A 72,089-nucleotide genomic window follows, 5' to 3' on the forward strand; every position below is an offset into this window, starting at 1 on the left:
CCAAGGGATTGACGGCCTACCCTCCTGCCCACGTATCACAGGCCCCCTGTTATGCCATCTGAAAAGTTTTATGGTCAACCATCCATTCCTGATTATCCCATCATGTTCTACCCCCCTTTTGGGTAGAGATTTTTTAACCAAACTTGGGGCAGAACTTTCATTTAATCTTCCCCTGGTGTCCGCTTCCTCTAACATATTTTTAATAGCTACAGCTACAATAGAAGACCAAAAGGAACCCCCCCCTTCCAACAGATGTGGTGGACCCCATAGTATGGGACACCAGTACCCCAGTGGTGGCAACTCACCACACCCCGGTTCGGGTTACCCTACGTGACCCCAATATTTTTCCTGCTCGCGCCCAGTTTCCGATATCCCTCCTTCATCGGCGCGGGCTTAAGCCAATCATTTCTCGTCTCCTGGCGCAGGGACTGCTCATCCCTATTAACTCCCCTTATAATACCCCTATCCTCCCAGTTAAAAAGCCTAACGGGACATATCGCCTAGTCCAAGACCTCCGTTTGATCAACGAGGCAGTGATACCAATCCACCCAGTGGTCCCTAATCCCTATACCCTCCTGTCTCAGATTCCCCCCAATACTACCCACTTCTCAGTCCTTGATTTAAAGGACGCATTTTATACAATTTCCCTTCATCCGGAATCATATCCCCTTTTTGCCTTCACTTGGGAGGACCCTGACACCCAGGTCGCCCAGCAACTTACCTGAACTGTCCTCCCCCAGGGTTTTCGAGACAGCCCACATCTCTTTGGGCAGGCTCTAGTGCGGGATCTCCTCCAGTGCCCCTTAGAGCCTAGTTCTCTACTACAATATGTAGATGACCTTTTGCTTTGTAGCCCCTCCTTGGAAATGTCTAAGCGTCACACTGCTCTCCTCCTTAATTTCCTTGGGAGCAAGGGCTATAGGGTGGCCCCACATAAGGCCCAGTTATCAATGCCTGAAGTCCAATACCTAGGCCTCCACCTCACCCCCAACACTCGGGGACTCACGGTGGACAGGGTCAAGGCCTTACGAGACTTACAGCCGCCCACCACAGCTGGCCAGATCCAATCCTTTTTGGGCTTTGTGGGATTTTTCCGACATTGGATCCCCAACTTTGCCATCATAGCTAAGCCACTACATGAGGCAATTAAGGAAACCCCGGCTGGCCCTCTCACTTCGCCTGCGATTGTCCGACAAGCTTTCCAGGCTCTTCGAGAAGCTCTCCTTAAATCGCCTCCACTGGCACTCCCCAACCCCACTAAGACCTTCTTGTTATTTACTCATGAAAGGCAAGGGATAGCTACAGGAGTGCTCACGCAACCTCTGGGACCAACTCAGATGCCAGTGGCCTATCTGTCCAAACAACTGGACCCCACCATCCGGGGCTGGCCACCCTGCCTCAGGGCTCTGGCAGCAGCAGCCGCACTCACAAAAGAGGCTCTTAAAATCTGCCTTCAGGCGCCCCTGCAGGTCTTTTCCCCACATAGGCTCCAGGATTTGCTCTCTCCACGAGCACTCCCTCTGTTGTCACCATCCCGTATTCAGGAACTTTATTTGCTGTTTATGGAAAACCCAAGCGTTAAACTAGATCATTCCCCAGCCCCTAACCCGGCCACTCTGTTACCAGTGAGCCAGGGTCAGGGCCCTGATTCGGATTCATTTAGCGATGTCCACTCATGTGTTGATGTAATTGAAGCTCTAGCCAAACCTCGGGCGGACCTTCAGGACACCCCCCTTCTTAATCCAGATGTCACTTATTTCGTTGATGGCAGCTCTGTTCCTGACGCCAGAGGTAAGAGGAGAGCAGCCTATGCAGTGGTCACTCTAACTCAAACAGTTGAAGCTGCCAGATTACCGGACGGTACTACCTCACAAAAGGCTGAGCTGATTGCCCTAACTCGAGCCTTACAGCTGGCAAAAAACAAGCGGGCAAACATTTACACCGATTCTAAATATGCCTTTCTAATAGCACATTGTCATGCCTCTATCTGGAGAGAGAGAGGGTTTCTCTCCACCAAGGGATCACCCATTATCAATGCTACCCTAATTAAAAAGCTTCTAGACTCCCTTTCTTTACCATCCGAGCTGGCCACCATTCACTGTAGGGGCCATCGGATGGAGTCTTCCTTAGTGGCAAAAGGAAACAATAAAGCTGATTATACAGCACGACAGCTGACACAACAGGCTCAGCCAAGCCCACCAGCACCTATACTGTTTCTAACACTCCCTACAATGGTGCCTAATTACAGCCCGGCTGAGCGAGAACACCTGACAAAACTTGGGGCATTCAGCGCAAAAGATGGCTGGCTCATGATACAGGATAAAATTGCTCTGCCTAAGGCCCAGGCTGAAGAGATCATCAGCTTAATACATAACTCTCTTCACGTGGGACCCATGGCACTAAAGCATTTTCTGAGCCCCTTGTTCTATTCTCCTCTCCTACTACAGCTAATTAGCAAAGTCAGTGCCTCCTGCTCCACTTGCGCTGCTGTATCCACTCAGGGAGGCCTTCGCCCCTCCTTCCCCACCCACCAAATGAGGGGACACCTGCCAGGACAGGACTGGCAAATTGACTTCACACATATGCCTCCCCATAAAAAACTTAAATATCTTCTTACCATGGTTGACACCCTAACAGGTTGGGTGGAGGCTTTTCCTTCAAAGGATGAGACAGCCAGCACGGTGGCCAATGTTCTTTGCTCAGATATCATTCCTTGTTTTGGCCTCCCTAACTCCTTGCAATCTGATAATGGTCCAGCTTTTGTTTCAAAAGTCATTCAGCAGGTGACACAAGCTCTGGGCATTGTGTGGAATCTCCATGTTCCATACCGACCACAGTCTTCAGGAAAGGTAGAAAGGATGAATGGAATTCTTAAAAATCATTTAACAAAACTCTCTCTGGAACTACAGGTTTCATAGCCGGAGCTCCTGCCACTAGCTCTGGCCCAGGTGAGGGCCACCCCCCGAAGCCCCACCTTTATGAGCCCATTTGAATTGCTATACGGCCGCCCTTTCTTGCTTAATCACACTCTTCCTGCGGACCCCCCTCCTTTGTCTTCCTATCTCCCTTATTTGTCTCTCCTCAGGCACCTTCTTAGGGAACATGCTGACCGATACCTTCCCCAACCGGGGACTGATGAAACAGCTCCACATCATACAGCTAAGGCCCTCAAGCCGGGGGATCAGGTCCTTCTCAAGTCACTCCAGCCAAAACAACTTCAACCACGGTGGACGGGGCCCTTCACAGTAATCCTCACCACACCCACTGCAGCCAAACTGCTGGGGGACCCCAACTGGCACCATCTTACTCGGCTAAAAAGGGCCCCACTGCAACAGTCCCAGGACAAATTTTCTTGCACAGTATTAGGACCTACTAAGCTTCGTTTTTCCCGACATAACTCTCTTTGATATTTATATTTTAGCAGGTCCACTTGTTTACATACTATGGTGCTCTCCCTCTTCGGATGCTAAACTGCCATAAGTATTAAACCTTAAAAATCGGTTACTGATGCTCCTAACGCAGTAGCAAATGTTCGTTTGACCAGACAGACCTATACCCACTCAGGGAGTTGCTGCTACTTGTAACTCTGGTCAAATAGAAACTGCTGAAGGGGTGGAAGACGTTCTCCTCAGGAAAATGCTGCTATTTAAATTAATAGATCTAGTGACAATTTACCTCATATTTAAAGGGCTCCTGGGATCTGCTCTCACAATTTTTTCTTTCTCTAATAGCACCTTGCCTGTTAACCAGGGTAACCTCCAGCTCTCACTGCGGCCACGCCTGCCTGCCCCCGCCCTTCCAGGGGATTGGATCCTGACTCCCGGCCTGGGGCCCCTGACTCCGCCCCCTCTGTCAGCAGGAAGTAGCTCGAAAGAGTCGTCGCCCCTATGACCAAAAAAGGCCGGGATGTTAGGTTCTGGACCCTCCCCATATTGGACAGGGGCGGGGCTGACCCGCCTATCCTGCGAGACCCAGGATGTTCCCACGGAAAGCCACTCCCCTTTGATAAAAAGGGGAACGCAGCGAGCTCGAAGAAGAAGCATGTGGGACAGAGATTTCTGCACTCGTGGAAGGCTCTCTTCCACACACCCCCCCTCACCCCCACCCCGCACCCACGACACGGAGGTGGGGGAGGGAGCTGCCTGGGACTAATGGGCTGATCTAATAAAGACTTATGCCACCTGCATGGCTGATCTCGCGTGTCTGTGGAACTCTTGCAAACCATACACTTGGGAGACCGAGATAGGAGGATCACAAATTCTAAAAGCGTGCACAGTAACTTGGTAAAACCCTGTTTCAAATAAACCAAATAAAGGGAAACAAGTCTTGCTTGTAATTCAATTGGAAATGCCAATCTTTTGAAATGAAATACATGCAAAAGCCTTCAGTAGAAGTATCCATTTTTATATATTACTTTTTAAAATTTACTTTGATCTGATTTAATTTTATTGGCATAGTTTTATTGGTATATTATAATCATATGTCGTGATTAAGTTGAGAGCAATAGACCCATACATTCCCACAAAACTCGTCGAGCCTTCCCCAAGTTGCCACCCTCCTCTCTCCTCCTTCATACCTTCTGTGGTTGGAATTGACATTGTGGTTGCAATTGACAAATGCATGCATGTATGTCAAGTGAATTGAAGCATGTTCCTCTTGTAGTCTTCCTTACAATCCCACCTTCCTTAGTTAAGTCTCATCCTTCAATTCAGTAAGGTTTCTTCTCCTTAATGTTGGTTAGGATGTGAGAAGTTAGAAACTCTGATATTGTTGTTGTGATTACAAATTACAATATAAACATTATAAATTACAAATATATTATAAATATAAATTACAATATAAACATTATAGTTTTTAATATAGGCATATTTTACTGTAATTTATAGACCGGAAACACAAAGTTATTAACAATATCTAATAATCCAAAGATACATACTATAATAACAGTCATTTAAAAACCTATAAATTACTTATTTCTAGAATTTTCATGTAAAATTTTATTGTCTTGTTTTACTGAAGATAAATGAATCTATAGAAATATGAAATAAGACAGGAAAGGACTATTTCCCTGACATAGATTAACTCCAGGGAGTATCAAGTTTTGATGTACACTTTTTAAAATCCATTTTAATTTCAAATGTGAAAAATATCATTATTCCCAGAGGACAAATTGTTTTTACTAATAATGAAAAGGTATTCAGCATATACAATATAAATACCCTAATACAAAGTATATATTTGTTCACTAGCCAACATTAAACAGCAATGGTACAGGGTTCAGGATATTTCTTTAGAATAAAAGTTCATACTTGTGATAACCAAATGTCTAAGATTTTTACAGCATCTAAGAAAATGCAGTAGATGTGCTGTGTCATATTATTCCAAATATTTTCCTATTTATAAACACTTGCTGGCGGGCATGGTGGTGTATGCTAAGACAGGGGGATCTTGCAGGTTCAATGCCAGCCTCAGAACAGAGTGAGGCTCACAGCAACTTAGAGAGACCCTGTTTCCAAATAAAATATATTTAAAAAAATGGGTATTCCATATGGTGATTGCGGGACGCATAATATCTCAGTAGCTGAAACAAAAGACAGTTTAAATACCGATGAGCAAAATAAATACAGCTCATGAACCAAAACAGAAAGAGGAACTATGGGGGAAGGAATCCAATAACTCTGAACTGTGGGATCCACTGCAAAAAGCCCAAGTGAATGAGGGCTCCACGGGCCCAATCTGTGAAGCCCTGTGTGGCAGCCTCAAGAAATCCAGATAAATAATCCAAGTATTTGAAAGCTGACACAGATCTCCAACACCATAAGTGGTGAGAGACACCCAAGCCAAAATCCCATGTGCTCACCAATGGCAGCACCTGCAGTGACAGCCTTTCAGAGACCAGGGGGAGGAACCCTGTGTGCACAGGATTAGCAGCACAGTGAGCCTACCAGTCATCCATACCACAGCAACAATGTAATGACCAGAGACAGGATCTCCCAGGCTAGTCTAATTAGAACCTACAGTGTGACCAGGAAAGGTGCTCAAGGTGTGGTTCCTGCACAGTCACAGGGGGGCGTGCCAAGTCTATATTAGACACCCTCTGCACAAAGCAGTCAGAGGCTGGAGAAGAGATGACAGAGACTGGATCAAAAACTAACAAAAGGGTACTAAGCAAATAAAGGACATTTGAAAATAATCCATAATCTACCAGTGATCAGACATATGAATATTATATGAGCCCAGCCCCATATTTGTAAATTATTAGGACCTTTTTTTTTCTTTTTTGCTTGGGTTTTTTTGTTTGTTTCTTTGTTCTGTTTTGGGTTTTTTCTTCCTTCTCTTTCTTTTATTTGTCTTTTTTTTCCCTTTGATTGTGTGTTTGGCTTTGTTGTCTCACATGATCACTAGTTCTTCTTAGTTTATTTCATTTTTGTGCTTTCTTTTTTCCTTTTCTCTTCTTTTCTTATTCCCTTTTTCTTTTGCTTACTAATTTTTGTCCTCGAAGTATAATTGTTAGCTTGTTTTGTTACTTGTTGTTACTTGTTTTGTAATCTTGTTTTGTTACTTTATTCATGTTTGCTTGCTTCTTCCCCCTCATTCCTTTTACAGACTCCCTCACACTAGACTATCTACATCCTTCTCTCAAAACTTTATTTACCCTTACTGTATCTCTGTGTTTGATACCCAAGGTATTTCATAGCTTCATACTTAAATACTCTACTGACTACGAAAGTTGAACTATCTAACCTTCTCTCATTCTCATCCAGATACTACCATATTATACTTAAATTCATACACAACATAATTATATCCTCTACCTTACCCAAATCCTGTACCTGTCACCCCAGCTCCTTTCCAATACCCAACTCTCACTATTGGAAAAAGCACTGCTTACCCGCTGAAACTTCTAAATTTTACTACTAACATTGGATTAAACTTAATACCCACAAATGATGGGAAGATGCTGAAAGGATCTTGCTCAGTCCTGGAGGGAAATCTGACACTGAGTCCGTTTGAGACCAAGATCCTCAGAAAGATGAATAAGGGCTTCAGTTGCAGTCCTGCAGGGGTTAATACCTGCAGAGACTCCTCTCTCTTAGCAGGTAAGAGCTTCAAGCCCCCATAAGTGTGGGGTCTTGTCCCCGGGGACCTGGGAGAGAAGAATCTGAAAAGAATCACTGGACAACTGCCTTCCTTCTGTGCAATTGACAATGTTTTAATTTCCATCACCAGTATTTATACCCTATACCCAGTGTAAGCACCAAAGGACAATAGTGAGGCATTAAGTGTAAACAAGATAACAGGACAAAAGAAGACCCATGGCATCACAGTTCAAGGTTCATCTGGGACTAGGTGATTACAGTCAGCCCCCTTGGCCTTTGTCATTGGAATTGAGGAGATAGAAAGGAAATAGGCAGATAGGGAAAAGGCCTTGGTAGAAAAAGTTAATTTCCTGAGTTTCCTGAGGGGCAACAAATGCCTGAAATTCCAAAGGCTCAGGAGATAAGAAGGCCAGAGCTTCACAAAGCCATCCTGAGTTTCCTAATCAACAAACCCACTGAGCAAGTCTGGCATTCCTGGAAGGAGACCCTTCAAAGAACTTGCAAATGTCCTATGCAAATTCTCCTTGGAGTCACCCTAACCACAAAGGGACTTGCAAGTGGTCAGACATTGGCCAGTCAGATGGCAAAAGTGGGGGACTTCCCACTCTGGATCCCCTCCCCTTTTGGGGAGCTGTTCTCTCTCTTGCAGGTCGTGTTGGCCTTGAGAGAAGTCAGAGTGCATCTGAGGGCACGTGGCTTGGGCGACTCTCGAGTAGTGACCTGAAGGCCTCTGCTGGACATCATGGCTGGCCAGGCCCCTAGGGGTGACCTGTACCTCTTTTCTGACAGATTTTGTGAACTCTGGGAGAAAGTAGTTTGCAACTGATGGGCACTTGGCTCGGGCGACACTCGGGTAGTGACCCTGAAGGCAGCTAATGGACCCAGAGTTCCGATAGCCCCTATGGGGTGTTCGGCGACTTTTCTCTATTCCCTTCTGGCAGATCCCGTGGACTCTGGAAGAAAGCAGCCTGCACCTGAAGGCAATTCGGCTTGGGCTACTCTCAAGTATTGTCCTGAAGGCAGCTGCTGGACCCAGAGTCCCAGCCCCTTTGGGGGTGTTCAGCCATCCTTGCCCCATTCCCTGTTTCTTCCAATAAACCTTTTACTCCCCTTCCTGAGGTCTGCGGGTGTCATTCTTCGCTCTCCATAGACAAGAACTCGCCGGGGTTTTCTCGCAAGAAACCCTCGTTTCAGAATCAGGTTTCTGGCCTTGGGTGAGCCTTAGGGGGCAAGGTCCCTGAAAGGCATCCCAGACAGGCAGGCATCAGTAAAGTTGGGGGTTCACACCCAAAGTCCTTTTTGGGGAAATATAGTCTTCTAGGATCTCCTTTGATCCTTCCAGAGTCTTTTTGTCTCTAGGGCTTAGTCCAGGCCCTCCTTTATCAAGATCCTCAGCCATCACCTATGAGGAAATACTTATATTACAGTTAGTAAAACAGGGCAAAAACATTATTGTACTGGTATTGGGAAGAGGGTTTAAAATGTATTAATGTGTCAATACTGGGAAAGATGTCCAATCTTAAAATATATCTTCTTTACTAAGAAAGCCAGGGTTAGCTAACATGTCCTTGCATTCCTAAGAACAATTTAACACATTTTGGGGGAGAAGACGAAATGTAAAAGCCTGTGTCTGGAGACAGAGATGCCTCCCTCTCAGGCCATAAATCTGGGCCTGTGTTTGGAGACAGAGATGTCTCCCCCTTTAGGCCATAAATTCGGCTGGAGAGATAACAGAAGCAGAGCCAGGGTTGGAGATAAGGAGTAACATAATCTCCAAAAATCAGAGAGACCTGCTGGACTTAGACAGGATAAAAACTCAGCAAACTTGAGTTCTTTGGCATTTTCACTCGAATTGCCCCCCTGTGCCTCGCTCCGGCACAGGGCTGTAACTATCTCTATATTTCTATCTTTTTAATAAACTTCTTTAAATTTTCAGCAGCTGTCCAAGCGATGAATACTTATTCTTAGCTTAGGACAAAAATCCACGGTTTTTCTATTTGTTTGTCTGTGTGTCTGGTGTGGGGGGGTTACTTCTCCACACACACAACATGCACATTTTCCCCCCAACATATTCCCGCAACAATTATAACACAGGTGATAGGATTTCTATAATTGTTCTTTAATGCATGATTTTGGGGCATATTTTTGAGTTTTTTACTGTCCTGCTGCTGAGTCCTAAAGATAGGTTTGTTAAGGCCAGACAAGAGCATATTAGCATCTCTTAAGAGGAAAAACAAATGGCCCAGGTTCCAGAGACAGTTTTACATCTCTTTGGGAAATGGGGAAAGAGGTGGGTTTGCAACTTCCCCTGCTGGTAGAGAGGTGCTGGGAGATCAAAGGACCTGGCTGGGGGGGCGGGTGGCGAAAGGAATTTTGCAGCCCTGAATTCTGACTGCCTTTTATTACAGCTGGGATAATATAGAGAAATTCTGAAGGCTCAGACATTTTACTAGAAAATTTATCTTTCATGTGTAAGATTGTAGAAAATGCGGGTGTGCCCCATTAACATAGAGACACGCCGAGATCCATAATAAGTTATGAGAGGCTTTATTCGTGGGGGGTCAACCCCCAGCCCCCGCGGGGGCGCGGGGGCCGGTGGCCGGCGGGAGAATACCTCCCTCACTCTCCGGATCCTCTCTGAACTCTGCTCTTCCGGGGCGGGAGGTCTGGTCCCCGGAATCGCAGGCTCCACCTCCTAGCTCTCGGCCCTGCCCCCACTTTACATTCCGACCTCTTTGACTCAGGGGTGCAGAAGGGCTTTGACTAAGGGGGTGCAGAAGGGCGTGGTTTTTGCTCATCTAGCAGCTTCATGCTGATACTGGGCGACGTCAATCAAGGGCCCCAGTCAAAGGCCCCAGGTCTGGAGAAGTCGGAATTTGAGCCGCCGGAAGGGAGCAGGTGGCTGTTGGAGTTGGAGGTTACCCTGGAGAGCTCGGTGGTCGGTTTGCTTTGAGGAGACTAACAGGCAAGGTGCTATTAAAGAAAAAGAAAATTGTGAGAACGGAACCCAGGCTGGGCAGAAGCCCTTTTAGACACAAGGCAGTCACTAGATCTACTAACTTAAATAGCAACATTTTCCTGAGGAGAACGTCTATCGCCCCTTTAGCAGTTTTTTATTAGATCAGAGTTATTAATAGCAGCAACTCCCGAAGCAGACCCACACCACTCTTTTCAGCATTGAGTGAGTATGGATTTGTCTGGTCAAACAAACACCTGTTACTGCATTAGGAGCGTCGGTATCACTTATCTATTTTAGAAGTTTAATACTTAGGCAATTTGGCATCCGAGGAGGGAGAGCACCATAGTATGTAAACAAGTGGACCTGCTAAAATATAAACATCAAAGAGAGTTATGTCGAGAGAAACAAAGTTTAGAGGGTCCCAACACCGTGCAAGAGAATTTGTCCCTGGAGCTGTTGTAACAGAGCCCTTTTAGATATGGCCTAAGCTGTGGGCAGAGGCTGGAGGGCTTGCCTCATCATCCTGAACCGAGACTTGAGAAGGAGACTAAGGCCTGAAAGATCGAGCAGGCCACCAAAGAGGAAACTGGCTTACCCTGTACCTGCAGTTACCCTGGGCCCGCAAGGAAGATGGAGGAAGGAGGATGAGGGATTCCAGGAGCTGTCAGTCCTTGGTCAGACCAAATAGGGTCAGCGGCGGGTCCTTGTCCAGAAGGGTAGACCCCCTGTAGTGAGGTACCTGAGGTCCACCGCTTTTTAAAGGATACTCGCCTTTCAATGGCCATATACTCCACACCTGAAACAGGCTCCTAGAGGTGGTTGTCTTTACTGTCGTCCGCTCCTGGGTGGCGCTTGCCACCCGGAGGGCTGACCTTCCTCCTCCGGCCTCAGGGCTGCAATCAGGGCCTGGGACTGTAAGTCCGCCATCTGACGAAGATGGAGAGTACGCTCTGCTTCGGCCTGTTCCTCTCTGGAATTAAAGACTTTAAATGCCATGTTCATCAAGTCTCGAATAGGAGTCTGTGGGCCATCCTCAACTTTCTTTAGCTTTTTTCTTATATCAGGAGCCGCTTGCCCAATGAAATGGGTGGCCAATATGATCGAGCCTGCCTCAGAGGATGGATCTAGACGGGTATAGCGCGTAAGGGCCTCTTGCAACCGGTTAAGAAAAACTGCTGGGTTTTCATTTGGACCCTGGGTGATTTCCCTGAGCTTATCATAATTAACCGCCTTATGGGAAGCATCTCGCATACCATCAAGAAGACATTGTATCATATAATTTCTCATTTCTATTCCCTCCTTTACATTATAATTCCAGTGGGGCTCCTCAGATGGAATTGCAGCCGTACCAATAGGAAGCCCTGGATCTGTTAAATGACTCTGGTCAGCCCTCTCTCTGGCTGCCTTCAGGATCCGATCACGTTCGTCTGGAGTTAGAGAAGAGGTTAGAATGACATGCAAATCCCGCCAAGTTAGATCATATGCCTGCACAATATGCTGGAATTCCTTGATAAAACCAGAAGGATTGGAAGAAAAGGACCCCAATCTCTTTTCTAGTTGAGTGAGGTCAGGAAGGGAAAAAGGAACATGGACCTGTATCACCCCTTCTGCTCCAGCCACTTCGCGAAGTGGGGCCAGGAGAGAGGAAGATGGGGCTTGTAACCCAGCTGGGTCAGACCCCGGCCCCCATGTTTTATTGCAAGATGGCGACTGTGGGTCCACAGAATTTTAAGCCTGTGACCCAGAATGGCCACCGGGTGGCGCCTGTGAGTTGCCACGTGGTGTCCAAGATGGCGGCTGTGGCTGGCGGGATACTCCAGCCAGCATGCCCTGGGCAGCAGTAGAGCCGGTAGAGGGAGAAAACAGAAAATGCAGCCGCCAGAAGGGCTGTAAATATTCGAGGTCACACCATTTTGCTGACCGGGTGCAATATTCACTGAGAGCCATCAGCGTCCTAGAGTCTAGCGTGCCCATGGCAGGCCATCGAATGTCATTGGCTAAATTATATGTCGGCCAGATCTTAGTACAAAGAGAAATAAGTCTCTCTGGGGACAGTTCCCCTGAGAATCCCAGAGCCTGCAGATTAGATAACACACAGCCCAGCGGGGATTGAGAATCGATCTCAATCTTAGATGGCTGACTTCCCTCCATGAGTTGTAAGTGGGCGAGCGAGAACAAAGGCAGGAAACTCCAGCGTCCCAGGGCCCTGCCTAGTTCGGTACAGAGTAGGTGTGACCGAGAAAAGACGTCTCTTTGTCTCTTTTACACACCTCGCGATCGTCCCGGACGATCAGAGAACTGGAGGACACCGGTATACCGGATATTACAGCAGTCAGTCAGTCAGAACCCTCCAAGTTAGGCAGAACCCACTTATTCCCTTAAGAGGAAGCTCACCGCTGAGAGAGGCTGCTGTGGAGGTCTGGCCTGAAGATGGCTGCGAAAAGTTTTTTAAAAATGGCCGCCGACTCCTAGGATTGATTAGGAATGGAAAGTGGGCGGGAATAAAGATGGCGGGGCCTCCAGCGAGGCCACGAGGTGGGAGGGGTCAAATATGGCAGGGCCTCCAGTGAGGCCATGAGGGGGGAGGGGTTAAAGAAACATGGCGGCTCCTCAGTGATTACACGTGGGCCAAAGATGGCGGGCCTCCCCCCCACAGTGATGCCCTGTGGGTGCTTACCGAAATGGCCGGGCAGCAGGGGTGGGCGGGCAGAGGGTGAAGGGCGCAATCAGCAGAGAGCCGGCGCAGGGGCCTGCGCCATGTGGCAGGCAGGGGCGGGCAGGTCTAAGCACGCCAGGCGCAGAGAAGGCATGTACGGCACAGGCTGGACTTGGCGGGCCGGTGGGAGAGAGAGGTCTGCGGGGCCGCGGGCCTGCCCCGGTGATGGGAGCGCGCGCGCCGGCAGTGCGGCCCCATCCTGGGTCCGCGGGCGCGGCGGCGCGGTGGGCGCGACGCCAGGCGCAGAGAAAGCCAAGGCGCGCCAAGTGGCACAGTCCGGTGGGGTCCGCGGACGCTCGGGGCTGCGGGCGTGCTCGCCGCGTGGCTCGGACCCGGGCGCAGCCGGGGTGCAGCCGGGGCGCGGCTCAGAAGCGGCTCAAGCCGCGGCATGCCGCGGGCGGGCGGGCGCCGCAGCCCATCCCGGTGGAGGCGGCGCCGGGTACCTTTTTTCAGCAGTTTGCAGAAATCCGCGGGCCGGGCGGGCGGGCGCGCAGAGAGGGGATGGAGAGTCCGAGTCCAGTAAGCGCAGGTCCAAGCCAGGGCCCAAAAGTCCGGTACGAATTTCGGCACCAAAATGTAAGATTAAATGAGGTGCAGGTGTGCCCCACCAGCAGCATAGAGACATGCCGAGATCCATAATAAGTTACGAGAGGCTTTATTCGTGGGGGGTCAACCCCCAGTCCCCGCGGGGGCGCGGGGGCCGGTGGCCAGCGGGAGAATACCTCCCTCACTCTCCGGATCCTCTCTGAACTCTGCTCTTCCGGGGCGGGAGGTCTGGTCCCCGGAATCGCAGGCTCCACCTCCTAGCTCTAGGCCCTGCCCCCACTTTACATCATGGACTCAACTTTTTCCACAGTTCTAATTCTTGGGATCATGTTTTACATCATTGGAGCTTTTTAGTGTAGAAATCTAAGAGCAGGGAGTATTTCTGCCAGAAATGATGCCTCTTTCCTTGGGGTGTGGCCCAAATTAGAAACACTAAGAAAGAATCAGAAAGAGGCCTGCAATTTAAAACTGGAAACACATTTGTAAAACAAACCCTTCTGGGAATCAAATCTAAAATAGACCCAAACACAATAATATTGGGAGACTTATACATACCTCCCACAACACTAGATCGATTATCAAGGCAAAAGATGAGTAAAGACTCTTCAGAATTTAAGTAGCCCATGGAACCTTCTCCAAAATAGATCATATCCTGGGCTACAAAGCAAGCATCAGTAAATTTAAAAGATGTAATATAATTCCCTGCATCTTTTCAAACCATAATGGAATTAAAGTAGCAATCAACAACAAGAAACCCAAAAGAAACTAAATACATGGAGATTGAATGATAGATACCCTATTGAACAATGAATGGATAAGATTGAAAATTAGGGAAGAAATAAAGAAATTCCTGGAAGTAAATAAAAATAGAGAAATAACTTTCCAAAATCTATGGGACAGTTTGAAGGCAGTGTTAAGAGGAAAGTACATAGCATTGAATGCACACATAAGAAGGAATTGCCAAGTAAACAATCTAATGGCATAATCAAGGACTTAGAAAGACTACAACAGTCTATCCCCAAAGCCAGCAAAAGGCAAAGAATTATTAAAATCAGAGAATGAATAAATGAAATAGAGAACAAAAAGATCAATTCAAAGAATCAACAAAACAAAAAGCTGGTTTTTTAAAAAGGTTAATAGGATTGATAAACCCTGGCCAAACTAACCACATAAAACAGAGAATTAACTCAAATTATTAAGATCAGAAATAAAAAAGGAGATATCACCATGGATTGTGGGTAAATTCAAAGGATTATCAGAAAGTATTTTGAAAATTTATACTCCAACAGCCTGGAAAACATGGAAGAAATCAACAGATTTCTAAGCACATATAACCTACCTAAATTGAACCAAGAGGAAATAGCAAGCCTAAACCAACCAATAACAAGTAAAGAAAAAGAAATAGAAATAAAAATTCTGCCATCAAAGAAAAGCCCAGGCCCTGATGGGTTTCCAGATGAATTCTACCAAACCTTCAGTGAAGAGCTAATACCAATTCTTCACAACTTGTTCTGGGAAATTGAAAGAGAAGGAATTCTCCCAAATTCTGTCTATGAGGCCAGTATCACAGTAATCCCCAAACCAAATAAAGGTATCTCAAGAAAGAAAAATTACAGACCAATATCCTTAATGAACATACATGCAAAAATTCTGAACAAAATACTAGCTATACACATTCAAAACCATATGAAGAAAACTATACACCATGACCAAGCTGGTTTCATCCCAGAAAAGCAAGGCTAGTTCTATATATTTGAATCAATACATGTTATTCACCAAATAAATAGAAATGAGAACAAAAAAAAAAAAAAAAAAAACACATGATCATATCAAGAGATTCCTAAAAGGCATTCCACAAAATCCAACACCCATTTATGTTATTTTAAGTTAGGCAATATACAACAAACCCAAAGCCAAAATAATATTGAATGGGGGAAAATTGCAAGAATTTCCTCTAAAATCAGGAACAAGACAAGGATGCCCACTATCTCCACTCCTTTTCATTATAGTCTTTGAGACTCTTGCTACAGCAATAAGACAAGAGAAGGAAATAAAGAAATTCAAATAGGAAGAGAGGAATTAAAGCAATCCTTATTTGCAGATGACATCATTCTTCATCTAGAAGACCCAAAGAACTCAACTAAAAGACTTCTAGAGTGATTAACTAATTCAGCAAAGTAGCAGGATACAAAATCAGCCTAAATAAATCTGTTGTTTTCTTTGTGCCAACAATGAATCTGCAATGAAAAAATAAAGAAAACAATTTCATTCACTATAACCTCAAAACCAATAAAAAGACCTAGGCATAAACCTAACCAAAAATGTAAAAGACCTCTACAAAAAAAGCTATAAAACATTAAAGAAAGAAAATGAAGAACATTGGAAGATGGAAATATCTCCCATACTCATGGATAGGCAGAATAAATATCATCAAAATGGCCATTATCCCAAAAGTGATCTACAGATTCAATGCAATTCCCATTAAAAAAGCAGTGAAATTCTTCATAGACCTGAAAATTCAATCATGAATTTAATATGGAGAGAGAAAATACCCAGAATAGCCAAAATAATTCTCAGAAACAGGAACCATGAAGGAGGAATCACAATCCAGTACTTCAAATTATACTACAGAGCAATAGTAGCAAAACCAGCACAACAACAGGCATACTGACCAGTGGAACAGAATAGAAGATACAGAAACAAACCCGCACATCTATAGTCAATTAATCTTTGAAAAAGTGGCCAAACTCATTCACTGGAGAAAAAAAAAAAAAACAGCGTTTTCAACAAATGGTGCTAGGAGAGCTGGATATCTATTTGTAGAAAAATGGAGCTAAATTCTTACTTCTTACCATGCGCAGCAATCAACTAGAGATGGATCAAAGACTTAGAAATTAGACCAGAGACTGTGAAGTGATTAGAGGAGAGCATAGGATCAACGCTACAACATATAGGCACAGGCACTAACTTTCTCAACAAGACATCCAAAGTGCAGGAAATTAAAGCAAGAATTAACAAGTGGGATGACATCAAACTAAAACATTTTTTCTCATCAAAGGAAACCATCAAGAACCTAAAGAGAAGACCTACAGAATGGGAGATTTTTACCAGTCAACACTCAAATAGAGGGCTAATATCCAAAATATACAAAGAACTCAAAAAAACTCTACACTAGTGAAGCAAATAACCCAATCAAGAAATGGGCAACTGAACTGAACTGAATAGACACTTCACAAAAGAAGAGACACAGATGGCCAATAGATACATTTAAAGATGTTCAACATCATTATCCATCAGGGAGATGTAAATCAAAACTATGCTGAGATTTCATCTAACAATAATCAGAGTGGCAAGCATAAAGGAGTCAAATAACAACAAATGCTGCTGAGGATGTGGGGAAAGAGGAACTCTTATACACTGTTGGTGGGAGTGTAAACATTTCAGCCTCTATGGAAATCAGTTTGGAGATTCCTTAGAAAACTGGGAATGGACCTACCATATGATCCAGCTTTCCCACTCCTGTGTATCTTTCCAAAGGGACTGGAATCAGAGAACTACAGTAATATATGCATACCCATGTTCATAGCAGCACAAATTGTAATACAAAAATATGGAACCAACCTAGGTCTCCATCAACAGATGAATGGATTGGAAAATTATGGGAATTACACACAATGAAATTCTACTCAGCTATAAAAAAATAAACCAAAATCATATCACTTGAAAGTAGGTGGAAAGAGCTGGAGAACATTATGTTAATCAGATCAGCCAAGCACAGAAAGAGAAGGGACACATGTTTTCTCTAATATGCCCAAACAAGAGAGTATTAGGAATACCAGAGAGACTCCAGACAATGGAGAAGAAAGCTCATGTATGCTAGAATGGAAGGATAGGAGAGGAAAAAGGCTGAGGTTGATTAATGAAGGAACTACATCCGAATTTGTGTAAAAATATAAATATAGCATGGCTAAACTGGACACTCATTTTTGGGAGAAGAGAGGTAGGATGGGGGAGGAAACCAAGCATAGTCTGAATGTATGCCATTTTAAATGTGTTCCACACAAAAAGAGAAGAAATCAGATGCCTTCCTTAATATGTGAAAGCTAAGGAGAAACGAGTAACAGGAGGAACTCTAGATGAAGAAGGAGATCTTATAAAGGAGCAAATATGGTGACCTATCTGAGGGGATGGGAGGGGGGAAGTAGGATACTTTCTAAAGCACATGATGTACTTAAACATATCAAAGTCAGTCATTAAGCCAAGCATGGGAAGGAGAGATGGGGAGGAAATGGGGTGGTGATTGGGTAGGGGCTAATTGGGTGAAATGTGCATGTATGTCTACACAAGTCTTGTATCCCATTAAGATGTATGATACAATGAACCAATAAAATAAATAAAAATAATAAAATAAAAGTACTTTCTACCAGGTGAGTTCATGACTTTTATTCCCATAACCTTTTGGAAAAATGGAAAAAAGTAATGTTTATACTCCAACAAAATGGAAAATCTGGAAGAAATGGACAACTTTCTAGATAAATACAACCTTCCTAACCTAAGTCAAGAAGACATAGAAAACATAAACCAACCAATAGCAATCAAAGAGATTGAAACAGCAATAAAGACATTACCATCAAAGAAAAGCCCAGGACCACATGGCTGGTTTCCCAGATGAATTTTATAAAACCATTATAGAAGACCTGATTCAGATACTCCACAATCTATTTCACGAAATAGAAACAGGACGCTCCCAAATACATCCTACAAGGCCAATATCACATTAATACCCAAACCAAATAAAGACAGTTCAAGGAAGGAAAATTACAGGCCTATATCTTTTTTTTTTTTTTTTGGTGTTTCAATGTTTTGAATTTATTTTTTTAAATGGTTGTCATTATTATTCCACTTTTTAAAATTAATTTATTTTTTATTGGTGCACTGTATTCATACATCATAGTGGGATACATACTTTTGTAAACATACATGCACACAATGCCCAGTCAGCCCCCACCCGATCCCCACCCCATTCTCTCCCTATCCCTCCCTCCCATGCTTGGCTTAGTGGTTGACATCTAGTATTATAGCAATTTATCCAAAATTAAAAATGATAATCTCACATAACAGTTTCATTTGTCTGATACCAAGCTTTTGATGACTTAAAGATAATATTTCAATATTTCTTTTTGCTTTCTTTTTTACCAGAGAATATTTTTTTCTGTTTTTTTAGGTAAAAATATCATATATTTATATATTTATTTTTCAGAAAAAAAATCTATCCTAATATGGAATATGGACTCTAGGTACCCAAAACGATCTTGAAAAAGAACAAAGCTAGAAGATATATATTTTCTGATTTCAAACCATATAAAGCTACAATAATTGAAACAGTGTAGTACTATTCTAAAGGCAGATATATAAATCATTGGAGTTAAATAAAAGCTTAGAGCTAAATTCTTCCCTATATTGTCAAGTTATTTTTGGCAAGGTTTCCACGAACATTTGGTGATGGAAATAATAATCTTTTAACTAAATATTGTTGAAAAATAATAATTACATGGAAAAGAATAAAATTGGACCCTTACCTAATCCCATATACAAATATTAACTCAAAATAGATAAAAGACCTAAATATAAATCTTAAGACTATAAACTCTTAGGAGAAAATCTGGGTCATAAAACCTCACAACATTGAAATTGGCAGTGATTTCTTGGTTATGATTTCAATGGCACAGGCAACAGAAGAGTATACAAACTCCCTAAAAAATAAAAAAAATATATTGCATATCCAAAGACAATGTAAACAGAGTTAACAGTTGCTAATAGAATGGGATAAAATATTTCCAAATGCTATATCTGAAGGTATATTAATATTCCAACTAGAAATCCTAAAAATTAACAACAATAAAGGCAAACAATACCCTTTAGAGATAGGTAACAGACTAACATAAATAATGAATCTCCACAGATAACCAATCTTAGTTGTCTGTTGGATGGAAAATCTTGTTTCTCTAGTTCTGGAGTGTGTTACCTATTTCTTCTTTGTAGTTAATCTCTTTGAGTATTTTCTTTAGTGCTGGTTTTGAAGACATAAATTCCTTCAGTTTCTGTTTGTCGTGGAAGCTTCTTATTTCTCCATCTAATTTGATAGAAAGTTTTGCTGGGTAGGAAATTTTTGGCTGGAAGTTGTTTTCTTTCAGAGTTTGGAATATGTTACTCCAAGCCCTTCTGGCTCTCATGACTTGGTTTGGGAAGTCTGGAGTGATTCTAATTGGTTTGCCTCTGAATGTCACTTGGCCCTTCGCTTTTGTTGCCTTGAAGATTCTCTGCTTGGCTTCCACATTGGTCATTTTGACAATTATGTGGCATGGGGATCCTCTTCTCCAATCCTGTCTAAAGGGAGTTCTATAAGTTTCCTGGACCTGTGTATCGACCTCTTGCTCTATGTCTGGAAAATTTTCTGCTATTACTTCCTTGAAGAGATTGTTGATCCCTTTGGTTTCACTTTCTTTTCCCTCCTCTATTCCAATTATTCTTAGGTTAGCTCTCTTAAAATGGGCCCATATTTCTTCAATATCTGATTCCTGCTGTCGGATATTTTTTTCTAGATTAGAAACTATGCGTTCATTTTTGGAATGATCATCTTCTAAGAGCGAGATTCTCTTCTCCATGTGGTCTAATCGGTTGTTTGTGCTTTGAATTGAGGCCTTTACTTCATTAATTGCATCCTTTATCTCTTTTTGGCTCTCTCTGAGTTCTTTTCGAAGCACCTCTATTATTTCTACAGTTATTTTCCTGATTTGATCTTCTAGAAATCTCTGATTTTCAGTTTTATCGGGTTCTGATGTTGTGGGGTTGTGTGCATTCATTGCTCCAGTATTATTCCTCTTTCCTATGATTTCGGATGTTTGTGCCTTCTCTGGGTTCTTCCCTTGGGTCACTATGACTTCACTTAAGGTGTTCTGGATCTCGAGTCAGTAGTATCTCAGACCCCACTACTCCTTTACTGGGTTGTATCACAGAGTCTCCGACCCAGAGAGTCGATAGAGGCTGCTTTAGACTGTGGGAGGTGCCAGGTTGCACGTTCTCCTATGGTGTGATATCTGTGCCACCACCCCTTTCCCACTGGGTCAAGTCCCAGGGAGTACAGTACTGGGATTTCTCCTCTGTGGCCCGCAATTTGACTCACTGTTGTTGAGTACGCAGATGTAACTGTACTGAATTCGGTGAATTCGCTGCTGCTGCTGCTGCCGCTGGTGGCAATATGGCGCCGCTGCTACGCCCTCAGCTGTGGGGCTGAAGTTTTTCTTCTTGGTTTTGATTTCGACTCTGAATCCCTGCGGCGTGTGATGCGCTCGGCCACTGGGAGCTTTAGGTGATCTCTGTGCCGAGAAATCCCACCTGACTGTTCCGCAGTGGCTCACCTCGGCTTGCTGTAGCTGTCCCGTGAATTCACCGGTGCCGCCGGCAGTATGGCGCTGCTGCCGCGTCCTTGGGCGTGAAGCCGCGTCCTCGGGCTTGAGGATCTCCTCTGTGGCTCTGTTCTCAGTCCGCTTTCCTTCTGGAGCCTGGTGATTTTTTTTCCTTCTGGTGATGGTGTTTTCTGGCTACGAAAGGCGCTGATTTTGTGGTAATGAAGATTTGTTGTTAGCGGGGCTCTTAAGCCCCGCTTTTCTCCCAGGCCTATATCTTTGATGAACTTGGACGCAAAACTATTAAACAAAATACTAGCAACTCGCATTCAAAACCACATCAAGAAAATCATACATAATGACCAGGTAGGATTCATCTCAGGGATGCAAGGCTGGTTCAATATACAAAAATCAGTCCATGTAATACATCAAATAAACATAATCCAAAGATAAAAATCACATGATCATTTCACTTGTTCTCAACCAAGAGCCAACAGAATGGGAGAAGATTTTTACCACCTATGCCTCAGAGAGAGAACTAATATCTAGAATATATAAAGAGCTTAAGAAACTCAACACTAAAAAAACAAATAATCCAATAAAAAAGATGGGCAAGGGAACTAGATAGAAACTTCATGAAAGAAGAAATTTAAATGGCCAATAAATGCATGAAAAAATGTTCAACATCACTGGCAATCAGAGAGATGCAAATCAAAACTGCCCTGAGATTTCACCTAACTCCAACTAAAATGGCAATCATTCAAAACACAAACTACAAATGCTGGTGAGGATGTGGAGAAGTGGGAACCCTAAAATATTGTTAGTGGGATTGTATATTAGTACAACCAGTATGGAAATAAGTATGGAGAATCCACAGAAAAATGGGAACTAATTTACCATTTTACCCAGCAATACCACTACTGGGTATCTATCCAAAAGAAAGCAAACCAAACTACCAAACTAATGCATGTGTATCTATGTTCATAGCTGTACAATTCACCATTGCCAAACTATGGATCCAGCCAAGATGCCCATCAACAGATAAATGGATTACAAAACTATGAAATATGTATATGATGGAATTTTACTCAGCCATAAAAAAAACCAAAGTTATATCATTTTCAGGAAAATGGATGGAACTGGAGGACATTGTGCTAAGCGAGGTCAGTCAGTCACAAAAAGTAAGAAAATGGATGCTTTCAGTAATATGTGAAAGCTAACATGAATGGATCATAGGAGGAACTCCAGGTGAAAAAGTAGATCCTATAGAAGAGCAAACAAGGCAACCAAACTGAGGATATGGGAAGGGAAAGGAGGGAAACTCTCTAAACACATGATGTACATAAAAAAAAATATCGATGTCAATCACTAAGCTAAGCATGGAGGGAGGGAAGGGGAGGGAATGGGATGGGTAGTATGTAATGGGGTGATGTGTACATGTATATCTTCACAAGATTTTTATCCTATTAAGATGTATGAAGTCAATGCACCAATAAAAAAAATGAAAGAAAGTAATGTTTAAATTTGCTGCTGAATCATCTATGTGTCCCAGAATTGAATTCTAAATTTAGATTTGTGAGTTTGCAGTGGAATAACTTTCTGGCACTTATAACTATGAATGTCAGTAATAAACCTGAAAATATAAATATCTGTGGATGAAAAGCCTTCATCTGTTCCCCAGTCCAGATCAAGTGAGTATCCATGAAGACCTTCATCTTTCTTGCAATCCTGGGAGCAGCAGGTATGTCTTTTTCAAGAACAAATTAATAAGTGTTCTTTCTCTGTGTAAGTTTGTGTATTGTGCTAGAAAAATAACAATGGATATTTAATACAGGCCTAAACAAGAGCCTCAGATGTTGACAAAAAATTATGTAGTACATATATGGAGGTAAGTATACTCTTCTTTAGGGGACCAAGATTTGCTGGGAGTAGATAGCACAGAGATACAGAACTCATCCATAATTTCTAGGTAAATTCATGAAAGAGAGACAAGTAAAGTCCATATGAAAATTGTCTTGTCTTTACCTTTCTAAAAATTTGAAGTTATGAACCATGCATAGTGATACATGGTTGTAATCCTGGTATTTGGAAGGCTGAGAAAGGAGGATCAAAGTTTTGAAGTCATCCATAGCTACTTAGTGAGGCCTGTGTAACTTCGTGAGACCCTGTTTCAAAATAAAGAAAAAAATAGGGCTGAGGATATAGTTCAGATGTAGAATACCCCTGAGTTCAATCCCCAATATTGCAAAAAATAAAAAGGACTTAGGAGTTATGAAATCAAACTACTATGTACTTCTAGAAGAAACTGTGAACATAAAAATCAGAGTTTTCAGAACACTAAAGGGCTAGTTATTTATGAAAGGTACAACAGGCAAAGATATGTAATTTCTCAGGAATAGAACCCTGGGCCCATTATTGTGACAATTCTCCTAATGAAAATTTTCTGTTTTAAAGTTCTATAATACTTAATATTAAAAAATAGAGAAGTGTCTATTTCTATTTAGATCTATATATTTTTACTACTAAGCCTGATATCAATTACATATATCTGCCACAATGCATTGAAATATCTTAAATAAGTTATTTTTAAATATTGAGGAAAATAGCACTCATCTAATAGAATTCACAGTTTTTTGCTATAAGATTTTATTGTATTTTTTGTTTACTTTTATTTATTTTATTTTATTTATTTTTTATCCCTCTTTATTTTTTATTTTTTTCCATTTTATTTATTTATTTTTTATTGGTGCATTGTAGTCATATATCAATCACATTGGAGTACAAGACTTGAGAGGATATACAAGCATACATCATTCAATCAGCCCTCATCCAGCCCCCATCCAATTCCCTCCCTCGATCACATACTTGTTTGGTGATTAACTTTGATGCATTTGTTTATGTACCTCCTGCGTTTTAAAGAGGCTCCATCCTCCCCTATTCCATACCCGCTGATTGGTCACCTTAGTTGCTTCACTATAGGGCCCTTTCTATAGCTCGACCTCTTCCTGTTGCCCCTTTCCTCCTAGTTATTGCTGATTAGGGGAAACATCTGATTTTTATTTTCTGCGATATTTCTCTGTGCATGCTGCGTTGCAAGTACTGATCCCACTCTTGATGGCCCCAGTAGTAGCCTGGCTACCCGGTGGACTGATCCAGACCTCGCTGGCTCAAGCAGTGGCCTTGCCTCATGGGAGGCCCCGATTCATGTCTCACTGGCCCCAACACCAGCCTAACCCCTCAGCTGGCTCTGATCCCAGCCTCAGAGGCCCCATTAGCGGCCTTGCCTCATGGCAGGCTTCAATGCCGGCCATTGGCCCCAGCACCAGCCTTGCCTCACAGCAGGCTCCGATCCCGGCCTCACTGGCCCCAGCATCGGCCTAACCCCTCGGCAGGCTCCGATCTTTGCCTCAGAGGCCCCAATAGTGGCCTTGCCTCATGGCAGGCTCCAATGCCGGCCATTGGCCCCGGCACTGGTCTAACCCCTCAGCAGGCTCTGATCACTGTCTTGAAGCTCCAGCACTGGCCTTGTCTCACAGCAGGCTCTGATCCCGGCCTTGCAGGCCCCAACACCAGCCTAACCCCTCGGCAGGCTCCTATCCTTGCCTCGAGGCCCCAGCACCGGCCTTGCCTCACAGCAGGCTCCAATCCTGGCCTCACTGGCCCCAGCACTGGCCTTACCCCTCAGCAGGCTCCAATCCAAGCACCCTCTTTGCCCAACCAATTGTTCCACATTCTTGAGCGTGAGTGGTGGTAACATTCTGCCTCTGGGGTTATGATTTCAAAGGTTCCAGGTGTAATGCATCAGATCTCTGCCTCCTCTGAGTACTGGCCACTGCCATTGCCACTGCCTCCACCATTTCAAATTCTTCCCAGGCTCTTTTTCCACTCTGAATGTTGTCCAGTGTTCCTAAGCATGCGTGACGGTAGCATTCGACATTTGGTGTAATTTCTCCAAAAAAATAAGGTTGGTAGGATCAGATTTCTGCTTCTCCTGAATACAACTCTCCATCGCTATTGCAAAGACCACTTTCAACACTGCCTTTCTCCTTGGTCTCCTCTAAACTCTCTCCTTACAGGTGATGTCCAAGATTCTTAACAATATAGAGAAACAGCAGTCCTCCTTCACAGGGAATTTTTCCATAAGTTCCAGTGCATTTGGATAAGTTTTGTCTGCATCTCCAGTGTCCTGGCATCCGCCACGGCTTTCTTAACTCCTCTCTGATATTTTTCCTTTTTCTTTTTCTTTTTTTTTCTTTTTTTCTTTTTTTTTTTTTTTTTAATAAGAGAAGACAGTATATGTGGTTTGAGGAGGTAGTGGGATCAGGCACTCAGTAGCACTGTGACATGGTCAGTTTCCCCATGGGTCCAGCATGCTCTGCACTACTCCGCCTGAGGCCCAGAGTCCTGTGACCCGGGCCCCAGCTGGCGTGCCCCGCGCAACCTCTGCCCGGGACCTAGGGTACTGGGCCCGGTTTCTCCAGGGGTCGGGTGTGCTATGCGCTGTCCAGCCTGGGGACCAGAGTCCCGCGACCCGGGCCCTGGCTGGCGTGCCCCGCACAACCTCCGCACGGGACCCAGGGTACTGGGACCGGTTTCTCCAGGGGTCTGGAGTGCTATGCGCAGTCTGGTCCAGAGACCAGAGTCCCGCGACCCAGGCCCCATTTAGTGTGCCCCGCATGAACCCTGCCTGGGATCCAGCATCTTACTGTGCCCGGCTTCTCCAGGGGTCTGGTATGCTGCACGCGGTCTGGCCTGGGGCCCAGAGTCCCGCTACCCGGGCCCTGGCTGGCATGCCCTGTGTGACCCCCGCCCAGGACCCAGGGTACTGGGCCCGGTTTCTCCAGGGGTCTGGGTGCTACGCTTGGTCTGGCCCGGGACCCAGAGTCCCGTGACCCGGGCTCTGGCTGGCATGCCTTGCGCCTACTTTTTATTTTTTAATAGTGCATTGTTGTCATATATCTTAATAAGGTACAAGATGTTAGAGGTGTGCATGCACACATCACTCATTTAGCCCTTATCCAATTGCCAGCCATTTACCTCCCTCCCTCTACTTCTCATGGTTAGCTTAGTAATTGACTCTGATATGTTTGTGAATGCACATCATGTGCATTAGAGAATTTTCCTCTTTTTCTATCCTATCCCCCTCAGATGTAAGAAATTTTAACAATGCAGTGTGTCACATTTTAGAAGGTTGAATACATTGTCAATGTTGCAAAGATAAATCAGATAAGTGAAAAATCTTGAAAAGGGAAACTAATAATGTTCTGTAAATTATTTATTAGAAAACTATCCAAATTTTAAGGGGAAAATTTGAGAGAAAAGATAACAAATTTGCATTTTTCTTTTGCGCCAGAATAGTTTCAAGTGGCTTCTACAAATTCTTTCTAGTATCTGGTTGTATCTTTTCCACGCAACAACAGCACACCATCCACCACCTCAAACACACACCAACAAGATTTCTGCAAAGCTTTCTACTAATATGTACTGTTTATATAAGGGTTTTGTATAAAAAAGATTTTTCAGTTCATCATTGGTGATTATCAGTCATTCAGTGTGCATATAATCTGAGTACTATAAATGGGGATGTGCATATGTGAATGGTACATATAAGAAATACATATCAAATTTAAAATCATATTAAAATTTATATCAAATTTAAGATATAAGTTAAAATAGATATTTTTAAGGGTATGAAGATGTGCAAGGTATATATTATTATTATTATTTTTAATCCATACACAGTGAAACCTAACTGTTCTTGGGAGTCTAAAAGAGGATTACAGGTTAAAGAACCAGTTTCAGCAACTTAGTGCAGTCCTCAAAAACCTAGATACACCTTTTTTAAAAAAATATATATAAAAAGGCTAAGTGTGTGGCTTGGGGTCAGAATTATCTAGGATAAATACCAGTTGTATACTTATTATTGTTCTCAAAAAAAAACTCAATTTAGTTTTATTTTTTAATTTTATACTTTTGTTGGTAGAGTATCACAAAGTAAAAATAATGTTGAAAAATACCACAAATCACCAGTTCCCAATGATATGAAATAAAAGAACATTTTATCCTGTTTCTAGTTGATTTTCAAAAACTTCAAGGCAAATTGTAAATTACAAATTGGTGTTTTATAGATTTTCAACTTTTCTCATCAGTCTCCCCAGTGATGGTGATGATGACAGGATCATCAGGGAATACAACTCTCTGCCAAATTCACTTTCCTACCAGGTGTCCCTGAATGCTAGTTTTAACACATGTGGAGGCTCCCTCATCAGTGACCAGTGAGTCCCATAAGCAGCTCACTGCTGCAATCCTGACAAAGCTTAAGTGAACAATACCTATATTTCTTTTCTCTAAGACCAAATTACATTTTAGTCCCATCAAAACACAGTCAGGGTAAATTACATAGTGATTCTTGATGAATAAAGCTTTCAGATCCTCTGAGCCTGACTATTCAATTATTATGTGTTGAGGGACTTTTCTTGGAGCAGCTCTATTAGCTTGGTCATCACACATTTCTAAAAGGATAATCATTGCTAATGAAGTGTTCCTAAAAATAGCTTCAGAACATGAATCAGTTCATATTCTTAACCTTAATCACTGAACCAGGAAAAATTACACATGGAGATAATAAAATGCATCATGCCTCCATTATAACTAAAGAAAGCATAACTCACTTTACTCCCTGAAATTTCCAGTGTATCTCTCTTCTCTCTCATCTCCTAATAACGGTGATTCCCACTGGAGCAGAAATAATTGGTACTAACTAACCTCCACCAATCACATTTTCAGTCAAATACATTTATTGGGGCCCTATGGTTCCTATTTGCATACCTCACTGTTCTAAGAACATTATTGACTGTGATTCTCTCCTAGCAGAGATATTTTGCGACAGACTGGCTCAGTCGAGAATAATAAATCCAGCACTGAATATGGTCACTGAGTCCATTCGGGACCGAGTTTTCTCAGAAAGGTGGGCAAAGGTTTCAGTTGTAGTTCTGCAGCCACTTATCTGCAGCGATTTTTTCCCTTTTTATGAAATAAACTCCTTTATGTTCCTGTTCACTGCGCTAAAAGTGGAGATTCCTCTCCTGGAAAAAATCTGACATGGACACAGGCCTCTTGTAAAATTGACCACTTTATTCTAGACACAAGATTTTTTATATTTCCCCGTGATTCCCTAGTAGAAAAGTGCAAACACCCAAAAATAAATAGTTAAATATACATGTAAATCACCAACCCTGAACAAGACAAAAGTAAGGCCTGTGACATCACAGGTCTTTGTGATTGAAATCAGTCCCATGACCCTGCAGGTGGGTCTTGTGCTTTAAGTCAGCCCCTTTGGCCTTGCCTTGGCCTTGCAGCTGCAGAGGCTTTTAGTGGGCAAATTCCAGAAGAACAAAAGGCACACCCAAAATCACTTGAAGAATTCAGTTTTTAAGAGTTTTCTTTAACCCTTTTGGAACATTTTATTCCTAGGGCTTAGTCCAATGTCCTTCTCTATCTAGCAAACTCCTTTGAGCTGAATGGGGATGAAGTCGGAGATTCTAGCTTTCATACATGTAGTTGGCATAGGGAAATCCGTGTACATTTATGATGATTTAGAGGATTTCAATTCATGTCTGATGGATTTTGTCTGCAATACCATCTGCTGTCTGAACGCTTCACCCTATTAAACACTTAAAATATATTTTAGTAGACAGGACCCAAAAAGCAACATAAAGTTTTTATTATATGTCTTTTGTTCTGTCATAACTATTTTAACCAGGTGGTGTCACCCTGTCTCCAGGCAGTGCTATCACTAGGTGCAAAGGTCAAGATTCCTCCTAGCCTTCAGCTCTATTGTAATGATTAGAATGAAGGTCAAAGATAGGGAGGAATTCTGCATTTGTAATTGCGGTAGCTGGAAGGTTTCCACAGTATCTGAATTCTGACTAAATTTACATCTTTGAGCAAAGCCAAGGGAGTTTAGAGGCTTAGACAAATTACTAGAAAATTTATTTTCCATGGACTCAGTTTCTCCCACAGTCTTGATCTTACATCACTGGAGCAATTCGTGTGGAAACTTAAAAGAATCATTACCAAAAGAATAATAGTTATGAAAGAATATCTAAGAGTGGGGGAGTACTTTGGCCAGAGGCAACGCTCCCTCACAGCTTCTCCTTGAGATGCCCCATCAGTCATGTGTGGGGGCACACGCAGACATCAAGTAAAGCGGGCTGTGGCAATATTTTTCTAAAAAAAGTCCTCGAATGTGCACCACTCTGTAGTAATTCACAAGGCTACCTTGAGTGCAAAATCATCTTTGTAACGGAATGTTTGAAGAGCATTGAATTTGTATTTATACTCATAATAAGGGGTTAGAGTAATTTGAGGAAGGACAAGATATATACTTAAGAAATATTTAAATTTTTATTTCAGCCAAATGCAGATATGTCTGGGAGAACACAACATAAACGTCATAGAGGGTGATGGACAATTCATTGAAGCAGCCAAGATTATCTCCCACCCAAAGTATAATACTCCCATAAATGACAATGACATCATGCTGATTAAACAGAAATCACCTGCCACCATCCACTCTCATGTATCCACAATCTCTCTGCAAATCTAGTATTGATGGATCTCTTGTCCATCTACTGGTACTCAGTGCCTTGTATCTGACTGGAGCAACACCTTGAGCAATGGAGGTGAGTACCATCCACAATCCAAGGACCCATTCTGAGACCAGTAGAGTGAAAGCCATGTTGCTGCTTAACTAAACCATATTTTCTCAAAGGCAAAGCTGCCAATGTCTAGTTATATAAATAAATGACAGATTGTGATGATGATGATGATGATGATGATGATAGCTAGATGATAGATAGATAGATAGATAGATAGATAGATGATACATAGATAATAGTTTTTTTGTTTGTGATGCCAAGGTTTGAACTTAGAGACATTCTAGCTATGAGCTACATCCCCTTACCTTTTTTAATTTGAAAGTGTCTAAATTTCAGAATGCCTCTTTAAGTTGATAAGGCTGTCCTTGAATCTGAAATACTCCTGTTTCAGCCTCCAATGCTCAATTATAGGTGTGTGTCACTATGCCTAGCTAAATAGTTATATACATACATACAATTACATATATATTTATGTATATTATATATATTCTTGTCTTTTTTATTGATTCTGAGAAAGGAATCCATAAGTTATCTAACACTCAGCTATACCCCTAGCTCTATTTTTCCTTCTTTTTAATTTGGTATGTTTTAATCATACATCATAATGGAGTACAAGATGGTAGAGTCATACAGGCACACATTAATTATTTAGCATTTGCAGAATTCTTATTCCATTCTCTACCCCTTCTTCCTTCTCATATTCCTCTTCGTGATTGACTTTGATATGTTTGTGAATGTATATCATGTATATTAGGGAGTTTTCCTCTTCTCCTTTCCCATCATCCTCTGTTAGATTGCCTTTTGTGATTATATAATGTTTTTTTTTTCCAAAACATAGCTGCAGTAAGTTACTGAGGGCCTTGTTAAGTTGCTGAGACTGGCTATGATCCAGCCATCCTTATGACTGAGACTCCCAGAGATTATAGGCTTATGCCAATGTACCTGGCTATATAGATTATTTTTTGAGACCATGTAGAAGACACAATAAATAATCTTATTGTACTAATATTATGCATTTAATTGAAGTATAAGTAGTGATGTGAAGATAACTATAAACTAAGAAGAAAAAAATCAGAGAAAAGTTTTTGAAACTGCCTAGGGCTTGCACATACTTTAGAATATATGTCTCTGATTTTGAGATCTGTGTCCAATAATTTTATTTTATATCAAGAAAATGTATTAATTAGAACTAATGAGATTATTTCTTAGAAAAAAAGTATTCTCCCAAATTTGAAGAGATCAGCTAATTTTAAGAAAGAGTTAAAGAGTTAAAATATTCTAAAAGAGATGCAAAACAATAAGAAAAATATGTGGGAACATTGTAAGTAATCTTTCATTTCACTCTTGCACTCCACTGTCAAATATCCTGATCTTCTCCAGTGTTGGATGCCCCTGTTCTCTCAGATACTGTTTGCCACAAGGCCTACTCTGGCATGATAACTGTCAACATGTTCTGCCTGGGTTTCCTGGAGGGTGGAAAGGACTCTTGCCAGGTAAGTGTCTTGGTATTCCTTATCAGTCTAGCTCATTATCACTTTTTGCCACTTGATTTATCTTTTCATGAAAGATAGAGGATTTGAAAATTGTCTGTGGAGCTGACTATGAAAAACTAGACATATGTTCATAAACATAACAAAGTCAATCACTAAGCCAAAAATAAGAAAGAGGGATGGAGGAATGAGGTGGGAATTAGAGAAGGGCTAAATGAGTGATATGTGAATGTATACCTCTACCATCTTGTACCCCATTAAGATGTATAACAACAATTCACCAATGGAAAATAAAATTAAATTAACAAAAAGATTAACAATAACTCTGAGATAAATTAGAAGTATTCTCTTAATGATAATGATTGTTACTGTTAAAGGATGTTATACCCACAGTTCAGTTGTACTAGGGCAGTTGGATGGGCTGTTGAACAGGCAAAGAAATTGCCCACAGAAACATGGCAAATATATGACATATTGAAGAACAATTCCAAGAACACGGCACACATATAATATATTAGAGAACAATTACAAGAAATCAGTGACTCTCCACAAAGAGCTCTGACCCTCATGATGCCTGAAAAGCAGCACCTCCTTCCTTCACAGGACTTCTCCAGAATGTAGGACATTCATCCCACTCAGTGCTTGTCTATGTGGCTTGTAGGATAGTGACACATAATTTCTCTATAGTGAGCTCAGTTCCATAAATGCTTGTCACTGAGAAGCAGTATTTTATGTTAGGCTGCAGAAGCTGTGCCACTGTCACCATTAGCTTGGTTAATCTGCATAAATGGCTAGCACCCCAAGGATCAACTGTTCTGGTGTAAGTGCAAAAAAACAGCTTTCTACACACAATAGTAACTTGCCCTGGTTTTTAGTGTGCATAATGGAAAGCCAATTTCCTTCAAGATCATGTTTCTGAACATTCTAGCATAATCTTACAATCAAGATTCTCTTAACTTGGCTAGATTTTGAAGAAAAGGGAGGTTACATCCTGGGCCTTAGTGCTTTACTGTGGCTCTGTTGTAGAATAATATATTGGCAATTGGATACACAGAAGTTAGTTATATTAACAGTACACTCAGACTCCCTTTCTTGGTGATTTTCGAATGGCACCCTTGTTAAAGAAGCAGAGGTAATGGGACAATATTAATGATCTCCTGTCCTCACCTTTTCTTGCCATATGTATATATTAAGATAAGAACAGTGGCTATAAGGAAAGAAGATGAAAAATAATGATAATAAAGAGATTGAGGGCTGAATCTCAAGAGGTAGATAAGTTGTTCATGGAGGATCCGCAACCTGAATAATGGTTTTTGAAGTATAATGATTTATCTTGGATTCCATTCTACCATATGGGCATGAACAATTATCTGATTGCATTTTCCTTCTTCCTCAGTGTGACTCTGGTGGCCCTGTGGCCTGCAATGGAGAGCTCCAGGGTATTGTATCCTGGGGCTCTGGATGTGCTCTGAAAGGCCATCCTGGTGTCTACATCAAGGTCTGAAAATACCTGGAATGGATTCAAGAGACAATAGCTGCCAACTAAACAACTTCATCTTTTTTTATTGTTCACCCCTGTTTAGTGAACTTTGTTTCCTTGTGTGCTTGAAATTAATATCTAAATAAAAACATTGTGTTCTTCGCCACACTAGTCCAAGGATAATCCTTGCTTTATTTCAATGAGATTTCTCTTACAATTTTCTGCTTTTTAAGTAATTTTTTCATACCATTATTTCATCTGTTAAATTCTTATGGCTTCATTACCAATCCTACAGTCCTTAATTCCCCTCCAGTCACTCATTTGGAGTCTCTGCTCATTTATCTAATATTGCTCTATTTTAAAATATCTCTCTAGTTCCCACCTATAAGAGAAAAATACATGTACTCCTTTTTAGAGACTGGCTATACTTTCTTAACATAATATTCTCCAGTCCTTACCTTATCATTTTGCAAATGATGTGATTTTGTTTATCTTTATGACTGATTAAAATTTCTGTCTTTGTTTATACCAAAGTTTTGTTATTCATTCATCTGTTGATAGACACCTAGGATAGTTCCATAATTTGGTTCTTATAAATTGTGCTTCTCTTAACATAGGTATGCAGGATTGAGTATAATAATCTGATCTTACTTTCTTTAGAAGATTTTTAATGTATTTTAATATATGTATGTGTGTATGTGAAAAATATGTCTATATATGAATTAGTATATATTCATATTTAATGAAATATTAGTCACTTAGATTATTTAGGATGTGGCAATTTGAAGATAAATAGTGCCCCTCATTTCAATATTATCAAAACAGATTTGTCTTCAAAGATGCAAAATTTCAAATGAAAATGAAACAAACATATTAGTTTTTTTAAAGACACCATTAAGCTCAGGAATGATAATTTGCCCATACAAAATAATATCCTGGTAGGCAGTTTGAGATTTAATTTATATGTGTAGAATCTGCGTAGTGCCTCCAGCTAGAAGTTACTAGTCCTTCAGATTCACTCATTCTAGGTATTTTTGTCATTTTTTTATTTCTGATCATTCTTCTTTGGGATTTTCCAGAATTAAGTTTATCCTTCAATTTTACATTTAAGTTTGACTGATCTCACAGTGTATCCCTTTTTATATTTGTTCCAACAGAGTTGAAAACATGGACTCTAAAATTAGGCTGCTTAAGTTTGAACCCTGAATTAACCAGAAAACTATGAAACTCTGAAGAATTGCATTTGGCTTGTCTGCGCATCCCCCTTCATTAGTCTGCCTTTCACTGCTGTAAGCAAGAGCAAATTAGAGCAGTTTATTTGGGTTCACAGCTTTAAAGGTTACATGGTAAGCTGTCTCTAAAGCAGAAAGATACATGGTAGGATGTGGTAGGGGAACACAATTGAGCTCATGACAGTCAGGAGAGTGAGAGATGTGAGAGAGAGAGAGAGAGAGAGAGAGAGAGAGAGAGAGAGAGAGAGAGAGGATGAGAGAAGAAGAAGAAGAAGAAGAAGAAGAAGAAGAAGAAGAAGAAGAAGAAGAAGAAGAAGAAGAAGGAGAAGAAAGAGGAAAAGGTAGAGGAGGAAGAGGAGAGAAATAAGACAGTGACATAGGAGGGGCCAGGGATAGATACATTCCCTCAAGGCCATGTCCCTGGTACCCAGTTTTTATTACCTTTTATCCTTGCTGCATTAGAGACCAGAATTTCAAAACATGTTCTTGGAGGGACATTCCATATCCAAACCACAACACTTTCTGACCAATACAGCAAAACATTTTAGGTGTTATTCTGCAAGTACTCTAAGATTATATGAATGGACACCCCTTCCACAGTGAATGAGATATAGAAAATACTCCAATAAACTTCAGTTGCTTTATCAAAAAGCAGTGCTCTGCATTACCTTGTTAAGAGCAGAGTCTGAAGTACAATTTCCTGTGCTGGAATCTTGATTCCACCAGGAACTTTCTGTATGATTGTGGAAAAGCCCAAGGACTTGTTTTGCCTTAGGTCTAACAACAGTGAAGTGGGAATGATAAAGATATCTTCTATGGTTGTTATTAAGCTTTCTAAATATGTATATTGCTAGTGTAGGAAGAAAACAGTGCCCCCCCCCCTTACTAACTGGCTACATTCCAAGACTCCAGTGGATTCCTGGTGCAGAATCCCATATGCTGTGTTTTTTCTAATACCTACAGTTAACCATAATAAACTAGTCAGAGTGAAAGTTCTGTGAGTTTAAAAATATAAAATAATTAAATACATGTATAAAATGAACAAAATTATTTATAATATAAATAAATAAATTCTAGATTTTTTCATTTAATATTTTCGGCACTGAATGACAGGAACCATAAAATATGAAAATGGAGATAAATAAAAAACACTATATCTGAAACATGAAATAATAAAGGCTATTATTATTCTTTTACTTTCTTTTTTATTGATTGTAATCTCAAATAAGAACAAAGTTCATTTTCTCAGGAGAGTAAATTCTTCCTTATAATAATTAAAACTTGGGTATATAAAGTAAAGCTACCATAAGATAAATGACATATTTGTGCAGAGTCAATTTTAATTAAACATTAAGGCTACAGGGTTCATTATATTTTTTAAGAAAAATGTTCACAACTGAACCAAGAATATACCTAGGATTTTGGTTTAGGACTGTAGGAACCTGGAATTCTGTTCTCTAATCTTGCTGAAATATATATTTCTATTTTGGAAACTAGCTCTTACTAGGTGTGTCTGTGGCTTCAAATCCCATAACATTCAGGAAAATAGAAAAAAACTGATATCTAAATTTACTGATTTGTTTTTGTATCACAGAATTGAATCTGCATTTGGATTTTTGAGCTACTGTCATAAGAACCTGTACCAGAGAGGAAAAAAGTGACAAAGACATGAAGCACAGATTCAATGGGAAAACCAGAGGACCACACTCAGAGGTGAAGCCCCACTGGCTTCGTTTCTACAGACCTCATTGTCACTCTAATTAGGAAGGTTACATTCAGACACAGCTGAATATGTTCAGAAAGTTCATGAGATAAAGTTAACAAGTTAACTGCTGAGGATGTACAGAAGGACCTTGAGGCAATGGTTAACAAGTGACATACCTGGGAGTTTGTGACAGCAAGAAAAACCTTGGAGAAGCAAACTGCCTTCAGTAAATTTAATAGTGTGATCATTTCAATTTCTTCTAGAGTTTCCAAGAAAAGTTTGTTGAATATTTAAAGAAGTTTATTAGAAAGATAGAAATATGGAAAATAGAAATACAGCCCCATACCAGAGTGGCATGGAGGGGTGACTCGAATGAATACACCCTTAATTATTTATTTTTGAAAGAGGGTTTCACTAAGTTGCAGAGGGCCTGAGTAAGTAGCTGAGGCTGGCCATGAACTGTGATCCTCCTGTCTCAGCCTCCCAAGCACTGGGATTACAATTGTGAGCCACCATGCCTGGCTTGTTTTGTTCTCTGTAACTGCAAACAAAACAAATTCACTGTGTCTAGAGCTTAAAAAATGTAACTGCAAACAAAACAAATTCACTGTGTCCAGAGCTTAAAAAAAAAAGGTTCAGCCTTATAAGTCACTCAGTTCATACACAAGCCAGGCCAGATTGGCAGGGACTAGAGAAGTCCCAGCTGAGGGCCATTGGGCTGGAGCCAGGTCAGGACCACGCAGGACCATGGACACAAGTCTTCTCACCTGACAGCAACCGATGATTCAGACCAGAGAACCAAAGCTGAGATTTGTCTCTGGATCCCTCTTGAATTAGTATTCTGTCCTCTTAGCATAAACCACAATAACTCTCAACTCGCTTCCTGACCTGCTGATATTTACAACGTTGCTGCCACGGCTTCAGCCCAATGAGAGGATGAAAGCTCCGTGGTCCTTCACTCCTTCCTCTTCACAAAACACGCAATGCACCAGTTACACGACTAAAAACTGGCCATACTTAGAGCTGGAATTTCAAGTTTTAGCACAAAGATTTCTTAACCCACACTGAGCTGAAACTCCACTCTTCCATTAATCTTTGAAATCTTTTGAAAAAAATAAAATGGGACTTTGCAAATGGTCTGAATTATGTAATGAATTCCACTAGTGTGGAATTATAATGCACTGATTAAAAAAAGGAAATAAATAAGTAAAATGGAACTTGGCAACCAAGAAAAACAAAAAACCTCAAATCTCAAGACAAGACCAGAGAATTGCTTAGTGAGTAAGAGAACTTCCATGCTAAAAGTTCCTAGCTTTTTGGGGTAGTGAAACAGTCCACAGCCCAAGACCTTTTCTGTTTGTTTTCAAAACAAGAATCATGATCCCATCCAACTAATGAATTCAGTAAAATCTTCCTCTCAGGCTCACTTCATTAAATGTGCATTTTTTTAACCTCCTACCATTTCCTCTTTTACCATTTTCTCATCTTATACTCTCCTCTGAATCCCTTGGGATCTTGTTTCTAAGTCCCCTTTCTTCAGCCACTAATAACTTTGACAAATCCCAAAACTCTATTTTTCTCATTCTTATTGACTTCTTCGAGGTTTTTGTTAATTCCTCAAAAGTTCTCGGTTTCCTTGATTTTTATTTTCCAGAATACTGTTCAGGGTCTTTTCCAACTTTTCAAATCCACATGGCTCTACTTCCCTCTTTTTCTTCTCCTCTCCCCCCAAACATCCCTTCTTAGGGGAAGATTTGGGAGTGGTTGAGCAGATGGCAGAATCCAAGGCGTTCAGCAAAGGAGACTGTTCTTTCAGAGTGTGGGTCAGGTTCCTTCTCTGCTGGTCGTCCGGTGCCCTGGCATATGTAACTCAGTGGGCAATGCCCGAGGTGAGTCCCCGAGCATCTTGAAAAAGAAATTCAGAAAACACTTTCACTTAGGATCTCCCATAAAAAAATAAAATACTTAGAAATAAACTAGACCAAGGAGGGAAAAGATAATTTATAATTTACACAGTAAATTATATAATTTACACAGTAAATTATAAAACACTGAGAAAAGAAATTGAAGATCTTAGAAGATTTTAGAAGATGGAAGGATCTTCCATGTTCATGGATTGGCAGAATAAATATCATTAAAATGGCCATCCTTCTAAAAGTGATCTACAGATTTAATGCAATGTCCACTAAACTACCAAGATCATTCCTCACAGACATAGAAAAATCAGTCCTTAAATTTATCTGGAATAGCAAAAAGCCAGGAATAGCCAAGGTAGTTCTCAGCAACAAAATCATGCAGGAAAAATCACAATACCTGACTTTAAACTATACTACAAAGCCATTGTAATAAAAACAGCATGGTACTGAAAAAAAAAAAAAAACAGATACATAGACCAATGGAGACAGAATAGACGACCCAGAAACAAGTCCACACACTTTTGGCCAATTGGTTTTTGACAAAGGGGCTAAAAACATACACTGGAAAAAAGATAGCCTCTTAAACAAATGGTGTTGGCAAAACTGGTTAACCATATGCAGAAAACTGGAAATTAATTTCTCTTTCTCACCCTGTACAAAAGTCAATTCAAGATGGATCAAAGACTTGGAAATTAAACCAGAGACCTTGAAGCTCCTTGAACAGGGCATATGTCCAACACTGCAACACATAGGCACAGATAAACATTTTCTCAACAAGACCCCAAAGGCACATCAAAATAAAAGGCAAATCAATACATGGGACTGAATGAAACTGATGAGCTTCTGTTCAGCAAAGGAAACTGCCAAACACTTTCCAAAAACTTATTGCAAAGTTAGAAGGTGAATAAGGTGCTGAAATATTTTATAGAGAAACAAAAAATATTACTATTTTAGAAAGAAGGAAGATTTATTTCATCTTTTAGGAAATTCAGAGGCATATGTTGGGTTCACTTGTTTGTTTGTTTGTTTGTTTCTTTCTTTCTTTTATTTGAAGGTACTAGGGGTAGAACCCAAAGGATTTCTACCTCCGGGCTATACTCCCAGATTTTTTCTATATTTTATTTGGAAACAGGGTCTCACTAAGTAGCTGAGGCTGGCTTTGAACCCGTGTGATCCTCCCAAAAGCGGGGATTACAAGCGTGTGCTACCACGCCCGGCTCACTTGTTTCTTGGGTAGTAGCCACAGCCACAGTATTTAGGTCATGGAAACCGGAAGCAGGATAGTGGGAGCAGAAAAGGGACAAATATAGAGTATTCACATAAACTTCTACCTGTCCTAGGATTCATCCACCCTCCAAAAATATTCTTTTTATTAGCATGCATAGTCTGTATATGACAAATTTATAAATTCACCTTAGGGCAGACCTTCAAGTGAGCATTAAGGCTATTTCAGAAGCTCTTAGTTTGTACCTTGTTCTTTCTTCATTTTGTTTGACTTGATTCCTTACCTTCTATTTCAAGTGTTGAAGTACCATAAATCTCCAAGGGAAACAAATTCTCCTTTTTAGAATTTCCCCACATTCAACAGTAGTTTAAATCCAGCAGGGTTGAAGTGACTAGTGATGCATTAGGTAGGAAAGTGGTTATAGATGTTAAAGCAAAATAAAAATGGAATCTAGGGAGAAGAAAAGAATATAAAATTGCCCTAAAAGACATCAGTTTCTTTCTGCTATATAAAATATAAATACAATTGCTTGAGACCAATATGCCCCAATTAAGACTCAAGATTAAATATTCCTTTGAGTCTCTATTAAGCCAATTGTGTGAGAAAAATAGCCAAACAATACAGACTAATTAAATATAGGTGCATGGCTCTAAGACACATATTTTGAAATTAGGAAAAGAAGTACAAATACCAAGTCAATTTTCTGGGCAAAAGGAATATGATCATAACTTATAGAACCATACTGCGGAAGGAGACCTGCATACACCACACCATGGAGCATAGGGGATACCAGAGGGACTCCAAATAATGGAAAGGAAACCTCAGCAAAGTTTGAATGGAAATATAGGAGAAGAGGAAGGCTCAATTTGATTAATGAGGGTCAACATCCAAATATGTGTAAAAGTATGAATATGGCATGGTTACTCTGGACAATCATTGGTGGGAGGGGGGAAGGGAAAACGGGTGTGGTGGGGAGAGGACCCCAAGTACAGTTTAAATGTATACCATTTATTTTCAATAAAGATATGTATAAAAATAAATAAATAAAAACTCATTGCTGTCATTGAGTAGAGAAGTTTTCTATCAATTGAAAAAAGAATAAATTATTTAAGGAGTCTGGGAAATTTCAATTCAATTTTCTGTAGTTATGCAACATGGGATGATTCACATTGTCTTAGTAGAATACAGTTTCATATCTAAGCACCTATACTATGTATATGGATACCTTTTTAGATATGTTTTTCATCTTACATAAATAGTAATTGAACACACAGATATGGTGGGATAGCTCACATCAATTCCATATTCACCTGAATTCTTCAAAAGGGAGCATTCTTGTAATCACTTTGACTTACTTACCTATTCTGTACCCTCCAGACTCATCCCTTGACAGGCAAGCACCACAGGCACCATAAATTGTGACTTATCAGTGATGTGACTCATCGGTGATCCTTGTCATTTTTCTGACCATCTGCTTATCACCATGTTTCCCATGTAATAGTGCTCATCACAATTCATCTTCAACATGATTTTACAGTGTATTGAGATGACTTTTTTGTTTAAAAGTATGCATTTTTTTAATGGTACTGGGGTTCCTGGAAACCCTTCTACCTCCGGGATACACTCCCAGACCTATTTTTTTATATTTTTATTTGGAAACAGGGTCTCTTAAGCCAGCAAGGCTGGCTTCGAACTTGTGCGATCCTCCTGTCTCTGCCTCTCAAGTGCGGGGATTACAAGCATATGCCACCATGCCTGGCCTAAAAGTATGCATTAATTTTAATGTGCATTAGATAAATGTTGTCAACACATGAAAAGTCAATGCTATTGCTTAAGCAGAGACTAACCAAAAGAAGTACATTTAAAATCAAAGTATGCTAAGTTATTTACACACACACACACACACACACACACACACACACACACACAGAGTAAGGTAGTAAGTTATGAGAATGGTATGGATAAAATGGCTTCTGGAAATCATAATTGGCGTTTTCCCCACATGCCCGATACTGCTTTAGATGACTAAAGAGCCAGTACATTAGCAAGACAGAAATGCATTTCTTTGTTTCACTTTGTAGAGAAGAGGTAAGCAGAGATTGCAACAGATCCTAGATTATTGCCTTTATCCCTAGGTATGATTAGGCAAGCCTCAGTCTTTCCCTTCTAGAAGAAGTCAAATAACTACAATGCACCAATATAAAATAAACACATAAATAAAAAATAAAACAAATACAATCCCCTCTTCCCTTATAAATCTTATTCAATCATTATTTTAATGCATATTATTTAAATATGAATATGCCATTTTATATTTTTATAGAAAGTTATCCTTTTTATAGAAAATAACTCAAAATTAGATGTTTTTTCCTGCCACATAATGTGACATACGCCTGTAATTCCAGAATTTGGGAGGCTGAAGCAGGATTTTAAGTCCAAGCCAGTGTGAAGTAAGATGGCAAGACCTAGTTTTAAAATAAAAATGTCTTAGGGTTGTATCTCTCAGGTAGATGGTCCATGAGTTGGAATTATTTTAATATTAATTTAACATTCAATATTTTTAAGGATATAAATGCAAAAGTCTCCAGCCTTAAGGAAACTCATTGTTGTAAATAAATCAATCTTATACATATTAATTTATATGCATTTTTATGATTTACAGAACTCAGTAGAGAATAATAGTTTACAATGGTTCATTAATTTTTCCATTTTTTTCACAAGTTCTAGTTCTTACAATATAAAGCAACTCATTTTCTCCTTCATTAACTGCACTCATTTTAAATTGTGAGCCTAAATGCCTTCAACAACACAAACCAAGAGTTAATATTTAGCTTCTCATATGAAATTTTATGCAAATTATATGTGTGTATACATATATATGATTTGCATATTAAATTAATCTTGAGATTCACTCACTCTGGGTACTTGGTTCCTTCTTCATTATATAATTGCTGCCAAAACAATATTTATTGAATGGCCAGAATTAGTCCAGTTTGACCCTGAGTTGACAGAGCTCACACTGTATCTCTTTATTTTTTTAATCACAGTGAAAGACATTGGCCCTGTATGAGGCTGTTTGAGTGTTGAATGCTGGGACTACCTCTTAGCAGCTAGGAAGCACCATGAGAAGTATTTGACTCCTCTACACCTTCTGTTCCTCAAACTTGCTGAAATGGTGAAAAGTACAGAACCATATTTATGGGGATGTCTGTGACAGCTGAAACAATGGATGCATGGACAACCCTTCCATGATTCCTGATGCATAGGAAATTCTCAAGCTACACTTATATTATCATCTGCCCACAATTCTGCATGGCCTTCGTGTGTACATTCATTCTGAAGCCCAGTTTTCTCTGATGGAATCCTGACTCCACCAGGATCTTGCCTGATTGTCACCAAGTCTAACCAGCAAACTGGTGATGATGAAAGCTTCAAGTGAGTTGATGATCAGAATTATTAACTTATCATAGAAAGGACTTAAATAAGCTAGTGCCCTCAGTGTTCATAGGAATTCATTGCCAGACCCATTGGATTTCTGAAACTTCAGATAGTGCCAAAATTTGGTTAAACAAATATGCATGTGATCAGTTTTAATTTATGATCTAGGTATATAAGTACATTAAGATGAGTTTAAAATTAAAAGAGTATACCAATATAATGTCACAAAAGTTAATTTAAATTTTTAAATTATGTTTTATAGAAATTTATGTTTAAAATTTTGGGGTCCTGGTTAACTATGGGTAACTAAATCTAAGAAATAAGAAACTGGAGACAAAGTGGGTTCACTATTCACTGAAATAGAGTAAGCACCAGACAAATGCCAGTAGGAATAATTTTTACTTCCCCATTTTATATATTTTAATTTCCAATAAAAAGAATATTTTCCTTTTCCAAGGAAAACATGCTTTCTCTATTAATAATAACATTTAGCCTAGATGTACAAAATAAAACAATGTATATATTTGTGTTAGAGCCTATGGTAAACACAAAGGGTACATAGTCTGTTATTTCTTAGGACAAAAGTACACATGTGAAAAATCAGGTACCTAGGATATTTGTATGGGAATGCAAAAACCTGGAGATTTTTTCCTGTGACCTTAATCCACCCTCTTTTTCTATCAACCTTCTTTTTACCAGGTGGGATTCCTGGCAACATTATATACTTAATCCTGAAAAATTACAACATTCTAAATAATTTCTAGTGGAGGTTAATTAAGCAATTATAATACATATAAATAATATATAAATATATTTATATAAATATAAATAATATAATAAATAATAATATATAAATAGAAATAATATATATACATATGTGTAAATATATATATGTAAATATATATGTATGTATATGTGTGTGTGTGTATATATATATACATACATATATATATATATATATATATATATATATATATATATATTTTTTTTTTTTTTTTTTTTTTTTTTGGTACTGGAATTTCTGGAAACCCTTCTACCTCCGGGCTACACTCCCAGACCTATTTTATATATTTTTATTTGGAAACAGGGTCTCTCTTTTTCTTTTGGTGGTACTGGTTTTCCTGGAAGCCCTTCTACCTCCAGGCTACACACTCAGGCCTAATTTTATATTTTTTATTTGGAAATAGGGTCTCTTAGACCAGTGCACCTGGCTTGGACCCTGCGCAATCCTCCTGTTTCTGCCTACCAAACGTGGGGATTACAAGCGTGCACCACCACACCCGGGTATAGCATATATTTTAACAAAAAAAAAGCATTTGTTCATTTGTCCAATCACTTACTCATCTGTGATATTCCTGAATCTGTACAGAAAAACATATATTGTGAAACAAAAAGTACAAACCCTGCCTACCTGCTGTATACATCCTGATTGGTACATATAAAACAAAGAAATAGAACCCCATACTGAGCAAGAAAAATGTTTTGTAGAAAAGGTATCTAGATAATATGATGAATGCCTGGCAATTAAATACTGCTTCTAAAGAACAGAGAACAGTGTCAAAATTGTATCAAACCATGCTGCAGTGTAAAATGAAGAGACATTCTGAAAAATAAAAGATTACACTAAAGTATACCGAATATAAACAAACCCCTAATTCCTTATTCTGTAAGATCCTGGGAGGCATGGCCTTTTGCTGCCCATGAGAAAATGAAAAAAGGTAACACTCTGAGATTAGGAGCTACAACATAGGAACAAGTACTTTATTTGTTGTGTCTAATTTTAGTGATAGATAAATTTATCTCTCCCTTGGAAACCTGGAAAGGCTACTCTTAATTTTCAACTTTATGTTTATAGCCATTTATATCTCTCTCCAATGAAGTAATATCCCTATTTAGAAGCTTCACTAATTAGGTAAACACACATTCTTTTTTTTATAAGATCTCATGAGAAGAATTTTTTATTTCCACCAGTCACTTTCCATAATCTAGTTGTATGAGCAAACAATAAACCTCAACATGTGTTTAATATCTAAAAACGTTTAGCTTCATAAGAAAAGCATATCTCTTTTCCCTTAGTAATGTACATAATTCATCATTTTAATTTAAAACATTCTCTTATGACGACTAATATTTTACATGTTATTTAAATAAAAAATCACCCATTGTCTGAGTTTTTTTAGTCTTGCTTGACCAGGCTTGGTAGTACATGTGTTTAATTTCAGTACTTCAGAGACAGAGATAGGAGGATCACAGATTCTAAGAGTGCACAGTGCCTTGGTAAGGCCCTGTTTCATATAAAAAAAAATAAAGGGAAACAAGTCTTGTTTGTAAATTTAATTTAAAATACCAATCTTTTGAAATGAAATACATGCAAAAGCCATCCGTTGAAATATACCATTTTTCTACATTACTTTTTAAAATTTACTTTGATTCAATTTAATTTTATTAGCATAGTTTTATTGGTATATTATAATCATACATCATGATTAAGTTGAGAATGATAGAGCCATACATGCCCAGAAAATGTGTTGAGCCTTCCCCAAGTTGCCACCCTCCTCTCTCCTCCTCATACCTTCTATGGTTGGAATTGCATTGTGGTTGAAATTGGCAAATGCATGCATGTATGTTATGTGCATTGAAGCATGTCCCTCTTGTAGCCTTTCTTACAATCCCACCTTCCTCAGTTAAGTCCCCTTCCTCAATCCAGTAAGATTTCTTCTCCTTAATGCTGGTTAGGATGCGAGAAGTAGAAACTCTGATATTGTTGGTGGGATTACAAATTACAATACAAACACTATATAAGATATAGTGTTTTATATATGTATGCTAAACTGTAATTTACAAACTGGGAACACGAAGTAATTAATAACAGTAATTATCTAAAGAAACATACTATAATAAAAGGTATTAAAACATATGTATTACTACTTTCTAGAATTTTCATGTAAAATTTTATTGTCTGGGTTCACTGAGGATAAATGAATCTATGAGAATGGGAAATATGACAGGAAAGGACTCCTATTTCCCTGACATGAATTAACTCCAGGTATTATAAAGTTTGATTTATATTTTTTAATCCATTGTAATTTCAAACATGAAAAATATTATTATTCCCAAGAGGACAAGTAGTTTTTACTAATAATGAAAGGTAACCAGAATATAAAATATTAGAAATACCATAATATGAAGTATATGTTTGTATACTAGTCAATATTAAACACATAAGGGCACAGGGTTCAGGACATTCTTTAGGACAAAAATTCCTATTTGTGACAACCAAACAACTAGGATTTTTACAGGATCAATGGAAATGCTCTGCTCTGTCATCTTATTCCAATATATTTTCCTATTTTAAAAACACTTCCTACCAGGTGTGTTCATGACTTTTATTCCCATAACCTTCTGGAAAAATGGAAAAAAGTATGTTTATATTTGCTGCTGAATCATCATCTATGTGTCCCAGAATTGAATTCTAAATTTAGATTTGTAAGTTTGCAATGGAATCACTTTCTGGCACTTATAGCTATGAATGTCAACAATAAACCTGACAATATAAATATCTGTGAATGAAAAAACCATCATCTATTCCCCAGTCCAGATCAAGTGAGTATCCATGAAGACCTTCATCTTTCTTTTAATCCTGGGAGCAGCAGGTATGTCTTTTTAAAGAACAAATTTATAGGTGTTGTTTCTGTATGTAAGTTTGTGCACTGAGCTGGAAAAAATAACAATGGATATTTAATCAAAGAGCTTCAAATGTTGACACAACAGTATGTAGCACATATATAGAGGTAAGTATACCCTTCTTGTCCCATCAAGGTTGTGGGACCAGCATTCACTAAGAATAGAGAGCACAGAGATACAGAATTCATCGAAAATTTCTAGGTAAATTCATAAAAGAGAGACAAGGAAAGTCCATATGAAAAATGTCTTTAATGTCCAAAAATTTGAAGTTATAAGCCATGCATAGTGATACATGCTTGTAATCCCAGTATGTGGGAGGCTGAGAAAGGAGGATCACAGGTTTGAAGTCAACCACAGCTACTTTGGCCAGTGGAACTTCGTGAGACCCTGTTTCAAAATAAAGAACAAAATAGTGCTGAGGGTGTGGTTTGGAGGTAGAATACTCCTGAGTTCAATCCCCAGGACTGCAAAAAAAAAAAAAAAAAAAAAAAAAGAAAAGAAAAAAAAAGGAAATTAGAGTTATGAAATTAAACTACTATGCACTTCTAGAAGAAACTGTGAACATAAAAGCCAGAGTTTTCAGATCAGTAAAGGGCTAAATATTTATGGAAGGTGTAACAGGCAAAGATATGTAATTTCTCAGGGATAGAACCCTGGGCCTATTATTGTGACAACTCTCCTAATGAAATCTCTCTGTTTTAAAGTTATATAATACTCAAGCTTAAAAAAATAGAGTAATGTCTATTTATATTTGATCTAGAAATTTTACTACTAAGACTTGAAACTAGTTTTATTACAAAACTTGCCTGACATCTATTACATGTATTTGTCTCAATGCATTGAAACTTTTAAAGTTACTTTTAAATATTGAGAAAATATAGCACTCATCTATTGAAATTTAGAAATTTTGCTGCTCTAAGAATTTTTTGTTTTTTAAATTTTCTGTTTATTTTTTATTGGTGCATTGTTGTCATTTATCTTAATGAGGTACAAGATGCATGAGGTCTACAGCACATACCACTCATTTAGCCCTTATCCAATTCCCACCCATTTCCCTCACCCTATCTCCTTCTAATTGTTCCTTTAGTAATTGACTTTGATATGTTTGTGAATGTACATCATGGGCATTAGAGAATTTTCCTCTTTTTCTATCCTATCCCCCTCAGTTGTAAGAAATTTTAACAACTCAGTGTGTCACAATTTAGAAGGCTGAATACATTGCAAATGTTACAAAGATAATTCAGATAAGTGGAAAATCTGGAAATGGGAAACTAATAATGATCTGTAAATGATTTATTAGAAATTTTTCCAAAAAATAAGGAGAAAATTAGGAGAAAAAAATAACAAAATTTACATTTTCTTTGGGAACAGTATACTTTCAAGTAGTTTCTACAAGTTCTTTCTGGTATCTGGTTGTATCTTATCCATGCAACAAAAACAACACAACACCCACCACCTCAAACACACACCAACAAGATTTCTTCAAAGCTTTCTGCTATTATGCACTGTTTGATATCAGGGTTTTGTATAAAAAGGATTTTTCATTTAAAGATGTACATATGTGAATGGTACACCTAAGATATATATATATATATATATATTAAAGTCATATTAAAATATATAGCAAATTTAAATCATAGTTAAAATAGATACTTTTAAGAGTAAGAAGATGTGAAATATATATAGTATTAATTTTTAAAAAATCCATACACAGTTAAACCTAACTGTACTTGAGAGGGTGAAAGAAGAGGATTACAGGTTAAAGAACCAGCTTCCACAACTTATTGCAATCCTCAAAAACCTAGCTACACCTTTTTCAAAACAAAAAATATAAAAAGACTAAGTGTGTGATTTGGGGGCAGAATCGTCAAGGGTCGATATCCAGTTGTATACAAATCATCTTTTTTAAAAAAAAAAACTCAGTTTAGTTTTATTTTTTACTTAATACTTTTACTGGTGGAGTATTATAAAGTAAAAATAATGTTGAAAAAATACTTCAGATCACCAGTTCTTGATGATGTGAAATAAAAGAACATTTTAGTATATTTCTATTTGGTTTTCAAAAACTTCATGGCAAATTGTAAATTACAAATTGGATGTTTCATAGAGTTTCAACTTTTCTCACCAGTTGCTCTCCCTAATGATGGTGATGATGACAGAATCGTCGGGGGCTACACCTGTATGCCAAATTCACTTCCCTACCAGGTGTCCCTGAACATTGGTTTTCACACATGTGGAGGCTCCCTCATCAGTGACCAGTGGGTTCTATCAGCAGCTCACTGCTATATTCCTAACATGGCGTAAGTGAACAATACCCATATTTTTTTTTATCTTAGACCAATTTACATTTTACCCTATCAAAAAACAGGGCAAATTACATAGTGTTTCTTAATGAATAAAGCTTGAAAATCCTCTGAGCCTGACTATTCCATAATTTATGTGTTGAGGGACTTTTTCCTATAGTAATTCGCTTAGCTTGATCATCATACTACATCTCTAAAAGGATGATAATTGCTGATGAAATATTCCTAGAAATAGCTTCTGAACATGAATCAGTACATAGCCTTAATCACTTAAACAGGGAAAATTGCACATGCAAATAATAAAATGAATCATGTTTCCATTATAATTTTAAAGAAGGCATAGCTCATTCTCCTCCCCAAGATTTCCAGTTTATCTCCTCTTCTGCCTCATCTCCTGATGACACTCAGTGATCCCGACTGGAGCAGAAATAATAGGTGCTAATTAACCTCCAAAAATTACATTTTCATCTCAAATAGATTCACTGGGGCTCTATGGTTCCTATTTGCATACCTCACTGTTCTAAGAACATTATTGGCTGTGATTCTCTACTAGCAGTGACATTTTACTAAAAAAATATCCTCAAACTTGCACCACTGTGCAGTAATTCACAAAACTACCTTGAGTGCAAAATCACCTTTGTGGCTGAATACTTGAAGAGCATGGAGTTTGTGTTTATGCTTATGATAAGGGGTTAGAGTAAGTTGAATAAGGACAAGTTATGTACTTAAGAAACATTTAATTCTTTAATTCAGTCAAATGCAGATACGTCTGGGAGAACACAACATAAATGTCATAGAGGGTGATGAACAATTCATTGATGCAGCCAAGATCATCCCTCACCCAAAGTATAATACTCCCCCAAATGACAATGACATCATGCTGATTAAACTAAAATCACCTGCCATCATCCACTCTCGTGTATCCACAATCTCTCTGCCAAGATCTTGCCCATCTACCGGTACTCAGTGCCTTGTATCTGGCTGGGGCAACACCTTGAGCAATGGAGGTAAGTGCCATCTACAATCCAAGGACCCAGTCTGAGACTAGTAGAGTGAAATCTATGTTGCTGTTTAGCTAGACCAAATTTTCTCAAAGACAATACCTGCCAAAGTCTATTTATAGAAATAAGTGACAGATGGTGATGGTGATGATGATGATGATGATGATATATAGATAGATGATAAAAAATAGATAGGTGATAGATAGATGATAAATAGATAACAGTTTTTTTGAGAATAGAATCCATAGGTTTTCTAACACTGAAATATACCTCTAGCCCTATATTTTTCTTTTTTATTGGTGCATTGTAATCATACATCTTAATGGAGTACAAGATGGTAGTCATACATGCACACATTATTCATTAATCCCTTCCTGACTTCTTACTCCATTCATTACCCCTCCCTCCTTCTCATGTTCTGTGCAGTGATTGACTTTGATATGTTTGTGAATGTACATCATGTACATTAGGGAGTTTACCTCTTCTCCACTCCCATTACCCTCTCTTAGATTGCCATATTTGATCATATAATTTTTTTTTCTAAAACAGAGTTGCAGTAGTTGCTGAAAGCCTTGTTAAGTTGCTGAGACTGGCTTTGATCCAGCCATCCTTATGACTGGAACTCCCATGGATTCTAAGCTTCTGCCACTGTACCTGGCTATATAGATTATTTTCTTTAGTCCATGTAGAAGACACAACAAATAATCTTATTATAATAAGATCATGTATTTTATTGAAGTATAAGTAGTGTTATGAAGAGAACTATAAACTAAGAAGAAACAGACAAACGTTTTTGAAACTGTCTAGGGTTTGCACATACTTAAGAAAAAATGTCTCTGGATTTGAGATCTGAGTCCTATAATTTTATTGTTACATCAAGGAGAACATGTTAATTAGAACTATTGGCATTATTTCTAGAAAAGAAAGTATTCTCCTAAATTTGAAGATATTGGCACATTGTAAGAAAGAGTCAAAACATTCTAAAAGAGATGCAAACAGATGTGAAAATGTGCAGGAACACTATTAGTAATCTTCTATTTCACTCTCGTACTCCACAGTCAAATATCCTGATCTTCTCCAGTGTCTGGATGCTCCTGTTCTCTCTGATACTGTTTGTCACAAGGCCTACCCAGGCAAGATAACTGACAACATGTTCTGCCTGGGCTTCCTGGAGGGTGGAAAAGACTCTTGCCAGGTAAGTGTCTTGGTATTCCTTATACATCTAGCACATTACCACTTTTTTCCACTTGATTTCTCCTTTCATGAAAGACAGAGGATTTTAAAATTGTCCACAGGACTGATTATGAAAGATTTGACATACATTCATAAACATACCAAAGTCAATCACTAAGCCAAACTTGAGGAGGAGGGATGGGAGAATAACGTGGGAATTTGGAAGGGCTAAATGAGTGATGTGTGAAGGTGTATCTTTAACATCTTGTACCCCATTAAATGTATAACAAAAGTGCATGGATGAAAAATAAAATTAAGTAAAAAAATAAAGATTAGCAATAAGTCTGAGATAAATTGGATGCTTTCTCTTTGTGGCAATGATTATTAGAGTTAAGAGTTGTTTTGCCCACAGTTCAGTTGTACCAGGTCAGTGGGACATATTTTTGAAAGGGTAAAAAATTGCCCACAGAGAGGATGAAACAAATATGATATATTAGAGAACAATTACAAGAAATCAGTGACTCTCCACAAAGAGCTCTGACCCTCATGATGCCTGAAAAGCAGCACCTCCTTCCTTCACAGGACTTCTCCAGAATGTAGGACATTCATCCCACTCAGTGCTTGTCTATGATGGTTTGTTGGATAGTGACACATACTTTCTCTATAGTGAGCTCAGTTCCATATCTGGGAAGCAGCATTTTATGTTAGGCTGCACAATAAGTACCACTGTCACCAGCAGCTTGGCTAATCTGCATAAATGTCTAGCATCCCAAAGATCAACTGCTCTGCTGTAAGTACAAGAAAACAACTTTCTGCAGACAACAGTAACTTGCCCTGGTTTCCAATGTGCATATTGCAAAGCCAATTTTCTTTAAAATCATGTTTCTGAACATTCTAGCATAGGCTTATAATTAGGATTCTCTTAACTTGGCTAAATTTGAAAGGAGAAGGAGGTTACATTCTGGAACTTAGTGCTTTTATGTCGCTCATTTTTTTTTAGAAAAATACATTGTAAATAGATACACAGAACTTAGTTATGTTAACAATACACTCAGACTTCCTTCTTTGGTGGTTTTGGAAAGGCACCCTTGTTAAAGGAGCATAGGTAATGGGACAGTAATAGTGATCTATAGTCCTCACCTTTTCTTGCCATATGGATGAATTAAGATAAGAACAGTGGCTGTAAGGAAGGAAGATAAAAATGAGACTGAGGGCTGAATCTCAAGGGGTAGAGAATGTGTTCATGGAGGGTCAGCACTGTGAATAATGGTTTTAGAATTATAATGGTTTATCTTAGACTCCATTCCACCATATGAGCATGAACAAGAATTTGATTGCATTTTCCTTCTTCCTCAGTGTGACTCTGGTGGCCCCGTGGCTTGCAATGGAGAGCTCCAGGGCATTGTCTCCTGGGGCTTTGGCTGTGCTCTGAAAGGCCATCCTGGTGTCTACATCAAGGTCTGCAAATACCTGGACTGGATTCAAGAGACAATAGCTGCCAACTAAACACCTTCATCTTTTTATTATTCACTTCCAATTAGTGAACTTTTTTTCCTTGTGTTCTTGAAATTAATATCTAAATAAAAACATTTTGCTCTTCACCACATGAGTCCAAGGATAATCCTTGCTTTATGTCAATGAGTTTTCTCTTACAACTTTCTACTTCTTAAGTAGTTTGATCATAACATTATTTCAACTGTTACATTTTTTATGGCTTCATTACCATCCTACTTTCCTTGATCCCACTCAGTCACAATTTTGGAGTCTCTACTCATCTATCTAATGTTCTTATTTTTAAATATCTCTCTAGTTCCCACTTATAAGAGAAAAAAATACATGTACGCCTTTTTAGAGACTGAGTATACTTTCTTAACAAAATATTTTCCAATCCTCACCTCATCATTTTGTAGATGATGTGATTGTTTTTCTTTATAACTGAGTAAAATTTCTGTGTATATACCAAAGTTTTGTCATCCATTCATCTGTTGAGTGACATCTAGAATAGTTCCATATGTTGGTTCTAATTTAACTTCCTTTTGGAAGATTTTTAATATATGTATGTGTATATGAAAAATATATGTGTGCATATGAATGAATATACTTTCATATTTAATGAAACCTGAGTGACTGAGATTATTTAGGATGTGGCAATTTAAATATAAATAGTGCTCCAAGTGTCAGTATTGTCAAAAAAGATTTGTCTTCAAAGATGCAAAATTTCAAGTGAAAATAAAACAAATATAAGTTTTATAAAGACACCATTAATCTCAGGAGTAATAATTTGGCCACACAGAATAATATCCTGGTAGGAAATTTGAGATTTTATATGTGTAGAATCTTTATATGTGTAGGATCTTCATATTACATCCAGCTAGAGGTTACAAGTCCTTCTGATTCACTGATTCTGTGTATTTTTGTCATTTTCCTTTATTTCTGATAATTCTTCTTCTTTGAGATTTTCCAGAATTAGGTTTAGCCTCCAAATTTAGGTTTAAGTTTGATAGATCTCACAGTGTATACCTTTTTATATTTGTGCCAACAGAGTTGAGAACATGGACCCTAAAATTAGGCTGCTTAAGTTTGAACCCTGAATTGACCACAAAGCTATGAAAGTCTTAAAAATATTATTTGACTTGTATATGAATCCCACTTCTGAATTAGTCTGATTTTCAATGCTGTAAACAAGACCAAATTAGTTTATTTGGTTCATAGTTTAAAAGGTTTATTCTATAGTGAACTGTCTCTAAAGAAAAAAGATACATCATGGTGGTAGGATTTGGTAGGGGAATGCTATTAAGCTCATGGCAGCCAGAAAAGGGAGAGAAAGAGAGAGAGAGAGAGAGAGAGAGAGAGAGAGAGAGAGAGAGAGAGAGAGAAAATCAACCCAAATTACAAAGAGATGAAAAAAAGATATCATTACTGACAAGTGTAGAAATCCAGAGAAATGGCTGGCATGGTGGCACATGCTTGTAATCCCCATTGCTGGGAGGCAGAGACAGGAGGATCTTACAGATTCAAAGACATCATTGCTGGCTTAAGAGACCCTGTTTCCAAATAAAAGTATAAAATAGGTCTGGGATTACAGGCTGGAGGTAGCAGGGTTTCCAGGAACACCAGTTCCACCAAAAAAAAAAAAAAAAGAAAGAAAGAAAGAAAAGAAATCCAGAGGAATATCAGAAAAAGTTTTCAAAACCTATCCTCCAAAAAAAATGGAGAATCTGGAGGAAATTGATAATTTTTTAGATGATACAATGTGCCTAAACTGAGTCAAGAAGATATAGAAAATTTAAACCAACAGATAGCAATAAAAGAAGATTGAAACAGCAATAAAGAGCTTCCCATCAAATAAAAAGCCCCAAAACAGATGATTTCCCAAGTGAATTTTATAAAACTATTACAGAAGAGCTAATATGGATACTTCTCAATATCTTTCATGAAATAGAAAAAGAAGAGACTCTTCCATATACATTCTATGAAGCCAATATCACATTAATATCAAAACCAAATAAAGACAGTTCAAGAAAGGAAAATTATGGGCCTATATCTTTGATAAACTTAGATACAAAACTGCTTAAAAAACAAATACTCTCAACATGCATTCAAAACCACATCAAGAAAATCATACACCATGACCAGGTATGGTTCATTTCAGGAATGCAAGGCTGATTCAAAATATGAAAATCAATCCATGTAATTCATCATATAAATACAACCAAAGACAAAATCACATGGTCATTTCAATAGATGCTGAAAAAGCATTTGACAAAATTTGACATCCATTTATGATAAAAGCACTTCAGAGAATCATAATAGAAGTAACATCTCTTAACATCATAAAAGCAATCTACAATAGGACCACAGCCAACATCATATTTAGTTGTGAAAAACTTTAAGAATTTCTCCTAAAAACAGGAACAAGACAAGGATGTCCATTATCACCACTTCTTTTCAATATAGTACTTAAGACTCCAGCCAGAGCAATAAGGCAAGAAAAGTAAATCAAAGAGTACAAATAGGAAAAGAAGAACTCAAGATGGTAGAGGCATGCATGTGCACAACATTTATTTAGCTCTTACCCAATTCCCCCTCCATTATCTCCCCTTTCCTCCTTCTCATGTTCGGCTTAGTGATTGACTTCAATATATTTGTGAATGCACATCATGTACATTAGTGAATTTCTCCTCTTTTCCCCTCTCCTCTCCCTCAGTTAGGATGCCTTCTTTGCTCATCTATGGTCTTTTCTTTCTTGTCTAGACTTCCCCTTATGACTCCTTTTCTCTCTTGCTTCTGCATATTAGAAAGAGCATCCAATTTTTTTTTTACTTTTTGTGACTGACTAATCTCACTTATAGACCCATAATTCACAATTTACAAACTATGGAATCAGCCAAGATGTCCATCATCAGATGAATGAATTACTCAACTATGAGTAATGTACACAATAAAATTTTACTCAGGCATAAAAAAGAAAATAACATAATTTACAGAAAAATAGAACTGAATAACATTATGATTTGCATGAATTCTTTCCAAATGAAGATACTATAGTTATGGAAAGAAAACCATGGTTGGTAAAGTCTCTCTAGAACTAGCTAAAGAACATGAATCAGTATCTAATCCTAATGATTTTCACTTAATTTGGAAAAGTAGCATAAAAGAGTAAGAAAATGTATCCAATAATATCATGTCCTGCAGCCAGGACAAAAAAATATGATCCAACATACTGATTGATATTCTGCTATGTCTTTAATACCAGCTACTCAATAATAGCAAACAGAGCAGAAATAGCAAGAGTCATCAATCATTCAATCATCCTTTATCTTTTTTTGCCAAGGGGCTTTCTACCTTTGAGCTGCACCCCCAGCCCTATTTTTTATTCTTTATTTTGAAACCTGGTCTCACTGAGTTGCAGAGGGCCTCACTAAGTAGCTGAGGCTGCCTGAGAACCACAATCCTCCGGTCTCAGCCTCCCAAATGCTGGGATTACAAGCGTGCGCCACCATGCATGGCTAATCATCCTTTATCTCCATCTCTTTTAGTGGGGCCATGTGAGTCTCGTTCTTATATCGTACTGTTATAACAAGATGATCTATAGTCAGTTTCTAAAGAAAGTGACAGTTGCCTATGGCACTCTCTAACATTCCCTTGAGTGGTCTGGTAGTGCATCAGACTTTTTGTAGTGCACTGGGCACAATTTCCTGGGTACCTAAATATTTAAAGAGAATGATGATATTGTTCATCACTTAGGAGAAATAATTAGAAAATCGAGAAAATTCTAAAATTGGAAACTAAGGAATCATTTAATCTTTTTACCCAGGAGAACCAGGGTTCACCTGGGTAAATACAACACTGATGCCATGAAGTGAGATAAGCAAATTTTTCGTCCACATATTTTCATCATCCACCCATTATACAGTAAGTTAACCTATGATAATGACATCATGCTGATTAAACTAAAAAGACTGGCCACCATCAACTCTCAAGTGTCTGCCATCTCTCTGCCAACAACCTGTCCACCTGCTGGGACTCAGTGTCTGGTATCTGGCTGGGGCAACTCTGTGAGCAATGGAAGTAAGTGCTACCTGTAACACTGGAGCCATGTCTGAGAACACAAAGGGTGAAAGGCATGGCAAAGGCCTACCAGCCTAAATTTTCACTCAAGGCAATGTTTGCAGAGGGCAGTTTTGTGCATCTGCATCTTGGAATATATTAATTAAATTATGAAATATCCTTCCTGGTGAATATGAAAAATACCAAAAAATGAATGCTTATGAAAATGTCAAGGTGTTTGTCAGAAATGTAATAAGTATTGTGCAGAGATCTAGAAATAAAGGAAGAAAATAGAACTGAGTCTAAAAGATTCTGCACGAATTCATGTATATAAATGCTTCACAAAAATCTCTCCACTTGAAAACCACCACTACCTGTATGTTGTTGGCTAGAATTTCTTGAAAAACCTTCTGTAAAAACTACTCACCCTACAGCCGGGCGTGGTGGTGCACACTTGTAATCCCCACGCTTGGGAGGCAGAGACAGGAGGATCACTCAGGTTCAAAGCCAGCCTCGCTGGCTTAAGAGACCCTGTTTCCAAATAAAATATAAAATAGGTCTTGGAGTGTAGCCTGGATAAGGGTTCCATCCCCAGTACCACCTCCCAAAAAATACTCACCCAAATTACAAGTCATTGGAAAATTGTTGAATATAGTGGGACGGTTTGAAAACACAAGAGATAAGCTTAAATTTTTTTTAAGGATCTCTGTATGTAACCTTGCATTTCACTCTTGTACTCAACAGGCAAACCCTCCCTTCTCAAGTGTCTAGATATTCTTATCCTCTCTAAATCTTTGTGCCACAAAATCTACCCCTATAAGATCACTCCCAGTATTTTCTGCCTGGGATTCCTAGGGGATGGAATTAAATATTGCCAGGTAAGTTTCTTTGTATTCCATCTAAAGCAAGCTCGGATTTACTCTCCTCCATCCTATTTCTCCTTTTCTAAAATAAGTGAGACTGTTAAACCATCTTTGTCCCCAATTCTGAGATGTGAGCAATAGCTGTAACATATTGGAAGTTTTCTCTTGGTGATATTAATGATTAGCGTCAGAAGAAAGCATGCAGAGAAGCATGTTTGTATACAGTACACCTTGGTAGACTTCTGAGGAGGTATAAAGTGCAAAGCAAGCCTAGTTGAAAAAGTATACCTAATGAGACAGAATTAAATCTTTCCATCCTGACTTTGATTTGGCATGTGGGGCTAATAAGAAAAGAGGAGAAACTATAAGAAAGAAAGGAAAAAAAAAAGTGATGATAAGCCTGGCATGGTGGCACACACTTGTAACTCCAGTACTTGGGAGCCTGAGACAGGAGGATTGCAGGTTCATGGCCAGCCTCAGCTATGTAAGCGAAGCCCTCCATAACACTGTTAGGCCTTGTTTCAAAATAAGGCATAACAATAGGGCTGGAGGTGTAGCTCAGAGATAGAATGACCCTGGGTTTAAACCCCCTTGCCACCAAAAAGAAAAAAAAGTAATTATATAGAAAATAAATTGAGTGTACAATTTTCAGGGAAGGGAAGCAGTTCCATGCAGAATCAGAAGATTCTGATATGGTTTCTCAATCTTGAGAAAGAACTTAGATCCTAATTCTCCAATATGGACATAAACTGGACTCTTTTGCTTCTTCCTCAGGGTAAAGCTGGTTCACCTGCCATGTGCAATGGGGAGCTCCAGGGCATCGCCTCCTGGGATAGAGAGTCTGCTCTGAAAAACAAACCTCATCTCCCTACCAAGGTCTGCAAGTATATGAAATGGATAAAGGAAGTCATATATTTCCTCTGAAAAATCTTTATTTTTTCATGATCCTGACCTTGTTAGTCAACTTCACTCTTCTATGTCTGAAACCAGCATCTAAATAAAAACACTTTATTCTGCACCATTTCTGGTCAACTATGGTCTTTCCTTGGACTTGGAGAACTATTTCCTAAAACGTTTTGCTAAGTTCAAAGGTGAAATATGGTATAGAGAAATATTAGGAGATTATTTACGCTTTTAACCTAAACAATACAAACTTACTGGTCACCTAATCTTTGGCAGACTCTACTTATGACATTAAATACTGTATAAATTGCTATAATACTAGATGTCAACCACTAAGCCAAGCGTGGGAAGGAGGGATGGGGAGGGAATGGGGTGGGGATCGGGTAGGGGCTAACTGGGCGATGTGTGCATGTATGTCTACAAAAGTATCTTATTTATACCACTATGATGTATGAATACATTGCACCAATAAAAAATAAATTAAAAAAAAAAAAAGAATGTAAAGGTATATAAATTCACTGGTGTCACCAATTTTTTTGGAAATTATTACTAGGTACTTGATTCACATATCAGATTTGTTTTGTAGCGAGATTTGGCAACTATACACACTTGTTAAATTATTTCTTCAGCATTTTCAGAGCCTTGACCAAAACACATGACATACACAACTTAAAGGGAGGAAGATTTATTTATTTCAATTTTTAGGAGATTCAGAGGCATACGTTGGGTTCACTTGCTTCGCAGGTAGTAACCATAGCCACAGTATTTAGGTCATGGAAACAGGAAGCAGGATGGCGGGAGCATAAAAGGGGCAAATATGGGGTATTCAAGTAAACTTTGATCTGTCCTAGGATTCATCACCCCCCAAAACAAAATATTCTTTTATTAGCATGCATATTATCTATATTACAAATTTGTAAATTTATCTTAGGGCAGACCTTCAGGTGAGCATTAAGGTTATTTCAGAAACACTTAATTTGTAATTTGTTCCTTCTGATCTTTAGTTGATTTGATTGCTTACCTTATATTTCAAGCATTTTAGTAACATAAATTGCCAAGGGAAATATATTTTCTTTTTTTAGAATTTTCCCACACTCTACAGTAGTTTAAATCCAGCAGAATTCAAGTGACTAGTGATGCATTAACCAGGAAATTGGTTAGAGATGTTAAGAAAAAATAAAAATAGAATCTATAGAGAAAAATAAACATAAAATTGCCTTTAATGTCCGCTGTTGAACCAGGTGTGGTGGCTCACACTTGTAATCCCAGCATTCGGGAGTCTGAGACCCAGAGGATCACAGTTTGTGGACAGCCTCAGCTACTTAGGTAGGCCCTCTGCAACTCAGTAAGACCAGGTTTTAAAATAAAGAATAAAAAATAGGGCAGGGGGTGTAGCTTGGAGGGTGAATGCCCCTGGGTTTAATCCCCAGACCCTCAAAAAATAAATAAATAAAAAAATAAGGTCAGCTGTTTCTTTATGCCATTGAAAATGTTAGTGTATTTGCTTCAGACCAATCCTCCCCCAATTAAGACACAAGATTAAATATTTCTCCTAGGCCATTAAGCAAATTGTGTGAGAAAGATACACAGACAATACAGACTAAATATAGGTGCATGCCTGTAAGATACATTATTTGAAATTAGGAAAAGAAGTACAAATACCAACTCGATTTACTGGGCAAAAGAAATATTATCATAACTTACATTATGGGAACATACTGAGAAAGGACATTCAGTGTTAATTAGAAATAAAAACTCAGTGGTGTCTTTGAGAAGAGAAACTTTCTCTAAGTTGAGAGAAGAATACATTGTTTAAGGAGTCTGGGAAATTTTAATTCAATTTGACAGAGTTACCCATCATGGGATGATTCGCAGTGTTTTTGTAGAACACAATTCAGTATCTAAGCACCTATACAATGTATAAGGATACCTTTTTTAGATATGTTTATCATATTACATAAATAATAACAGAGCACACATATCTAGAGCATTCATTCATAAAGAAAACTCAAGAAACTTAACACTAAAAAAAATCCAATAAAAAATGGGCAAGTCAGCTAAATAAACATTTCACAAAAGAAGAAATTCAAATTGCCAATAAATGCATGAAAAAATGCTCAACATCATTGGCAATCAGAGAGATGAAAATCAAAACTATCCTGAGATTCCACCTAACTCCAACTAGAATAGCAATCATTCAAAACACAAACAACAACAAATGCTGATGAGTATATGGAGAAGTGGGAAGTTTAAAACATTGTTGGGATTGCAAAATAGTGCAACCACTTTGGAAAACAATATGGATGATCCTCAGAAGAATGGGAATGAACTTTCCATTTGATCCAGCCATACCACTTCTAGGTATCTATCCAAAAGAAAGTAAACCAAACTATCAAACTAATGCATGTGTATCTATGTTCAGAGCTGCAAAATTCACCTTTGCCAAACTATGGAACCAGCCAAGATGCCCATTAACAGATGAATGGATTATAAAACTGTAGGTTATGTATGCAATGGAATTTTACTCATCCATAAAAAATCACAATTATATCATTCTCAGGGAAATAGATGGAACTGTAGGACATTATACTAAGTGAGATTAGTCAGTCATAAAAAATAAGAAATTTGATGCTTTTCCTAATATGTGAAATATAGGAGAAATAAGTCCTTGGAGGAACTATTTATGTAATGCACATTACAATTACTGCACACTATTCAACAAAAATAGTCATCTCCTTACAATATAAAATCATGCTGAAGACTAATAGTGTTGAACACTATTATATGGGAAATATGATAAGTAAATGGTCAGAAAAATGAGGGTGAAACTACCACGGATCACCAATGAGTCACATCACTGATAAGTCACAATTTATGGTGCCTGTGATGTTTGCCTGTCAGGGGATGAGTATGGAGGGTACAGAATAGGTAAGTAAGTCAAAGTGATTACAAGAATGCTGGCTTTTGAAGAATTCAGGTGAATATGGAATTGCTATGAGCTGCTCCACTATTTCTGTGCGTTCAATTATTATTTATATAACATGATAAACATATCTAAAAAAGGTATCCATATATATAGTACAGGTGCTTAGATACGAAATTGTATTCTACTAAGACACAGTGAATCATCCCATGATGCATAATTATGCTAAACTGAATTGAAATTTCCCAAACTCCTTAATAATGTATTCTTTTCTCAATTGATCGAAAACTTCTCTTCTCAATGACACCAATGAATTTTTATTTATTTCAACACTGAACATGGTGTGGTGTATGCAGGTCTCCTTCTGCAGTATGGTTCTATAAGTAATGATCATATTTATTTTGCCCAGCAAATTGACTTGGTATTTGTACTTCTTTATCTAATTTCAAAATATGTGTCTTAGAGTCATGCACCTATATTTAATTAGTCTGTATTGTTTGGCTATTTTTCTCACACAATTGGCTTCATAGCCTTGAAGGAATACTTAATCTTGTGTCTTAATTGGGGTAGATTGGTCTCAAGCAATTGTATTGACATTTTAAATAGCAAAAAGAAACAGATGACTGTTGGGGCAATTTTATATTATTTTTCCCTCCCTAGATTCTATTTTTATTTTGATTTAACATCTATAAATACCTTCCTGGCTAATGCATGACTAGTCACATGAAATCTGCTGGATGTAAACTAATGTAGAGTGTAGGGAAATTCTAAAAAAGAAAATGTGGTTTCCCCTGGAGATATATGTTACTACAACACTTGAAATAGAAGATAAAGAATCAAGTCAAATAAAGTGAAGAAGGAACAAGGTACAAACAAAGAGTTTCTGAAATAACCTTAATGCTCTCTTGAAGGTCTGCCCTAAGGTGAATTTATAAATTTGTCATATACAGACTATGCATGTTAATAAAAGGAATATTTTTGGAGGGTAGATAAATCCTAGGACAGATCAAAGTTTATTGAATAGCATATATTTGTCCTTTTTCTGCTCCCACCATCCTGCTTCCTGTTTCTATGACCTAAATATTGTGGCTGTGGCTGCTGCCTGAGAAACAAGTGAACCCAACTTATGCCTCTGAATTTCCTAAATAATAAAATAAATAAATCTTCCTTCCTTTAAGTTGTGTATGTGATGTGTTTTTGTGAATGCTGTGAAATGCTATAAATACTGAAAAAATAATGAACAAGTGTGTATTTTTTGCCAAATCTCACCACAAAATGAATCTGATATTTGAATATAGTACCTGGTAATCATTTTCAAAAATTTTGGTGACACTAGTGAATTTAATTATCTTTATAATCTCAATTATAGAGTCAAAATCAAAGGTAGAGTCTGCAAAAGATTAGGTGATCGGTAAGGTTAAATTTTTTCAGTTGAAAGAGTAAATAATCTTTTATATTTTTCTATAAAATATTTCAGCACCCTGTTCCCCTTCTAACTTAGCAATATCTTTTAGGAAAGAGATCTCCAATTCCAAGAAAAGACCATAAATTTCTAGAAATGGAATAAAGTGTTTTTATTTAGATGCTAGTTTCATACATAGAGAGAAGAGTGAAGTTAATTAACAAGGTCTAGATCATGAAAAACTAAACCTTCATGAAGCAAGACATAGTAGATTGTATCCAGATAACATGTCTGCAGACCTTTGCATAGAGATGAACTTTGTTTTTCAGAAAACGCCCTCTGCCCGAGGTGGTGATGCCCTGGAGCTTCCCATTGCACACGGCAGGTGAACCAATTTCATCCTGAAGAAGAAGTAAAAGAGTCCAGTTTATGTCCTTATTGGAGGATAGGATCTAAGTTCTTTCCCAAGATTCAGAAACCACATCAGAATGTCCCGATTCTCCATGGAACACCTTTCTTTTTCCTGAAAATCATGTCCTAAATCTATATCCTATATAATTATTTTTTTGTGTTATTGGGGGTTAAACTCAGTGGCATTTTATCTCTGAGCTACAACTCCAGCCCTAATTTTATTTCTTATTTTGAAACAAGTTCTCACAAAATTGTGAAAGGCCTCCCTTACATAGCTGAGGCTGGCCATGAAACTTCAATCCTCTTGTCTCAGGCTGCCAAGTACTGAGGTTACAGGTGTGTGTCACCATCCCAGGTTTATCATTACTTTTTTTCTTTCTTTCTTATAGCTTCTTTTCTTTTGTTATTAGCCCTTCATGTCCAATCAAAAGCAAAACCAGGCAAATTTAATTCTGCCCCACTAGTTGTACTTCTTCCATTAGGCTTGCTTTGCACTATACACCTCCTCTGAAGGCTACCAGGGTGTATTGCATACAAACATGCTTGTTTCCATGTTTCCTTCTGACACTAACTATCAATGTCTCCAAAAGAAAATTTCCAGTAATCTACAGCTATTGCTCACCTCTCAGAATCAGAAACACAGATAGTTTAACAGTCCCATTTATTTCAGAAAAGGAGAAATTAGATGGAGCACAGTAAATCTAAGCTTGCTTCAGATGAAGTACAAAGAAACTCACCTGGAAAGATTTATTTATGTCCCCTTGGGATCCCAGGCAGAAAATATTGGGACTTATATCATAGAGGTAGAATTTGTTGCATGAAGATGTAGAGAGGACAGAAGTATCCACACACTGGAAAAGGGAGGGTTTGCCTGTTGAGTCCAAGAGTAAAATGCAAGGTTCCAATGACTTCTAATGTGAGTAATTATTTTTTAGAGAAGTCTTTCCTAGAAATTCTAGCCAACAACATAGAAGTGGTGGAGAGAGTTTTGTAAAGCATTGTTTACGTGGAGCAGTGCAGAATCTTTTAGACTCAGTTCTCTTAACTTCCTTTGTGTTTAGATCTCTGCACATTGCTTATGACATTTCTGATAACACCTTATAATTTTATAAAAACTCCATATTTTTTAAATTTTATATTCATCTGGAAAGTGTATTCCAGAATTTAATTTGTATATTCTAAGATGCATATACATATAACTGCCCTCTGCAAACATTTCCTTGAGTGAAAATTTAGAATAGTAGGCTTTTGATATGACTTTCACCTGTAGTGGTGTTCTCATATTTTCCACAAGTGTTCAAGGTAGCACTTCCATTGCTCACAGTGTTGCCCCAGCCAGATACCAGGCACTGCGTCCCAACAGGTGGACATGTTTTTTGCAGAGAGATGGTAGACACTTGAGAGTAGATGGTGGCCGGTCTTTTTAGTTTAATCATTATGATGTTATTCTCATAGGTTTGTTTATTGTAGCTTGGGTGGATGAAGATATATTTTACACCAATCTTCTTCACATCTCTCTGTGCCATTAATGTTGTATTTACCCAGGTGAACCTTGATTATCCAGAGTGAAAAGATTAAATGTTTACTTAGTTTCCAGCCTTAGAAATTTCTTTATTCCTTAATCACCCTCCCCCAATGTGATCTTCAAATATTTAGTCACCGAGGTAATTGTGCCTAATGCACTACCAAAACCACTCGGGGGAACGTAAGAGAGTGTCATAGGCAAGTGTCACTTTCATTAGAAACTAACTGTATATCATCTTGTTAGAACTGTAAGATAGAAGAACGAGTCCCACAGGACCCCACTAAAAGAGTTGGAGATAAAATACAATTAATGACTCTGGCCATTTCTCCTTTGTTTGCTATTATTGAGTAGCTAGTATTAATGACCTAACAGATTATCAAGCAGTATGCATGGGTCATGTTTATTTTTTGTCCTGGATAAAGGATATATTATTATAGGATATATTTTCTTACTCTCTTATGCTACTTTTCCTAATTGATAATCATTAGGATTAGGTATTTATTCATGTTCTTTAGCTAGTTCCAGAGATCCTTTATCAACCACTGTTTTTTTCCATAACTATATTATCTTCATTTGAAATTAATCATGCAAATCATAATGTTATTTAGTTCTGTTTTTCTGTAAATAATGTTCTTTTCTTTTTTATGGATGAGTAAAATTTCATTGTGTACATATCCCATAGTTGTGTAATTCATTCAAATTTTGATGGACATCTTGACTGGTTCCATAGTTTGACAGTTGTGATTTTGGGGCTATAGGCATTAATCAGTCACAAATAGTAAAAAAAAAAAATGGATGCTTTCTATAATAAGCAGAAGCAAGAGATAAAAAGAATTATAGGAGGAAGTCTAGACAAGGAAAAGGAAACCATAGATGAGCAAATAAGTCATCTTAACTAAGGAATATGAGAGGAGGGAAGAGAGAAATTCCCTATCGTGCATTTTGTACATTCACAAACATATTGGAGTCAATCACTAAGCAGAAGATGAGAAGGAGGAAAGGAAAGATAATGTGGTGGGAATTGGGGATGGGCTAAATGAGTGATGTGTGCATGTATGCCTCTACTATCATGTACTCCATTCAGATGTATGAGCACAATGAAAGAATAAAAAAAAATAAGAAAAAAGCATGCAAATCTAAAGGTCATGTTTCATGTGAAAGTCCCCCAAAACGTCATAATATTATTAAAGGAATAATCAGGATCTTAGTATCTGAATATTTCATCCATCATAAATAACTCAAATTTACCCTGTGTTTTGATGGGGCTTGAGATTAAAATGATACCTGAACACTGGAATTGGATTAGTGGTCACTTCCATAATTAAACACTCAGCTGCAGTCAGGACCCACTCTTTGTTGATGAGTGTACCACTGCAAAAGTCATAACCATAGTTCAGGGACACTTGATAGGAAATAGCATTCTTTGGACAGGTGAACTTCCCAATGATATTCTTCTCAGCATGATCAGTGGAGAAAGCCACTAGCAGAGGTTGAAAGCTCTGTTAGACATCCACCTCATGAATACTGCTCAATGATTATGATTTTACAGACTTACTAAACACATTAGAATATTTTGTCTCCTATAACTATGCAAATTTTTAAATTTTATAGCATATATTTTTATCAATATTAATCATACTCAAACTTTTAGATTTTAGCTTTAAATGTGATAAATAAGTTGTGTGCTTACATTTCTACATTATATACACACATGCGCTTCCACACATACACACACACCACAAACAGATAAACGATTCACATCCCATCCTGTGTACACTATAGATGCTTGAAGACCACTACTGAGAATATATAACAAGGCAGGTAGGTCAAAAGTTTGCAGTCATCTTTGTTTCAGTCTTCATTAGGTACCAGGATGAAAGGTTTTAGGACTTATGTGACATTATTCTGACAAGGAAGGAAATAGGAATATTGTACTCTCATTCTCCTAATTTTTCTCTATAGTTCAAGTGTAAACTTTTCACTAAATCATTTAAAATATTTTGTTTTCCTTCTCCCAGCATTTCCACATGTCCCTATTATTCCTCTTGAGTAAAAAAATAAACTCTTACTATTCACGACTCTGACTTTGAACTTCTCAGTCACTTCCAGGAGTACAAATATGTTTCATATATTACCTGTAAATTTTTGGGTCTCAAGACAAGCACTTATTTCATGTCTACTCTCCTTTATTTCTGATTCATTAAATTTAGCTCAAAGTTCAGAACATGTAGTATTTTTAAGCCCACTACTTTGAACTTGCTCACCATGATATTGCTCAGGCAAGTGGCTTTTAAATCATTTCTAAACCTATGTATATATGTTTTAGCATTTTAAGCTTAAGACATATCCTAAATTAATTATTTGTTGTTGGTAAAAATTTACATACATACCTGCTGAATTTTTCATAGGAAACTCACCAGCAGCTCCCAAGAAAATGAGGAAGAGGAAGTTCATTGTGATTGCTCACATGTTCTGGACTGGAAATATATACCTTTTAATCCATACATATTTATGAGTCCGGGTTTATAATTGACAATCATGGCAACAAGTGCCAAAAAATGATTTCAATGGGAATATTTGGAGAGCAGTGCCAAAGACAGACCAACATTTGCCTTCTAAAAGTTAAAAGGTAATGAAAAGCTATGACCACACTTTAAAAATGACCAAAAACAGCCTGTTCCTCTAAGTTAAATATTACTCTTTTACTAGCTGGCACAAACTCATAGACATATCACATATTAACCCTTGTCTCAAGGAACTTCTGCAAATTCTCCCTTAGTAGTTTTTCTCTTAACCGTTACCTCACGTGCATTCTACATCTATTCATCAGAGTCCAAATGTAAGCTTCCTGCTTAGAAGAACAGCAATATATGAGGAATCATAGCCAGCAGGACCTCACTTCTGAGTGTAGTCCTCTAGCCCGCCCCTTTTAGCCTTCAAGGGCATTCTGCCTTTAAGATAAGCCTGTAGCTGTGTTTTTTAATTCTTTAGTTTGAAACAGGGTCTCACTGAGTTGCAAAGGGCCTCACTAAGAAGCTGAGGCTGTTGGCAAACTGCAGTTCTCTTGTCTCAACCTCCCAAATGTTGAGATTACAAGCATGCAGCACTACGTCCAGGTCTTTGTCATTCTTTTACTCTCAGGTTTGTTGCTCATTCCCAGCAAGTGAAGCCCAAACAACGCTACATGAATATGATGAGCAAAGGAACAAAGGACTTTTCTAAATTTGTTGATCAGTTCTATGAGCCTTTGGTTGGGTTTTTTGTGTCTTCTTAGTATAGTATCATGTCATCTAAAAATAGTGAGAGTTTGAGTTCTCCTTTTCCTATATCTACCCTTTTGATTTCCTTTTCTTGCCTTATTTCTCTGGCTAGAGTCTCAAGTACTTTAATGAAGAGAAGTGGTGATAATGGACAACCTTGTCTTATTCCTGATTTTAGAGGGAATCCTTGAAGTTTCTCCCCATTTTATATGATGTTGGCTGTGGGCCTATTGTAGATTGCCTTTATGATGTTGAGGTATGTTCTTTCTATTCTGATTCTCTGCAGTGTTTTTATCAAAAATGAGTGTTGGGTTTTATCAAATGATTTTCAGTATCTATTGAAATGATTATATGATTTTTGTCTTGGTTCTGTTTATATGATGAATTACATGGATTGATTTCATATGTTGAAGCAGCCTTGCAAAACTGGAAAGAACCCTACCTGGTAATTGTGTATGACTTTTTTGATGTGGTTTTGAATGAATGTTGATAGTATTTTGTTTGTTAGAAGTTTTGCATCCACGTTCATCAAAGATATAGGCCTGTAGTTTTTCTTTCTAGAACTCTATTTAGTTTTGGTAATAATGTGGTGTTAGCTTTATTGAATGTATTTGGGAGAGTCCCATTTTTTATGAAATTGAAAAATATAGATTCAGGAGAATGGGGATTAGCTCTTCTATAAAGGTTTTATAAAATTCACTTGGCAAAACATCTGGTACTGGAATTTTCTTTGATGGTAAATTTTTATTGCTTTTTCAATCTCTTTCATTGCTATTTGCTGGTTTAAATTTCCTATATCTTTTTTACTCAGTTTAGGCAGATTGTATTTATCTAGAACATTGTCAATTTCCCCCAGATTTTTCATTTTGTTGGAGTATAGATTTTCAAGGTAGTTTCTGGAATTATACACTGTCAGTAGTGATAGCTACTTTTTCATCTCTTATCTTTATAATTTAGGTTGATTCTCCTGTTTTTGGTTATGTTGGCTAGAGATTTATCAATCTTGTAAATATTTTCTGAGAAACTAACAGTTGAAAATTCTCTGGATATGCAGTCAATCTTAAGAAATCAGAATCTTTTATGTACAGTAACCAAAAATTCACTGAAAAAGAAATTCAGATAAAACTTTTACTCATATATCCCACAAAGAAATAAAATACTTAGAAATAAACTTAACAAAAGAAGTAAAGGACCTCTATAAAGAAAACTATAAAACATTGAAAAAAATCAAAGAAGATCTTAGAAGATGAAAATATCTTCCACATTCATGAATATTCAGAATAACTATCATCAAAATGGCCATACTTCCAAAAGAGATCTACAGAATCAATGCAATAGTCATTAACTTACCAAGATCATTCCTCACAGACATAGAAAAATCAGTCCTAAAATTGATATGAAACAATAAAAAAACAGAAAAGCCAAAGTAGTTCTGAGAAACAAAAAACATACAGGAGGAAATGCAGTAACTGACTAAACTATACTACAAAGCCATAGTCATAAAAAAAAGCATGGTACTGGCACAAAAACAGATATATAGACCAATGAAGCAGAATAGAAGACTCAGAAACAAATCCACACACAACAATTGATTTTTGACAAAGGGGCCAGAAACATACACCAGAAGAAAGATAACCATATGCAGAAAATGGAAATAAATCCCACTTTCTCACCCGGCACAAGAGTCAATTCAAGAAGGGTCGAAGACTTGGAAATTAGACCAGAGTCCTTGAGGCTTCTTGAAAAGAGCATAGGTCCAACACTGAAACACATAGGCACTGATGAAAACTTTCTCAATAAGACCCCAAAGGCAAAAGAAACTAAATGGCAAATCAATATGTGGAATTAAATTAAACTGAAGAGCTTCTTTACAGCAAATAAAACTATCAAGATACTCAAACAATAGCCAAAAGAATTGGAGAAGATTTTTGCCAGCTGCTCCTCCTATAGAGGACTAATATCTAGAATATACAGAAAACTCAAGAAACTCACCACTAAAAAACAAACAATCCAATAAGAAAATGTTCAAGTGAATTAAACAAACACTTCATGAAGAAAAAAATTCAACTGGTCAATGAATGCAAAAAATGCTCACTATCATTAGCAATCAGAGAAATGCAAATCATAACTACTTTTAGATTCACCGAACTTCAACTAGAATGGCAGTAATTCAAAACACAAGCAATAACAAATTTTCCATTTGATTCAACAATACCAGTTATGGGTATCTACCCAAAAGGAAGGGCATAACTCCTTGGTTTCCAGGTAAAAAACTACTTGGATATAAAAAATATAAAATGGAGTTTTTAAGAACCTTAAAAGGGCATGGAACATGGGAAAAAGAAGCATGTGCAAATTATCATGAATTTAGGGTTGGTTACTGGAGCTGTACTGGTGTTAAATTCAAAGAATGAGCAATTCTCTGCACTCACAACTACCACTAAAGCCTCCATCATCTCTGGCCGTTCCTTTTCCCAGATCCAGTAAATATGCCTAAGGATGGCTGGTCCCTCATCTTCTGCAGTACAACAGCCAACAATGGCCACATTAGAGGGTGGGTTGCTACCTCTCTCCTCCTGCTGCTCTTTCTCATTCTCTGAAGTTTCATTTGCTTTTCTGGATCTTATTTTCTTTTGGAGGAAAAGGGTTTTTTTTTCCACCTCCACTGAGTTGACAATCTCCTCACCTCTCCCCTATGTAGACTTCTGAAAAATATGAGTTTCTAGTAGCTGCCTGCTTATGGAAGACTGCTATCATTGGAGAAATACAGACATTCCCTCTCCCTGGGAGCAAGGGAAAAATCTGAGACACAAATCATTCACCATTTACTTATTTACAGAGTTAAAAAGCATACAAAATTATTTACTAACAATACTTAAAGATACATTATCCAGCTATTAATCACATCCTTTTAATTGGAAAACTTGTCAATTTTTTGCTCACCCACTTAATAATAGTGTATGGCTTTGAAAATATAAAATAATGAAAAGTGAATGTCTCAAGCTTTAGAAAATTTAAATCATGCTATCCCTCTATACATTATCATTGAGTGCATTTTAAATAAGATATATGTTCACAAAATCTAAATACCATATTTTTCCCCTAAAACAATTAACAGTGGTAATAACAGATGTATAATCTTCCTCATGATGCAATATGTGGCCACTTAATTCAACTCATTTAGTGTTAGTCATGATTGTGAATTCTGCCCCAGAATTGTCTACATTTGTGTCCTGTATTTTATAATCTATTACCAACATAACAGGATATAATCTGTGATAGGTTATATTTTTATTTATAAAACTTTAAATCTGACACTATCTGACACAGTAACTCTCCTGTCTTCTATATTGGAAATACAATACTAGACAATATTAAGCTATATTTCTTTACTATCTATATTTATGTGTTTTGGTACCCATAAGAATATTGTCTAACCATTGTCTACATGATACCAATTTTTTATATTAATTAATGAGTATTCATAAATTGAACAGAAAAAAAACAATAATAAATCAGGCATGTGGTGCATGATTTTAATCTCCAGTACCTGGGAAGACAGAGAGAGAAGGATCACAGTTTTTTGGCTAGTGTCAGCTGTCCCATCCCTAAGGCTCCGTCCTGCAGAGCCCTGGGAAAGGACACACAAACGCCGAGTCTGCTGATGATACTTCTTCTTTAATGCTTCCCTCTCAATGTGCACAGCAGGCAAATATATATCAGTCTCATCACGCATCACTCCACCAACCCCAAGCTTCCCACAGCTAGGGCATGCACATTTCTAACCATCTCATAGGCGGGCTGGTGGTAGCATGAGGCGCTGCGTCACTGATCATCTGTAGGGCGCCTGATAGGGCTCACTGCGCAGGCTCAGGGCACCGCCAGCCTCGTGAGCCTCGTGACTTGGCAACATGCCTAGGTGCCATCTTGAGCTACCGCCCCATCCCGGTCAAGCCGAGTGGGCCCCGACAGTCAACTACTTAGGCTCTCTGCAATTCAGGGAGATTGTGTATTAAAATGAAGAATTAAAAGTAGAGTTGGAGTCAGGTGTGGTGGCGCACGCTTGTAATCCCCATGCTTAGGAGGTGGAGACAGGAGGATCACACAGGTTTAGAAGCCAGCCACACTGGCTTAAGAGACCCTATTTCCAAATAAAATTGTATAAAAATAGGTCTGGGAGTGTAGCCCAGAAGTACAAGGGTTTCCAGGAACCCCAGTACCACCAAAACAAACAAACAAGAAAGCAACAACAAGAACAAAAAGTAGAGTTGGGGGTGTAGCTTCAAGGGATAATGGATCTAGGTTTAATAAAATGAAAATAAAATAACAACAATGAATATTGGTTCACATTATTTAAACCTTTACCAAATAAATTAACAAATTTGTTGGTAATAATGTAATAAAATTCTATTTACTAACATGATTTTTTCCCAGGATGCTAGCCAATTAGGACTGTAAATGTTTCTTTTTTCTAAATGTTTAAAGTTGACCTTGTTTCAAAATACAAATAAAATTGGGCTATGGAAAAGCTCAGAGTTTGAAAATTCCTTGGGTTCAATTCCAAGGCATAAATAGAAAATGTTTAAAGTACAGTGAACGTTTTTGTTACGCTTTTTTCCTTCACTGGAGATGTGGGTTAAAATGCTAACTACATTTGTTTAATTTCTTGCTTTTATTTCATAATCTCAATGACTCTTTATTTGGTAAGTTACATAAGTATAAATGACATAAATTTTTAAATGTCCATATTTTAAAAACCTAAATTATGTGTAATGTAAAATACTAAACTTCAGTTGCTAAATATAAAATATTCTTATATCTCCACAGAAGCTAGGTCATTAGATCACTTTCACTACTTGCCAATGAAGTCTAGCCTTATCAGACATAAAAAAAATCAATAGACTAACTTGATCTTCAGATGTAGTACCTACAGATGAGGAAAAATACTAACCCCCAGATAATATGAATGTCTCAGTTCACCTTACATGTCAGCTCACTAACAAATACATGGCTTACCTGGGAAAGCATAAGATAGGTCATCTAAAGTGCTATGGAGACATGATAACATAGGAGCTTTCCACACATCAGAAAGTCTATCCTTTGTTTCTTTACATGGAAATTCCCAGGGCCCATCGTCCAAATTAATAACACAGAACAATCCGGTCTACTGAATAATAAAGTTTGTCCAGCCATGCTGGGGACTCTTAACAAAATACCT

At 38.3% G+C, this 72,089-nt stretch overlaps 1 protein-coding gene across 1 annotated transcript; it reads left to right on the forward strand.

Annotated features, from left to right (window-relative positions):
* Window positions 1-22,428: 22,428 nt before the first annotated feature.
* Window positions 22,429-51,540, forward strand: LOC308267219 (cationic trypsin-3-like; the record flags this gene model as incomplete). Its single annotated transcript, XM_080701799.1, has 5 exons — window positions 22,429-22,468; window positions 47,686-47,857; window positions 48,614-48,867; window positions 49,920-50,056; window positions 51,391-51,540. The coding sequence occupies 5 exons, from the start codon at window positions 22,429-22,431 to the stop codon at window positions 51,538-51,540; spliced, it is 753 nt and encodes a 250-aa protein (XP_080557925.1).
* Between the last annotated feature and the right edge of the window lie 20,549 nt (window positions 51,541-72,089).

This window comes from Muscardinus avellanarius (assembly GCF_963383645.1).
Source record: "Muscardinus avellanarius genome assembly, chromosome: 9".
Taxonomy (NCBI): domain Eukaryota; kingdom Metazoa; phylum Chordata; class Mammalia; order Rodentia; family Gliridae; genus Muscardinus; species Muscardinus avellanarius.